Source organism: Clarias gariepinus, chromosome 2 (genome assembly GCF_024256425.1).
Source record: "Clarias gariepinus isolate MV-2021 ecotype Netherlands chromosome 2, CGAR_prim_01v2, whole genome shotgun sequence".
NCBI lineage: Eukaryota > Metazoa > Chordata > Actinopteri > Siluriformes > Clariidae > Clarias > Clarias gariepinus.
This window is the reverse complement of record NC_071101.1, coordinates 10,751,856-10,814,078: the sequence shown is the minus strand read 5'-3', so window position 1 is coordinate 10,814,078 and position 62,223 is coordinate 10,751,856. Positions and strand designations below refer to the sequence as shown.

Sequence of the window (62,223 nt, the reverse complement as noted above, 5' to 3'; positions counted from 1 at the left end):
GTGGTATGATAAGTGCTTTGAGGGAATTGAGTGCTGGTCGAATTTTGGCCTTATTTAACCTATACAAGTCTCAGAGTTTTAAACAAAACGTAATGGGGCAGTTAATGGGACAATGGGGTTAGGGATGTTGGTAATATTTATCCTGATTGTTGGATAAATTAGAATGGATGTCACTCTGTTTTGCTTTGATTATGCTGCCTTTGTTTTATGAAGTAAATATTGTCTTCTGAACAGACATTTACCAAATCTTTAACAGAAACACAGCTGGTGTTCATGTCATACTGTAAGTTCTTATCTAGCATTAAAGTGCCAACACGCTTCAATAAAACTTTAACCCCAAATGGACTTAATCATGCTATCTGCCTATTATAAATGACATAAAAGTTTGACATATCACTCTATTACTGTATTCTTCAGATTATAAGATTCATGGTTAGATGTACACTGTCACAGCATAGGACTGTAGCACTACATAATACAAGTGCCCTCTAGGGTGCCCCTTTGGAAGATAAAGATGTGATAAAATTGCCCTCTAAAGTGCACTTGCAGTGAACAAAGCATGATGAAATGCCCTGAGGACCGCCATCTAAATAAAAAAAAAAAAAACACAATGAAATGCCCCCGATGTGCTTCTTAATGTGAGACAACATGATACCTTCTATGTACTCTCTAGGCTGGGGGCGGAGGAACTCATCCACATTCACCACTTTATCCTGTTTGAGGTTACAGCGAATAAAGCAGCCGTTCCAGGAATTCGCATTATCCAGAAATGCAACCCAATACAATCACAGTCCATCTTAGGGCATCATGCACACACTCTTTTCAGATCTTTAAAGTGCCTAGAATTGGAGAGGTAGAAGGAAACATAAGAAAACCCAGACTGAATGTCTCACCATGAGCCATAACAGAAAAGGCTTTCTGGAGAACTTAAAACCACATTTTAAGGAAACCACACTGTAAAAAAAAAAAAGCAGTCATAATAGTTTAACAAGAGAATCAAAAGGGATGTGTCTGTTTACACACTGTGAACAGTTTTGGGGGTTTTTGAGATGTCAAAAAGAAATAATAAGGTGTTTGAGGTCAAGATTATCCGAAAATAAGTTTCTGCAGGCATGGTGGATTAGTGCAACATGGGTGGCAGCTAAAATTAAATAACTGTTTTTTGGTTTGTTTTGCTTTTTGATGGTAACTAGAGACTTGTAAATGTTTGTGGTGTCTGGGTTGTTGGCTTTAATGTGTGCTATAGCATTTTATTATGGCAGGGGTGACTGCCAGCTGTCTTGAATAGTTAAAAATGTGTCTCTGAACTCACAGGGAGATATGCTTCAAGTAGCAGAATATGTCTCATTGCTGCACAGGTGCAAATAATTGTTGGTTGGTTACTGGCCAATGGTTGTGGTTTGCAAAAAATTGTACATATTAATCTTCTCACCCATAATGGAATGGGTTTAATCAAAGTTGTACACTTGCTAAAGTCAACTACCATCTCCTTGGTTTTCATGATGTTTAGGAGCAGATGGTTTCTGGTGCACCACTCCACAAAGCTCCCCAGAAGTCCTCTATACTCCAACTCCTGTCCATCCCTGATACACGTCACCACTGCAGAGTCATCAGAGAACTCCTGATGGTGGCAAGACTCAGAGTTGTATTGGAAATCTAAGTTATACAGATTAAACAGGAATGGAGAGAGAACAGTTCCCTGAGGTACTCCTGTGTTCCTGACCACCACATCAGACAGGGAATTCCCCCAACCTTACAAACTGGGGCCTATCTAACAGATAGTCAGAGCTATCCAGGACACAATGGGTATGTTGACACCCATCCTGAGCAGTTTCTCACTCAGTAGAAAGGGTTGTATTGTATTAAAGGCACTGGAGAAATCCAAAAACATGATTCTCACTGTATACCTCCTCAACCAGTTTTACTTTCACTTTGGTACATGATGACAGCATGCTATCATTATACAGGTATGCACCATTTAACCAACAGCTTTCTACACAAAGTAAGTACATCTTATGTCACTTGTATAGTCCTGTATTAACCTTGCATATTTAAAATTTCGTAACATTATGTGTCATTATTTATTATATATTTTCCTACAGTGCTTATGCTACAGTATTCCACACAGCTTTGATATATATATATATATATATATATATATATATATATATATATATATATATATATATATATATATATGATATATATATTGTTATTATTGTTTTTGTTTTTTAATGTTTTTATTTAGGTTTTTGTTTTGATTTCTGCAATGCACACTGTAATATAATTAGAAATGATAGGAGCAACCGTTATGCTAGGACATTCCACAATGCATTCAAGTTGTAACATGTTGGCACAGGCAGGACATCATACAGGAAGTCAGGATCCGTGCAATATAATCTATTATGCACTCAGAGAATGCAAGCACATTTCAAAGCTCCAGAAACACTTCAGAAAAAGATTTTCGACAACAAGACCAAGCCCGTTGCCAACAATTTCTTGGAGGTAAACTTACATGTGTATCAGGAACCTGGATGACCTTGGATTCCAAAGTCTTTCATCTATTCAACAAGCGCCATTGGTAAGCTGTAGCAGGATACATTACATCTCTCTCTGTGTTTCTCATCTTGTAATATCTTAAACATGGTGTCTCTATGGGTGTCTAAGTGTCAGTAGGTTTAGATTTTAGACAGAGATATAATTCGGTAAGATGGGCGGAGTCTTTGTCAGGAGTAAAGTGTACATCATCATGCTGTGGGTAGCTGCAGTGCTTTCATGTGAAGGCATTCGCAATGTTCCAACTGTAAATTGAGCGACTAAAATCACAAGCCCTAAAGAATCATTTTTTATCATTATTGATCCCTAATATATCATTGCGATACTATTGCCTTGTCTGCACGCGATATAATGATCAATTCCACATTGGTGAAAATCCAAGAGGTGACTGTATGATAATTACCTTTTTGAAACCAACAAATCATTTGGCAAATGCTGCAGCCTATATGAATATTGTTCTATATTCTACTTCAATTCTTTTTTATTTTATTATATGTTTTTTTTATATTATTTTTGTATTTCATTATCTGTACATAATGTATTTTATTACAGCAAAATGTTTTTTTATATATATTTTTCTATATTTCTAATATGTAAAATCTCATTTCATAATGTAAATTTAAATGTATTTTTACAGCTACAAGTTTTTTTCTGTATTTCTAATGTGTTAAAAATTATCTTCTTTCATTCTTTATATTCTTATTAAGAACACTACTTTTCTTATTTTAAAATTTTTAGTTCTTCAGTGGTCGTATAAGCATTTCTCTTCATATCAAACTGTGTATGACTGTGTATGTGAAAAATAAAATTTAAATTTGAACATGTGTATCACTGAATGCACACTAATTGCCAACTGTATAACTGTATATGTGGGCCAACCTCAGGCCCTCAGGATGCTAGTATGGGATTAGGGGGTAGGCATTATAAATCACAACCAGCTCTAAAGTGTAGGTACCTGCACTTTCCCTTTGAAAATTTCCCCTTGATAGATAAATGTTTTGATGTGTGTGTGTGTGTGTGTGTGTGTGAGGCGAGAGGAGAGGAGGAGGAAGGGGGCTACTGTATAATGTTGATGACTAGAGTTGGGTATCGTTTGTTTGTTTTTTATACCGGTGCCAAATCGATACTTTTGAAACGGTACCGGTGCCAAAACGGTGCCTGAACTGATACTTTACAAAAGCCACAAAATGCTGGTGGATGACTCAAGAATACATTTTTATTAATGAAAAAAAAAATATAAATAAAAATCTTCTTAGTCAAATTAGCCTTCTTTGGCAAATAGGGTCACTGTTGTAGTACTACTTTTACTAGCTGGAAAGCCATAATTATAAACAGAAACCATGTTACATTAGTATTTTACAAATCGTTTGACCATTTGTTAGCATGAATGCAAGATTTGCATTTTACAATTACTGTAATATTACATTAGCCTACTACTAAGGCTGCTGTTGTCATCATAATCGGTGGACTCCTTTTTGCTACGGTTGGTATGACTGGGGCTGGGGTCACCCAGACCGATAGTGCTGTGGGTAGCTGTTGACCGCAAGCTGTCAAACACGGTGCGTCCCTCTGCTTTTAAGTTTATTCTGTGTGCCCTCAACTGTTTCATTAGATTTGACCCCCGTTACACGCAACTGCTGTAAAACATTTGCTGCACGTCAAAATCCTTTCTTGTGAAATATAGCCACACTTTCGAGCGTTTAGTTTTAGGCATTTTAACAAAAGTTGTTTAATTTAGCAAGCTAAGATAGCGGTAGACCATCTGCTGCCATCAGTTGCTACCTTCACGGATGGTCTCATTTCCTGATGATTTGTGCTTTCAATTTTTTAATTTAATCTAATAAACTTTTAATCTACAAAAATAAAATTGACAGTAACATTACTGCAACAATGTTTTGGATTTGTATTATCAAAGCTTTCCGAAGTTCTCAAGATTTTTTTAATTAAGGAAATCATTAAAGTTTTCGGTCATTTCTGACACCCCATGAATGCAGTATTAAAATTTTACTAGCGATCATGTGTATTAATGAATTTGATGCTTATTACAACTGCGTCATTCGGTCTGGTACATACTGGTTATATAGGTACTGTTAGGTCTATAACATATATAGGTATATGTACGGTTTTCGGTACCCAACCCCTATCCATAATGATGACACAGATTTTTTTACTTTACAGCAGCGATTCAGTTAGTGTACATCAGATGCAGTATTTGCTTTGAGAATGCTGGCGGAGAAGTACAGAGAAGGTAACAGGGAGTTGCATTGTGTCTTTGTAGATTTAGAGAAAGCGTATGACAGGGTGCCAAGAGAGGAGCTGTGGTTTTGTATGAGAAGGTCTGGAGTGGCAGAGAAGTATGTTAGAGTGGTGCAGGACATGTATGAGAGCTGTAAGACAGTGGTGAGATGTGCTGTAGGTGTAACAGAAGAGTTCAAGGTGGAGGTGGGTTTGCATCAAGGATCGGCTCTAAGCCCCTTTTTGTTTGCTTTGGTGATGGACAGGATGACAGATGAGGTAAGACAGGAGTCTTCATGGACTATGATGTTTGCAGATGACATTGTGCTTGGTAGCGAGAGCAGGGAACAGGTGGAGGAAAATTTGTAGAGGTGGAGGTACGCTCTGGAAAGCAGAGGAATGAAGGTTAGCCGCAGCAAGACAGAATACATGTGTGTGAATGAGAGGGACCCAAGAGGATCGGTGAGGCTACAAGGTGCAGAGGTAAAGAAGGTGCAGGATTTTAAGTACTTAGGGTCAACGGTCCAGAGCAACGAAGAGTGTTCAAAAGAGAGGGACGAGGCGGGTACAGGCAGGTTGGAATGGGTGGGGAAAAGTGTCAGGTGTGTTGTGCGATAAAAGAGTATCAGTGAGAATGAAAGGAAAGGTGTACAGGACAGTGGTGAGACCAGCAATGCTCTACGGCTTAGAGACAGTGGCGCTGAAGAAAAGACAGGAGTTGGAGGTAACAGAGCTGAAGATGTTGAGGTTCTTTTTAGGAGTGACAAGGATGGATAGGATCAAGAATGAGTTCATCAGAGGAACAACCCACGTTAGATGTTTTGGAGATGAAGTCAGAGAGGCCAGATTAAGGTGGTTTGGACAGGTTTAGAGGAGAGATGGTGAATATATCGGTAGAAGGATGCTGAGGTTTGAACTGCCAGGCAGGAGGTCTAGAGGAAGACCAAAGAGGAGATTTATGGATGCAGTGAGAGAGTACATGAAGTTAGTTGGTGTGAGAGAGGAGGATGCAGAGGACAGGGTTAGATGGAGGCTGTTGATTCGCTGTGGCGACCCCTGAAAGGGAACAGCCGAAAGACAAAGAAGAAGGAGCAGCGATTCAGTTAGTGTGTGTCTGTGTGTGCTTGTGTGTAATGGAACCTCTCTTATGTCACTTGCGCGTGCACACTAACAGAATTTCTGCTTTTTTACAGAGAAAGGGACTCTGGATTGTTAACAGGGAACCTTTTTAATGACACTTGCTTTTCCTTTACGCGCACACACACACATGGTCACAATGTTATAATAAACAGTACACGTGCACGGATGTTGATTATACTAATACTGAGCATGGGAGACAAATACCAGCGCGAGAGAGAAGAACTATTGGCTTTGTTGTGATCACCTGACGATCTGCAGACTAAGAGCATAGGTACTACTCGTATATTAAGACCTTGCTCATTTATTAAGTTAAAATTTATTAACAAATTTTGCTCATCTTGCAAAACACTTACAGACTGAGTTACCAATATCCAAAGTTCCACTGTATAGTGCATCTTGAAAACTTGTTAATTTAAAAAAAAAAAAAAAAACTCATGTATTCTAGATTTATCACAGGTAAAGTGAAATATTTTAGATACTTAGTTTTTTTTGGTATAATGTAATCAATGATTACGGCTAACAGATGAATAAAATCCAGTCTATCTAAATCCATCCCAAAATATTTGACAAATAGATAGATAGATAGAGAGAGAGAGAGAGAGAGGGAGATAAAGAGATAGATAGATAAAGTACTTTATTAATATATTTATATTTTCTATTTTTAAGATCAATAAGTAATAGAATATTTTCTAAAATCTGTCAAAAAAAGGCGTTACAGTACAATACAGAAAATCTGAAGAAAAATGTGTTCACTTAATACTTCATCTGGCTCTTTTAGCAAAAATTACTACATTAATGTAGCATCACTGCAACACTGCTGAGGTGCTGTTGTAGACCAGGTTGCTTTGATATCAGCCTTCACCTCATCTGTGTTGATAAAACATTAATACTGAAATATTTCACACTACATGCAGTGAACCCAGAATATGTGAGAGTTTCATGTTTAACTTCTATTCACAAGTAAGACTTATAAATGCACAAGCACACAAACACACTCTCTCTCTCTCTCTCTCTCTCTCTCTCACACACACACACACACACACACACACACACACAAAAACCTTCAAGGTTCCAGAGTTCACGGCCTGCTCACTTCTCTCACATTTATTGTTTGTTATCTTTCCCTTACACACTGATCTCCTGCAGTTAATCTCAGCAACCAAGCAGAGCTTTGCAGACCAACATGGACTTCACAAGGACATACAAAAGCAAAAGGAAATACATTATTGTAAGTAAAGGCAAAACTCTGATTTAAATGTTGACCTTAAAAAATGCATGTGTGTGGGTTATATATTGGTTTAACAGCAAATACAATGAAGCGTGAGTTTTGTGTTGCTTTGCATCATCTATATATAACTTTTTAAGAACCGATTATGTATGTATATACAGTGTGTATATATATATATATATATATATAATTATAAATATTATAATAAATAAGGACTTTAAAGACAGCGCATATATTATTAGACAGGGTTCATAGTACACATTACACAGGGTTAGTGCATAGTCCATGAAGATGTCATCATAGAAGTCCTCATGGGGAGTCCATAACTGTTTAACTACAAAATCTATTTGTTTGATAAGACTTGTGCATCCACTAATTGCCACTTCCTACACGGATATGAGCTCCAACTCCACTGATCCACAGCCGGTTTGGAGATTAGCTTCCTATCCCCACATCCCCTTTAAATAAACTAGACTTTCATTCAGTCATTAAAAAAATCATTCCATCATTTTATTCCAGCATTGTAGCAGTGAGAATTTTGCCTTAGATGGTTTAGAGTTCAGCTCCTGAATTTGATTTTCGTGGTGCTTTTAACAAAATATGTTGATACTCAAATCTGGATATCTCTATTCGATCTCTACTGAAGAAGCCAGGAGTGACATCTTCTTTTTCTCGATATATATTAATCAAATCACAAGTTTTTAATGTGGAAAACAGCGTTTTTTAGGTCATTTTTACAGCATCTAGATGCAGTTATCCAAGTGAGGTAGAGTAACAAGCCCCAAGCAGAAGTAGAAGATCAAATAAAGAACAGATTTTTATTTATTTTTTTCATTATTATACTTATCATCTATTTTCTGATTTAAATTGACCATGTCATCACGGTAGCATTAGAAGCTTTAGAGAATAATGATATAATTATAAAAACATTACAGGCTATTTATTAATTTTCTCAATGTTTTTCTGGGCTATTATGAGACGTAAATGTTGAGATACTGTAGGAACAACACCTTTATGACTGGGTTATACTTGGTTATCTATCTAGTAATCATTACCCGTGTTTCCTACTTACCTGCTCTGCCTATCACAGGTTATGGCGATTCTTGATTGCCTCACTTCCTGCTTGTCCAGTATTTTGTCAATTGCTACTTTTGTGTGTTTCCTTTAAGAGGGTTTAATGAAAGCTCACTGTAAGCTGCCCCTGTCTCCAGCTGCCTGACAAATGAACAACATCCTTCTTTGGTTTGCTATAAATAGCATATGTAGCATTTACTTTGAGTATAACCAGCATTTTCCTTTTTTTTTGCTTTCTTTGCTACTTTCCAACCCTCATCCCTCCAGGGTTGCTGGTTCGAATCTCAATACTGTGTTTCTGTGCAATACAATTTTCATATATTCATATTATATTGATGCCAGTCAGGGTATTGACCCTTAACCCTCTCTGCTCCAGGGGCTCTGTGTCATAGCTGACCATGCACTTTAATTGTGCTGTGAAATTCTTTCAGCATAACAATGCCCTTGTGCACCTTGTGAGGCCTTTAAAGATTGACTATTTTCAAGGTTAAAGTGTAAGGTCTGTACAGAACATCCTTTTCTCTTATGAGGACATCAACAAAATTAAACAGGTTGCTCCACTTCCCAGGCTGCGAAGTCTTAGAGCTTAGATTAAGGTGCAGCTTTTTCCCTGAGGCTGTGAGGATAATGAACTCAAGAACTCACTAACTTAAGTACATCTGCACTTAATGACTGAATGTAATTAGGGTCATTTTTTTCCAAACATGCTGTGTGGTATTTACTTCATTATTTATTATTATATGCTTACGTTTTACTGGCCTATATATATATATATATTTCTTGATAATGATTATTATTATTATAATTATTATTATTATTATTATTATTATTATTATTATTTCTATTATTATTATTAGTAGTAGTAGTAGTAGTAGTAGGAGCAGGAGGAGGAAGAAGAGTAGTACAGTAAGAGTAGTAGTTCAGATATTCTTCTTAAATGCTGGATGTGTCACGGTGTGCGTCCAAATCAATATCGCTCCTCGCTCACTAGTTAGGAGGCCTCCTGTCATTTCCCCCCTGTTCCAAACAAAAAGTAACATGCTGCAATTTTCTGTGCAAAGCTTCCTTATGAAATTGGTTGTTAATATGCCAAGAATATGACAACTTCATTTAGGAACGCTGCTAATTATTTAAATAATAAATTTCATTTTTGCGATTTTAGAGTGGCACTGTCTATATTATTATTTTAGAATATCCAAATTCATGCATCATACAAAAAAAAAAGAAATAGCGTTTATTAATTTAATATTGTGTGTGTGTGTGTGTGTGTGTGTGTGCAGATCGGTATTTTGGCTGTATCTGTTGTGACCATCATATTAGGACTGGGTCTGGGGCTAGGGCTTCAGCTGCAGAAATGCAAGAACAAGTGTAAGTCATTTTTTCTATTTTGACAACATTAGCTGTTTCTTGGACTTTATTCAAACACTATGCATGTATGAGTTTAAACCATAAAGTCAATTTTATGTGGATAAGGCATTGGACTACGGTTCAGAAGGTCCCAGGTTCAAACCCTACAACCACCAAGTTGCCACTGTTGGGCCCTTGAGCAAGGCCCTTAACCCTCAACTGCTTAGATATATAATGAGATAAAAATGTAAGTCGCTCTGGATAATAGCGTCTGCCAAATGCCTAAATGTACTTACAAATTTTTTTTTTTTTTACACAATTGACTGATTGATGGGCAAGAAGACTTTGGGACAAAAAATTGGGTCTTTCTTATATTTATTGCCATGGCAACTAGTTTTGGATTGCTTGTGTGATAGTCATGCAATATGCAATAGATGTATAAAATATAGCTACATCTAAAATCAGCCAGGATATTGTGAGAAATGTCCTGAGAAATGTGATACATCAACCAGAGCAGGTGGCTATAAAGTGAAACTGTTTGTAGAAACTCATTACTAATGATTAAAGTGTTAGGCTACGCTCACATTACAAGCCGCATTGTTCAATTCCAATTTTTTTTGTCACGTTCATAAATTGCAACTGACGTTTATTTGACTCTTATATGGACGCATTCACCATTGCTCATGGCATCTGGGTTAAAACCCTCATAGTTGTGCAATTTCAAAAAATAAATGTGATTTTAGCGAATCTATGCTTGGGGTTTTGTTCCTGGAGGACGGTGAGCAGTTAGCCGTCTGTAATGGTTGAGGTCCAGAAAAAGGAAGAAGGCCAGGCACCTCCATTTATCTGTTTGAACAGCTGTTTCTGCCACTGCTATAAAATCCCAGCGCGATCAGTGTTACTGGACATAATGTCAGCAAGCATCCTACGCATATCCTGAGGCGAAAGGTTGCGTGAACACTGATCTGCTAGTTCTCATTCAAGTCACACGACCAAGTGTCTAATCTAGGACTACAGTATATTTGATAGTGAGTTTTCAGATTTGATCTGAAAAACATTAGATTTCTGCATTAAAAAAAATATATCAGATCTGTCATCACTTCAGGCCGGCAATGTGAGCATAGCTATAGAGTCATTATTCAATACTTTTGTAAAGTTTTAAAGATTCAAAAAGAAATAAACAAGTTGTTTGGTCGTCTTGCTGTGCTTTAATGAGCTTACAGGCGCACACAAGCAAACATGCAAAAACATCGTTGGACAGAAAGATCTCTATTCATTAACAGCAAATAATAAAGTTTTGTAATGCTTGGCCAATGCCTGATGTGATGCACATCTGTCAATACAAAGAACATAATCGATTTTACCATATCCTTGTGAAATCCCTAAACAAATAGTGGAAGTTGTTTAGATAGTCGTCCTGAGACAAAGCCGGAAATGTTAGCCCAAGGGAGGCAGAGAGAGAAAGAGATAAAGATGTAGAGAGAGAGAGAATGAGAAAATGAGCATGTAAGAGTTAGCATGCTAATATCAGATCGATAAGGAGACAGGAAGGTAGTTGTGCATTGCATTTCATACCAAATAACTCTTCCACCGAGTTTTGCAGCAGAAATGTAAGACTACTGCTATTAATAACCACTGCCTAATTAATAACAAACTCCTACATAACTCATAGGACATATGTATTACCTAATGCATACCCATACGTTTTTAAATGGTTATTTTTAAATAACAGTAAGCAAGTTGATGATACTTGGATGATATATGATGCAACTGAATATTGGACGAGTTGTGCTCTCTCTTTCTCTCTCTCTTCCTCTCTCTCAGTGCCAGAGACGTGTCGGAACCGTTGTTACGAGCCATATGACTACGCACCAAGCTGTCGATGTGATGAGGGATGTGTCAAGAGTAACAGCTGCTGTTTTGATTTTGCAGACATCTGCTCCCAGCCGAGTAAGTCAGAATCACCTGGTGGTAGTTCTTTGTTTTATCTTTAGGGTTGGTTTGGAATTGAATTGGGGGGATTATTGCGCAAGTCAGAACACCATCCTTGAAAAGATCTCTAACCACCTGTAACAGTATGGTTATTTCCAGTGTAAGGCAATCTTCAGCATACCAAGACATGTTGGACAATGCTATGCTTCTAGCTTCCAGGCAACAATTAACAAGGGAAGGTCCCTTTTCTATTCCAACATGACTGTACACAAAGCAAGGACTGTAAAGACATGGTTTGATGAGTTCAGTGTTGAAGAACTCGACTGGCCCGAACACAGAGCCCTGACCTTAACCCCAGCAACCTTTGGGATGGACTGAAACAGAGATTGTGAGCCAGGCCTTCTCTTCCAACATCAGTGCCTGACTTCATAAACGCTCTGCAGAATGAATGGGCTCGAATTCCCACACAAACACTTCAACATTTTGTGCACAGGACGCTGTTACTGCTGCAAAAGGGGGGAGTAGTAGTAGTATAAGTACTATTAATACTTTTCTTGAGGTATCGTGATGTGTATTGATATCGAATGTCAGAAAAACCTGCCTTGTGTGTTTGTGTGTAGTTGAGAGCTGGGAGTGCACATCATTGCGTTGTGGGGAAAAGCGTGTCCCTGGTAGTAAGTGTCACTGTTCTTCTGACTGTGTGGGTGCTGGAGACTGCTGTACCAACTACGACGTTGTTTGCAATGGTAAAAGCACCACACCCAAACACACATGCAGCAAATCACTAATCAAGCACACTAATGCATGGGATAAAACAACTAATTTTCATGCCCTGGTAATGATTATTATTATTATTATTATTATTATTATGATTATTATTATGATTATTATTATTATCATTATTATTATTATTATTATGATTATTATGTTCTTTTTTTTTCTTTCAGGAATGACGCCATGGGTGCAGGATAAGTGTGTGAACATAACCAGCCCCAAGTGTCCTTCTAAGTAACTTTCTCGTAAACATTAAATGCTCTTATTGTCTTCCATAACGATGATGTTTACAGTACATTGTCATGACGATTAAACAGCCTCTTTACTACGGAGTGTAAGAATGACTGATCTGAGTGTGCACAGCAGTATCGAGAGGCATGTTCATTAAAAATAAAAGTAAGGTGCCTTGAATTGCACCTTAACTCGAGAGAAAAGTGTAAAGGATACGTGAGAATCGGTTCTCACCTACTCAGGTGTCTTCTGCTTATTTCTAATGATACCTCACTGTACACACACCCTTAAAAGCCGCCCTTACGCTCTCTATTAATAATACTGTATAGAAACCTTTCAATTTTATAGCACTTGGCATTTCCAGAGTATTTTTAATTTTTATCCATATTGCTGTGATTTTATATCATATGGTCATCAGTAAAGGCTTACTGTACCTGTATATCAGCCATCTGGTACCGAATTTTAATATCGAAGCATTTTTCACAAGCATTAGTTTGAGTAAATGAGCACAATGCATGACATAGATATTATACTCTAATGTATTAGAATGCACTTCATTATATTCCGTTTTATTATATCTACAGGATGTTTTTCACTTTCATGTTTTCACTCTTGTTCAGTTTTAAAAGGCAGCCTCTGCTGCTCGTCTCTCTTGACGGATTAAGGGCAGAGTATCAGCAAACATGGTCGTCCCTGATTCCAGTTCTGGATAAGCTACGTGAGAACTTTCATCCACTCTTGCACTTATGACCTGGCTTTTATGCCGGAATGCATTACGATGAATTTGCTAGAATTCGTTTGACATGGTTGTTTCCTCCTTAGGAAAATGCGGGACATCCTCTCCTTTTATGCAGCCTATATTTCCAAGTAAAACGTTCCCTAACCACTACTCCATTGTTACGGTAAGTAGATAGTACAGTACCTTACACTTGTTTGTGTTCCATCTAAACCTTTCTCATGCATAGCCTAGATGTAATATGGACGTAATAAAAGGTTCTGTTTCGTCACGGTGGTTTTAATATTGCTATCACATGCATGTTGGAATGTTTTTGATATTGTTTTTCTTTTTGTGACCTTTTTAAATGTTGGTTAACAGCTGTGGTTAGAAATATGAATCATTTTTTTGTGAAAGTGACTGCCTTTAGACCGCTATGCGAATGGGGTTCCTATTTGAGCAAGTCAAATTTTTTTGTGTTTTTTTTTTAATGTTTCCAAGAAGCCTAGGGAACACTTGTATCATAAGAATAATAACAAGGCAGTGGCAACTCATAACGCCTCTTCTTTTTACAACTGACTAGGGATGTACAGTGGATGTTTTTCTCAGTCTTCATCTGATTAATCTTTGACTGTAATGTCTACCCGAAGCTTAGCTGGCCTCATTATAGCAGAAATTTAAGACATGATGGTGGCAGCAAGAACAGCTTTTATACCTCAGGGTGGCAGGAATCGGTCGTACAGAATATGAATACATACAATGGTCACCATTGGTCATCCCTGGTTGGACTACAGAGGTTCCTAGATGGATGGATGGTGGCAGGAGTAGTGCCATGGGTACCAGGAGGTTTGGGGATTTGGGGGTGACAGAAGCAGCAGCTTATGGACTGCAAGATGGCAGGAGTAGTGCTTTGTATAACAATGAATGTCAGGACTAGCCACTGTAGGCCACAGAATGACAGGAGCAGGAGCTTATTAGGCATAGAATGGAATAAATGACAGGTTCTAAACTACCATATTAGGATTATAAGACCACAATAATAAACTTTAATTTGACTGACTTTACAGTTTTATGTGTTTCTCTGCAGGGTTTGTACTCTGAGTCACATGGGTTGGTAGATAACAACATGTATGACCCTGAATTTAATGCCTCCTTCAGTCTGTCTAATGCAGAGAAGGACAAGGCCAGATGGTACCTAGGAGAACCGGTAGGCATCTCATACCCACAAACACAGTTCATAGTGTGGCTGTTTTTTTTTTTTTTATTTAGTAAGTTCATACTCCTGTAACTATCTAGTGTTATTATTTGGAAATCCTGGTTCATAGCACTTATCTCGAAACATTCCGTACATGTGTGCTACAGTAAAAATCTCATATATGCTTTTCTTCACATTTCCAATTTATATTCTGCTTTAGAATATCAGCTCTGTTAACTTCCAGGGTTGAATCCAAAATAGTGCAAAATGGAATTCTAGTGCGCTATGTACAGTAGAGGTAACGTTAATTAGTTCTATGCAACAAGTAGTTTGCTTGATCAGAGGTTAGAGAGGGTCTTGGGATTCAGCCTTCTGTTGAAAGGTAAATAGCTTTGTAGCTTGTGCTAGCCATGAAGAGAACAACATGGACAGTTCAAGGGCAATTCCATACCTGGTTTTGAATATGGGTTTGAGGTTTTGGACTTTTGTTCTGCTTTCACCATGTCTCCCCATCAGATCTGGCTTACGGTGATGAATCAGGGGCTGCGAGCAGGGACCTTCTTCTGGCCAGGATCAGATGTTCAAATCAATGGAACCTTTCCAAACATATATGAGAAATATAACGGGTAGAGTATACATCTATGTCTCACGAGATTTCAATTCTATACAACATGATGCAGATTTATTTTCCAAACTTTTTTAGTGATCACACTGCTGGCTTTTTATTTGTGGTGTGTGAGTATGAGCCTTTTTATGTGGTACAGATCAGTTCCCTTTGAGCAGCGAGTTTTTAACGTATTGAAGTGGTTACAGTTGCCTGATGATCAGCGGTAAGTCATTACTAACATTTAATATACATTATTCTCACTACATTAATATATACCTTAAATATGTTCTGTATCAAGACGCCTACATTACACTATTTCCCTATGAGAGGTCCCCATATGATTCCTAAGTTAAAGAATGCTTGAACGAAGGGCAAATCTTGAGTTGGTGCTGCAAAATATTAAATGATCGTTTCTATTCCGAATCTTACATTTAATGTAAACATTAAGAATAGGAAATTATTCATTTTACATTTTTTGTCTTTTATTTCTTTTTCTTCTTAGTATTACAAGGCTTATTAGAATGCTAAACTAAATGATCCTCTTTACAGACCTGATTTCTACACCCTGTATCTGGAGGAACCAGATAAATCAGGACACAACTTTGGACCTGTCAGTGGAGGGGTGAGGAAGCATTTATCATGTTTTAATGACTGAAAAAATATTGCCAACTGACACATTTTTTGCATGTTTTTGTCCCGAGTTGTTAAATAGCATAATGGCATAATAGTATTTAAAAACTGTTCCGTGTTACCTCCCACAATTTTGTGTTACACATAACTTTAAGTACAGTATACAATATTATGTTTGCACATAATCAAAATCACATAATATCTTAAATCACAGAACATATTATGGACATTATGTGAATCATAACTGTAATCTGTTAATGCTGCTGTTACTACAATAACAGGGTGTAAATGTCTTTTCCCTTTGCTTCAACATTCAAACTCACGGGAGCCACTAATTTACACAGCAGGTAGTTTCGCTTCACTAATTACAGAAATTATACAACTGGCTTTTCACAACACCTTATAAAATGGGACTGCTCTCGGTATGGTTTTCAAAAAATCAAACATTCAGCACTTCTAAAGGAAGGGCTTTGCAGGAGCTTTTAAATGAAACATTTTAATATAGACAACCTTGTGTGCCAGAGGTAAATAATTTGCCAAAATGTTTAAAAGTCTAAAAATGGCTTATATCTAGTTTTGCTGTCCAAATGCAAATATAATCCATAACTCATTTATTTATATATGCAACATCTAGCTACAAAACTAAACCCTAACAATCCTGAAGTATTTGTTTTCCCTTCTCCCTGGTCCTTGTATTGCGTTCTATACCAATAGAACAGAGCTTAAATAGAAAAGTAACTTATCGCCTTGTTTGTCTGGTTGTACAGTAGGTGAGGCATAGGCGAAGGAGAAAACAGGAACAGATTAACAAAGAACATTCCAACAGAACAAAACAGATGCAAGACAAACCAAACTCAAAACCTGGCTTCTTACAGCCAAACTGATTGGTTCAGATAAGAGGTTCAATTAATCAAAGTCCAAAAATAAAAAGTCTTTGGACGCAAAGTGCCCTCTAGGAGTTAACCCTGACACACCAACCCGCTTCAAAAGGCGCTAATCCGGTTTGCCACCTGAGGACGAGGGCAGGACAGGGAAGATTCCTTACCACTCAGGAGGCGTGGCAGAAACACGGTTGTCAAGGTTGGGTGGCGGAGCGAGCCCTGGGTCGTCGAGGCGTGGCTTACTGGAGAGTCAGAGCCTACACTAAGGCCTACAGAAGAGTAACTTGCTTCTTTCCGGAGTAGAGTAAGCTGTCCCTGGAGCGCTGCACCCTCCTCCAGCAGTTTCTGCATGCTCTCCCAGTCTTTCGCAGCGCGGCATAGGTTCCCCCTTTCAACGATCTTATCAGCTCGCTGTTGTAGCCCCAACCGCCCCCATCGACACTCGGACTGGGGTTCCCCCCCACCCTGGTCAGCGTCATGCATGTGAGGTCTTTACCTCAAGGTCGATGCGGAGAGCCATGTCACCCCGAGCTCTGTCGTGCTGTGTCCTAAGGGGAACGCATTGTATCGCCTTTCCGGCTTGGCTCAAATAAACTTCACTTCCCAAGGCACCCTCTATGGGGTTAACCCTGACACTTCTTTAGCTTCTAACAACTAGCTTAGCTTTTAAAATTTCAAAGAAATAATGACTTTTTAGGTAAATCTAGGTTAGTGTGATGTACTTATATTAGTAGAAGTGCAACTGAAATGAATTTATTCATAAATACATTTTACAGTAACGTTTAATAGAATTTTTCAATTCTCAGATTTCTTCAATATGCAGGTGAAAACTTATAACTTGTCAAAAAACTGCAATTGCATAGATTTGTATCTTAATTGTAATTGGTTTGGTTGCACTTTAGTTGGTCAAAAAATACAATTGAAATATAATTTATCTAAAACAAGTTTCTAAGGGCTAGGTGGATTGTGGAAAATGTGGATTTTGGAACAAGGCCTTTTTTCCTGGTAAGCAGCCTATGAGTTCATAGAGACATAAAACTGGCTCGAATGTAGACAATTAGTAGTTATAGTGAAAAAATTTCAGCAGCTTAGAGTTTATTGTAGGTCTGTGCCTGGGTGGTTCCTGGGTTGTTCCTGACCACAGAAACCCATTTCCTCCCAGCTGATTTGGGTTTTGTGACAATTTGGGTTTTCTTCCAGACCTAGGCAAAGTGTCTACAGGGAGGAATAAAAGCAACTAGGTATTTAATATAAGTAATAAAGTCCAGATTTCTATTGTACATTTGTTGAAACAAATTGTTGATGTACTTTATTAAAAAGGACAATGAAATCATAGGCTCTGAAGGAAAGCAATTAGGATATGGCTGGGAACATTCTGAATCTGTGCTTCCGAGTCCTCCAGTGTGCAAGGCGTAGTCATTTACACTTCCCTCTTTTGCGTAGCCCAGTGGTTCTCAAACATTTTCTGTCATTCCCCACTTAAGGGGGTGGGCGAATTTTTAAGCCCCACTTGTCAACAAAAAGATAACGAAAACCAAGTGTACTATTTATTGAAATATCAATTTCTAAACCAATAAGATCAAATAACGGCAAGTTCAAAACAAATAAAATACACGTGCATTTGTTATAACAGGCTTACTTCGTCACTTATCTAGAGCTTTCTTTCAAAGAAGTCGAGTGGCTTATTAACGTGACTGGGGTGTGTTGTCTCTAAGTGTCTTCCTACTTTGTTGGGTCTCGTGCTGTCTGCTGCCAGCGGTTTAAGACACAAAACACACAGGTCTCTCCTCTGCCCCCACCATCCCCACCATCCCCACCATCCCCACCATGAATCCAAGCGCAACATATAGGCTTCATCATAGGCTTTTTGGTTGATTAGGCTGATGATGCTGAACCACCTGCTTTTTTGTGGTCCATGTAACAAATGTATCCATTGACGTTATTATGCTCACTACATACAGTACGCTACTGACCCGGTATTATGCTCTAAAATGCCCAACCCCCCTGCCACGGATTGCCTCCCCTACATAATCTCTTTCAAATAATATATTAGAACATAAATTCATAGGTTTAGGATTTACAAATTACAAATTATAACAAACTAATTTAATTATAAAATAAGCAATATAAAAAATGTTGTATAGGGGAAAAATATATAAATTATATGTTTTTTTTCATATACAACATGTACATTTTTATATTGCTTATTTTATAATAAAAATCGTTTCCTATAATTTTTCACCACAAACAATATTTATTTAGTGTAATTTGTGATAAATAATTAGTTATTTGTACATTGACAAACCCCTGCAAAATAAATGTGCCATAAAATAATAATTTTTTGGGATTTGTATTAATCGTCTCGACGGCTGTCACGTGCCTAGGGTTAATTATAATAGTAATAATATATTTGATAATAATAAACCTTTGAATGCATGTCCTAATAAAATATTTGATAGAGATTATGTAGGCAGGGGGCATTTTAGCGCATAACACCTGTTTGTGTCCGCGGTAAAGTTAGTTTTATATTCGCATCTTCGAATTCAATAGCTGCGTAAATAAACCCGCGAATAAGATACCCAGATATATTTCCTCTCTACATTGTGTTTAAGCTACATCCGCCTTAAATTATACAAGCAACTTTGTTACCACACTGGAAACTAGAAATGCCAGACTAGTACTGACTGAAAAAATACAGAAACCTCAGCATACACATAGGAATAAATGAAATGACATATATAATACAGAATGTTTCCTTATATATTGTTCCTCTGCAATTAACATGCCAACGTTAAACCGTTATTGTTGCACTATGGTTCCACTTTTTCTCTGATGTTATTTTAATTTACTTGTATTAATGATCCATTTCTTTCAACGTCCTGGAAAATGCTTGTTTATCTACGCACACTCAATAATAGCTAAATGAGATGGTGCACCATTTGGCATGAAAATAAAGTTGCTGATGTTATTCCAGCCATATATCATACACATATTTTGCATATTTCATTTTTACCCACCCTGTATGTCTCCCAATAAATTAACTTATGTATGATTGTTTGAACTGATCCTGGAATCTGCACTTGTTTAGAAATTGCTCCAAGAGACATTCCAGACTTGTGTAAATCTACCAGCCTCTCTCTTTGTTCTAGACTGAACGAATTGAATTTTCTAATATACCGTGTATGGGTTAGTTCAATTAAGGCTGTCAAGGAAACCTTTTATATTACACAGAGAAGCTAACAGCTGGAGTCCATCAGCCTTGCTAACAGGAAGTCATGAAGCCCTGGGCATGACGCTGATTTCAGAAATCCCCAAATAAATTAAGTAAACTTTGTTTTTCAAATTCTTGGGGTTTTCTTGTAATAAAGATTGTATGTTTTGCATTATTTCCCATAATAAGGACATTTTTAAGGGAATGACTTTATCCCTGATACTGTTATGACATTTACAGTATAACAAGCTTTGGACTGCATCTGTAAGTACAGTATAATTAGGCAAAACATTTTTATTTTCAAAAATATTTCACTAAATAAATCCTTTCTCATGTACTGGAGAATAAAAGTTTCACCTGGCTCAAGTAAGCAATGGGAGATACAGTACATTTGGTTATTACCTAAATGAGAAAATTCAATAATTAACTTTTTTATTTCATTAACAGCTTTCAGCTTTCCTGAAAAGTACACTACCAGTCAAATGTTTGGACACACCACCTAATTCAGTTGTCTTTACTGATTCTTATTACTTTCTAGACTTTAAAATAATGCGGAAGCATCCAATATATGCAATAATCTCCTTTGCACAGATGATGTTAAAATGTATCTGCTACTTATGCTGTAAAGCCTTTTTTTTTTTTTTTTTGCAAATGCACTTGGCACAATACTGTTCTGTCATGTCTTTAAATAACAACTGACTGTTGCTGTGATTTAATGACCTAATTGCATGTGTTATTTTATAACTTATTTCATTTATTAAAATCTAGAATGTTGAAAATAAATCACTAGGCAAAAAAAAAAAAAACATTCCTATAGAAGGTGTGTCCAAACTTTTGACTTACACTGTATGTGCTCAGCTTTTGAGTCAATTGTGTTTCTGATTAATACACTGAGTTTAAGGGTTTTGTTCCCATAACAGACTTAATTTCTGTAATAAATCCTGTGATTATGCAACAGCGTAATACCACTATTTGGGTGGATTATTTCCTATAAAACATTCCCAGACACACAAAGTCTCTGCTTATGATGAATTTAACATTATCATATTCGTGCAATCACACCCAATCTGTTACATGATAACTAACTATGAGAAAGTAATGCAACACTATACACGCTATATACGCACACAATACTATAAACCCAGAAATGAAGGGAGAGTATTCAACAAAAATCTGTTTAACATTATTTGGGTGAATTCTGAGTGAACAAATTATAGACTATAGGACTATAAAACTTACTATGAAGACTTTTTCATAAATATGGTTCCCCATCTATTACACACGAGTCTCTGTAGATAGAAATTAGTTTAAAAAGGAAAAAAAAATTAGTGTATCTTTAATAAGGTTTCATAAATGGAATCCAAATATCCAAATTACCATGTTGCTTTGCTATATATTCCCTTTAGTTGATCAGTGCAATCCAAGGAGTGGACAAAGTGATTGGGGAGTTGATGAATGGACTCAAACTGCTTAACCTTCATGAGTGCATCAACATCATCATAGTAGCTGATCACGGTGAGTTATTTAGCAGAGGTTTGCTTTTAGCCACTTATTTGACTTACTGGAATGTATTATGTATTATGTATTTTACATTCAGTTTTTTTCTTTTACTTTTACTTAATCTAATATAATAATTTACACAGAAAGCTGCCAATTTTCAATAACCTAATTAAGAGCTGGTCATAAAATACCTCCCAGAAACAAAATGCATAGTGACATACCTGACATTTTAATAAGTAGCATATGCATAATAATATGCCTTACACTTAAAAGACAAATTCAAATTCAAATTTTATTTGTCACATACACACTCATACACAGTACGAAATGTAGTGAAATGCTTACACGACCGCCAGTAACCTTAAAAAGAGAATTAAAGCTTATAATAGTAATAAATATGAATAAAAGAAATATGATAGAAAATTTAAATAAAAAAATAAAATAAATAAAATAAAATTTAGCTAGGAAAAATAGAACTAAAAATAAAAACTGAAAATAGAAATGTACTGTACAAATAGAAATATAATGGTGTGCAAATATGCATAGAAAAAGTGACTTTGTGCGATGGTTATTAAAGTGTCTTTGTGCAATGGTCCAGAGTGTAAACATAAACATGTAGTGTTGATGTGCGTGGAGTTTTCTATAGTGTCCATGTTTATATAAAGACTGATTAAATAATTGTAAAAATTAAAAATATTGTGTTAATTCTGCATAGTGGTGTGGTTGTGGTTGAGAGACCTTATCGCCTGCGGGAAGAAGCTCCTCCTCAGTCTCTCTGTGTTGGCCTTTCCAGACCGCAACAGAGAAAACAGTCCATTGTTGAGGTCCTTCACAATCTTCCTAGCCTTGGTCCAGCACCGCTTGCTGTAGATCAAGTGCAGGTCAGGGAGCTTGGTGCGGATGATGCGCTCAGCTGATCGCACCACCCTCTGTAGAGATCGTCTGTCCTGCATGGTGCTGTTTCCAAACCAGGTCGTAATGTTTCCCGTCAGGATGCTCTCTATGGTGCAGGAGTAGAAATTCCTGAGCACCTTGGAGGGCAGTCTAAGGTCTCTCAAGCGTCTGAGGTGGTAGAGACGCTGCCGGGGCTTTTTCACCACGGTGTTGATGTGACAGGACCGGGGGACAACACCGAGGTATCTGAAGCTGTCCACTCTCTCCACTGGGCTCCTGTTGATGATGGGGGTCTGGTAGTTCCTCACCTGCTTTGTACTGAAGTCCACTATCAGCTCCTTTGTCTTACTGACGTTCAGGAGGAGATTGTTTCTCTGGCACCAGTTCTCCAGATTTCCAACCTCCTCCAGGTAGGCCGTCTCATTGTTGTTGGTGAACAGGCCCACCACAACAGTGTCGTCAGCAAACTTGATGACGGTGGTGGAGTTGGTAGTGGCCACGCAGTCATAGGTGTACAGAGAGTACAGCAGGGGGCTCAGAACACAACCCTGGGGGGCTCCAGTACTGAGAGTGATGGAGGCTGAGACATGTCCGCCCATCCTTACTGCCTGTGGTCTGCCAGTCAGAAAATTGGAGATCCACTGACACATGGATGAGCTGAGTCCCAGGTGCTCCAGCTTGGTGGTGAGTGTGGAGTGTGAGTGTGAGTGTGAGTGTGGAGGGAATTATGTTATTAAATGCAGAGCTGTAATCGATGAAGAGCATTTTCATATAATTCCCCCTCCGAGTGTCCAGGTAAGTAAGAGATGTATGGAGGAGATGAGAGATTGCATCGTCCGTGGAACGGTTTGAACGGTATGCAAACTGTAGTGGGTCCAGTGTGTCTGGTAGTGAAGAAATGATGAAGTCTCTGACCAGGCGTTCAAAGCACTTCATCACTACTGAGGTAAGAGCTACAGGGCGATAGTCGTAGGATGTGGTTTCTTTGGGATAGGAACAATAATGGACTCTTTGAAGCATGTAGGGATCACCGACTGAGATAAAGAGATGTTGAATATCTCAGTGAACACAGGTGCTAGCTGGTCTGTGCAGGCTCTGAGAATACGGCCTGAGATGCCGTCTGGTCCTGCTGCTTTCCTGGACTGGCTGTTGATTAATTACAATGAATGTGAGAGCACTGAGTGCCTCCCATCCCACTCCACTGAGTGAGCTCGGCCAATTTGCTCTCTCTAGGCCCTCGGCTGCGAGAGGTTACAGCATTACCCGAGGATTGAACCAGAAATCTCCGGATGATAGGGCGAGCAATTTACCATTGTGTGACTCAGGAGGAAAATTAAACCAATTCTGCATAGAAAAGTGGGCCAAAATACCTTCAAAGTGATGAAAGTGTGACAGATTAATTGCCAGTTATTGCAAACGCCTGATTGCAGTTGTTGCAACTATTGGTGGCACACCCAGTTATTAGGTTTACGGGCAATTACTTTTTCACAAATGATCCTGGACTGATCCTGGAATCTGCAGCAAATCATCATTTAAAAACTGTACTTTGTATTTATTTTTTCACAGCCCTGTATATGTTGCTGTACTGTACATATGGCCTTCATAGGAACTGGTACCAAATGATCACTGGGGGCTAAAATGTCATGACTTATGAGTAACCTGACATCACCACCACAAAACCATTATACTGTAGAAGACTGAATGCTTTCCTATCCTATTCTATCTTATTACTGTAATTCTTATGGCGGTGGTTAACCACCTCAAAAATATTAAGTGCATGTGAAATTTATGTAACTCTCATCGACAATTTGTCATGCATTCAGAAAAGTATTCACTTTTCCACATTGATCTCATTTCGACATTTGACCACAGACATTCTGTAATTTCCTGTCTGAATGCCTGGTCAGATAGACTCACTATTGAAAATGTGTTTCCCAGAGATCAGTTTAGGACAAGTTTATACACATTAAGCGTATATTAAGTTGGAGAAAATTATTAACTAGCAACAAGACTGATAAAACACAGATCTGAGAAATTCGGTAACTTTTGGATCCAGTGCATATTAATGGAATAGTTAGACATGTAAAGTGATGGCTCAATCAGTTAAGGCTGTGGCTTACTGGGTAATTGATCAGAAGGTCAGTGGTTTAAGCCCATTCACCCTCGATCTTCCACTGTAAAGCTCTTGAACAATGCTCTTAATCCAATATCCAGACTGACCCTGTGCCCTGACAACTTGTTTATAATAAGTTAAAAAAAAATTATTTATTTTTTTAAATTGAGGTTTAAAAATGGGAAATGAAAAAGTGGCAAAAATATTTTGGTGGGCTTAACGAAAAAAAAAAAAAAGACAAGGAAGGACTTTCTTTTAAAACTTTAACTCACACACATCTGTAAGTTACAGACACAACTAAGCACCATTGCCTTCCACACCATTTGCAATTTGTATATATTTCCTTTATTAAATTTGCTGCTAAACACAATCAACTGTACTGTTCTGTAATGCATGCATTTACAGCATCCACTGTTTTACCTTATTTATATTATATTACAATGTTTTTTTCTTTGTAATTTATTTCTTACTTGTTTTTTGTATTGATTCGCACTATTAGCACATGTATTCCAGTTTAAATTCAAATCTTATTTATCACATACAGTATAATATGTAGTAAAATGCTTAGAATTTACTTGTACTCTTGGTTGGGTTGGAGTCTATCCCAGAGACTTAAGGCACAAAGCGGTGTGGACAGGGTGCCAATCAATCGCAGGGCACACACAAACACACACTACAGCCAATTTGGGAACACCTATTAGCTGACTTTGCATGTCTTTGAGCGGTGGGAGAAAACCGGAGTACCCGGAGGAAACCCTCTGCAGGAATCGAACCCAGACCCTGGAGGGGCAAGGCGATATTGCTTACCACTAAACCACCATGCTGCATGATCCCGTCACCAATTTACTGCTATATAATAGATGTTATGTTCATACTTTCTAGTTTCTTTGAAAGGAGAATAGGTACAACTGCAGCAACCAAATGTAAAACAATAATACTCACCTGTAATGCTGACGTTAAACATTTCTGTGTAAATATGAAAATAATAATATAAAGAAAGTATAATATTACAATGGAAACAATAAACGTGAAGTTCTGTGTCTGGGCAGGAAAAGAAACATTAATGGATATTCCAAAACCAAATCAGAAATAACATTGTGTCAGGAAACGGGAACTATTTGAAATGGGAAAAAAAAAAGAATAAAAATGGCAGGGAAAATCAATAAGCCGTGTTCGCTTGGAAAAGAGAAGACACTAGTGGTTCCATGGTTAAGTCATCTGTGACTGTTTTTTTGTTTGGCTGGACATTTTTGCATGAATTCTGTGTGTGTGTGTGTGTGTGTGTGTGTGTAGGAATGGGAGAAACAAGCTGTGACAGAAAAGAGGTTCTACAGAATTTCATAGGTGACATCTCACATCTCTATGTGTACGAGGGACCCTTTGGTCGAATCAGAGCAAAGAATGCAGAAGTCAGCTGTGAGTACACACACACACACACACACACACACACACACAAACATGCTACCTTCTACACATGATGGTTTGTAGTCAGATTTGTGTGATTTTGCAGGAAGTAGAAAAAAATATTTCCAAAATAATGAGTTTGGGCTTTATTAAGTCAAAGTAACACTAATGCATCATTGCCAAGACTGTGTGTCATATCTGTTTGGTGTCTGTAAGTTTTCACATAACAAGCTGTGTTTTTGTTTACAAGTGGTTTTTCTCAGATTTTCCAAATAATTTATCATTGGAAAACTATGTGCTAACTTTTGTTTTACGTCAGTGATTACGTAAATGACAGCATTCTTTGTTTGGTTTTGTTAACATTTTCAGAAACTGACGTTTTGTAATTAGCGGCAAATTGCCTTTATCCGGAGCTCGGCCTTATGTACCATGAACCAAAAAGTTTAAAGAAAGCATGTGCAGTGTATTATAGTTCTCTTTGTGCACAAAATGCTCATTTTGCTAATGAGTTCGAGCCTATCAACAGTAGTTTATAATTATAAAAATATGAAAAACAGCAAATAGAAAACTGATGGACAAGAGTGGAAAAGGCAGTAGCGGCCTTCTGTACATGATTTTCAAGAAGCAATCAAGCAGGCGTGAAGTATAAGAGTGACACCAGAGTACTGTAGACATTATTGTTGTATTGCAATTTCAAATTATTCACACTATCTTGTCATAATAAAAAAAAAATGAGACCAACACAGACCTGTTATTTTGCATTTAAATAGTCCATATGTTTCTTACGGAGCCACTCCTTGGTTTTCCTGGCTGTGTGTTTTGGGTCATTGTCATGTTGGAAGACCCAGCCACGACCCATCTTTAATGCTCTGACTGAGGGAAGGAGGTTTTTGCCCAATATGTCAAAATACATGGCCCCGCTCATCCTCTCCCTAATACAGTGCAGTCGTCCAACCCCCCCCCCCCCAGAGCATGATGCTTCCAGCCCCATGCTTCACTGTAGGTATGGTATTATTGGGATGATACACATCATTCTTCTTCCTTCAAACACGGCGAATGGAGTTAAGACCAAAAAGTTCTACTTTGGTCTCATCTGACCACAGAACTTTCTCCCATGACTCCTCTGGATCATCCAGATGGTCCCTGGCAAACTTCAGACGGACCTGGACATGTGACAATATGACGTCTTAGTGTATTACTGATAGTAGCCAGTGGAAACGATGGTCCCAGCTCTCTTCACGGCATTGACCAAGCTCCTCCCGTGTAGTTCTGGGCTGATTCTTCACCATTCTTAGCATCATTGATACACCATGTATCTACTTAGACTTAGGCTGATTTTGGGGTTTGGGGTGCACAGGTGTCTTTATGACAGCTAACGACCTCAAACAGGTGCTACTTATTTAGAATCATGAGCAGAGTGTAGTTGGACTATTTAAAAGCAAAATAACTGGTCTTTGAGGGTCAGAAATCTGGCGGATAAGTACTGTAAGTGATCGAGTACTTATTTGACACAGTAATTTACAAATAAATTGTTAAAAAATCATACAATGTGGTTCTGGTAATTTAATCATTAATTGAAATGGGGCGTATTCAAAATCATAGCAGTGTCAAACAAATTCCCCTTATTTAAGGATACATGCAGAAAAGCTTGTCCTGTGCATACTTTTATTCAAAAGTTGATTGAAGATGGGAAAAAAAACTTACCAAGAAGTGCAGAAAAAGATAGGCTGATCTGCTAAAATAATATCAAATGCTTTAAAATGGAGATCAAAACCAGAAACATGTGGAGGAAAAATACCATTCGAATGGATCGAAGAATAACAAAATTGGCAAAACTCAGCCAATGATCAGTTCCAGCATGGTCAAAGAACATCTAAAGTTACCTGTGAGCGCTGTTACTATTAGACGACAGCTATGTGAAGCCAAGCTATTAGCAAGAAGCCCCTGCAAAATCCCATTGTTAAGAAAAAGACATGTGCTGAAGAGGTTACAGTTCGCCAAAGAACACATTGACTGGCCTAAAGAGAAACGGTGCAATATTTTGTGGACTGATGAAAGCAAGATTGTTCTTTTTGGGTCTAAAGGGTCTAAAGACAGTTTGTCAGGCGACCCCTAAACACTGAATTTAAGCCACAGTACACCGTGAAGACAGTAAAGCATGAAGGGACAAGCATCATGATATGGGGATGCTTCTCATACTATGGTGTTGGGAGTATTTATCACATTTCAGGGATCATGGATCAATCTGAGTACATCAGAATACTTTGAGGTCACGTTGCCTTAGCTAAAGAGAAAATGCCCAACAAGATTGACGTTAGGGAGTGGCCAGCCCAATTCCCAGACCCTAATCCAATAGAAAACTTGTGGCCTGACAGTAAAAATGAAGAAGAAATTCTGAGGAATTGTGGCGTGTGGTACAATTGTCACAGATGTGAAGCAGTTCTCAGAAAGCATGGTTATACAACTAAATATTCGTTCAGAGATGCACTAATAATCCATTTAGCACATTTTACTTCATGTTGTGATTCAGAATAGAACGTGCAGGGAGTCCAATGCATTTTAAATTAAAAGTTATTATATGGATATGAAGCTTTACTCCCTTTTTTTTAACACACTGCTATTATTTTGAACACAACTATATATACTTTTGACCCTAAAGTACATTTTAGAGCAAATGCTTAGTACTTCTGCTTGGAAAAAAATAAGATTTTTTTCTTTTTTAAATAAACCGTATATTTTTAGGAAAGTACTTGTACTTTTACTTGAGTATTAGGGTTGTGTATATCTGCCACCTCTGGCTATATTTAGGTGAAATTACATATTTTGAAAAAACGTTTGCTATATTTTTGTATTTTTTATTAAGTGTAACTATACATAAATAAACGGTATGTTGTTTTTGTTGGTTGCCTTTTAATGAAAAAATATTTGTAATTGTAGGCAAACTGCTGTGTTTTTGAGGAATAAAATAGTTTATAACAGAAAAAGTGTAAATATTGGTGTGGATACACTGCTTTAAACTAGGTTGCATTTATTTATTTATTTATTTATTTATTTATTTATTTATTTGTTTGTTTGTTTGTTTGTTTGTTTGTTTGTTTGTATGTATGAATAACTGGACCATATCTGACTTTTTGTTTTCATTTTGCAGTTGATGCTGCAGGCTTAGTAGCGAGCATGACGGTAGGTAAATTTGAAGTTTTCATCTTTTCACTGGTACTAAATACATGACAAAGAAATCCACCATTTTATTACCAGATAACAGAAAGTATTTTTTTTTTTAAATACCTGTATGAACAATAAATAGGCATTCATATCCTATAAAAACAGAATAATTTCTCTTTGTAGTTACAAAGTAAATAGGTAAAGTTATCAATTTGATAAAGTGGCTGATACTGCTGATGTAAAATGAATGCAGCATGTAAAGAAGAATGTGTGAGTGTATTTATGATATAAATGTGTCTGGTGTCTAGTGTAAGAAACCTGATCAGAAGATAAAGCCCTACCTTAAACCTCACCTACCCAAACGTTTCCACTATGCGCACAGCAGACGCATCGAGGACGTCAACGTGCTTGTTGACTCACTCTGGCTGTTCGAGAGGTGCAGAACAATCACCCAAATACACACCTTTATTGCTGTTTGTGTGAAACTCAACTGAATGTTACGATCATTTAACGCAGGTCTCCACAGTCTCTCACTTTTTGCTCAGGTGGAAATCACGGATATGACAACGATTACCCTAGCATGCAGGTGTGTGTTCGTTCAATCATCACATGTATCAATTAAACTATCAGGTCTTTTTTTCCTTTACACACTTTTTTTTTTACTTTTTCTCCCCTACCCCATTTCACTTTCCTCGATTTTAGGCAATGTTTCTAAGTTATGGCCCCAAGTTTAACTTTCAGACTGAGGTTGAGCCGTTCTCCAACATCGAGCTCTATAATCTAATGTGTGGTGAGTTTTGTTTTGTTCGAAAGTTTCAAAATGTAAATCCATTAGGGTCCAATCAGCATAAATGAAGTACTTAAATCATTTAAGACCACATTTTGAAGGTGAATAAGTGTATAAATTTAATGATCGACACCTAAAATATGCTCAATAATAAGAACAAAGGACGTTCAAGTCAAACTGGGATTCGTGGTAAAATTTCTGGATGAATACCAGAAATTCACAGAAGACTTCAGACACAGTAGTGAGACTCTACTACAGTCGAACATTTGGATGGTGAAATCACTTGCACATTGCACACATTACAGGATCCTGGGAGAAGAAGGGGATTATAAAGAAAAATAAAGGGAGTTTTTACTCTCATAACTATGTTTTGTTATTTTGTCAAATTAAAAGTCAAAATCTATATATTTTTTCATTTTACATCACATTACTCTTTCTTTTTTAGCACAACAAGGGGAGTGGACCTTTTTGACTGTTTTTTTTGTTTTTGTTTTGTTTTTTTTGCGTTCTGTGATTGTGTTTAACTACAGTAAGCTGTTTTTGGCCAATATGTTTATTTAGCCACTAACTGAAATGTTGGATTCTGTTGCTCTTTGTTTGACGTATTATTCATGTTTGAATCATGTTTGTTTTTCAAGTACAAACTGCATGCATGTGCAATCAGAGCTCTAAGCAAAACGGCTGAATTTGCTCTCACACTTATTCTAGTAAGATGTAAATGTACAGTAGTTTGAAAAGTCTTGAGCCCCCTTATTTCTCCATATTTGATTACATTAAATTAAGTAGATGAAATTAAAGAAATGCAAACAAATGTTTTACTGCAACCGGCTGCAAAGTGCCTAAAAAAAATAAAATTATATAAAAAAATACTGTATAACAACCTCAGCAGCACCCTCATTTCCCCCCTTGTCTGTTCCAACATTCCTCAGCATTTAGCATCACCAGAATACTAATGACCTGCCTTATTATATGTCAACATCTGCACTTGTCTTTCACTGGTTCGTGCCTTAAGTTGGAACATTCATCAGGTACAGGGACTGGATTGAAAAAAAAAAAGAGCCAAAAATATACAGTATACTGTATGAGACTTTCTAAAGACTACATTAAAAATACAAGACAATCTGACTTTTCGGAAGCAAAATATGAAGGATTGAGGGGGCAGCTCATCTGCACTGCACTATATGATATTGTCAAATTTAAATTTGCATGCACAGTATGATGTACAGTGAAATGCTTTTACAACTGTTTGTAACCTAAAAGGGTAACTACTATAGCATAAAAAGATCTTACTATAGAATAAATTTTAACTAAAAAACATTATATATATTATATTATTCTAAGCTTGATTAATTTAAAGAGAAAGTAGTGCTACTTAAACCAAGGAAGTTTTTCAACATTCAGTTTTCTTTTGTGCTTGCACTTAACCAGGTCATCATTTAGTTTTAACACGCTTTAAGATTTAAGTTGCTATTTCTAGAACTGTGCTTCACGTTCTTCCCTGCTTTCATGATAGATGTATTAGAAATCACTCCAGCACCTAATAACGGCAGTCATGGAAGTCTGAACCACATGCTGCGCTCTCCAACTTACACACCTCAACCTCCAGTGGAGCAGAGTGCACCAGACGAGTGTCCCCTAGCCAGCCTGGAGCCCGCCGACCCCCTCGGCTGCTCGTGCCATGTTCTGGTAAACACTGGCATATTACAAAAATTCCCCACATCAGTGGTTGCTTACTCATAGGGCAGGTAAGGCAATATATTTATATTGCCTTCACAACAAATACATTTGAGGTATAAATGTAATAATAAAAAAAAAACATTGCTATTTAAGAAATACTGTATGTCGCTGTTTCGTTGATTTGCTCCCTTTCCTTACTTGGAGCAGCGCATTCATTGACCCAGCACGCTTCCATAAAGTTCTTTTTATACCTGGTGGTCAAAAATAGGAGCTGCGACAAAAACTAGCAAGAGTTTATTAGGTCGGAAATCTTACTGCCCCTGGATTGTTCATTGTCCATTCGTTTCTAATATTACACACTAGCACTAACTCACACACTTCTGCTTGTTTACAGATATTAGCTAAAATTGTTTGCTGTTTAAATATTGATTGTGGTCTAACTATGTGTTTGCTTTAGGGTGACTACAATGCCAACACTCAACTCAACCTCTCTGCCACTGAAGGTAAAAAATTATTGTGTAGACATACAGACAAACAGGTGAAAAATTAGAATATTATGCAAAAGATCATTTATTTCAGTAATGTAACTTAAAAGGAAAAACTTATATATGGGATAGAATCATTACATGCAAAGCAAGATAGTTCAACCATGATTTGTCATACTGAATATTGTAATTGAGATGATTATGGCTTACAGCTAATGAAAACTTCAAATCCACAACCTCAGAAAATTTGAATATTGTGAAAAGGTTCAATAATCTAGGCTCAAAGTGTCCCACTATAATCAGCTAATTAAGCCATAACACCTGCAAAGGGTGCCTTTAAATGGTCTCTCAGTCTGGTTCAGTAGGAAGCACAATCATGGGAAAGACTGCTGACCTGACAATTGTACTGAAAATCATCATTGACATCCTCCATAAGGACGGAAACCCTTAAAAGGTAATTGCAAAAGAAGTTGGATGTTCCCAAAGTGCCTTATTAAAGCACATTAATAAAAAGGTATGTGAAAGGGAAAAGTGTGGAAGAAAAAGGTGCACAAGCAGCAGCGATGACCTCAGCCTGGAGAGGATTGTCAGGAAAAGGCCATTCAAAAGTGTTGGGGACTTGCTCAGTGGTCCAAAGTTTCTGATGAGATCAACTTTTGCATCTCATTTGGAAACAAAGGACCCAGGGTGTGGAGGAAGAATGGAGAGGCACACACTGCAAAGTGTCTGAAGTCCAGTGTGAAGTTTCCACAGTCTGTGTTGGTTTGGGGATCCATGTCATCTGCTGGTGTTGAACCACTGTGCTTCATTAAGTCCAGGGTCAACGCAGCCATCTACCAGGAAATTTTGGCGCACTTTATGCTTCCTTCAACAGGCAAGCTTTATAGGGATGCTGACTTCATTTTCCATCAGTACTTGGCACCTGCCTACACTGCCAAAAGCACAAAAACCTGGTTCAATGACCGTGGGATTACTGTGCTTGGTTGGCCAGCAAACTCGCCTGACTTGAACCCCATAGAGAATCTATATGGCATTGCCAAACCGAACAGTGCAGATGACCGAACAATGCAAGAAAAAGCTGAAAGCTGCTATTGAAGCATTTTGGTCCTCCATAACACCTCAGCAGTGCCACAGGCTGATAGCTTCCATGCCACGCCACATTAAGGCAGTAATTTCTGCAAAAGTGGCCCATACCAAGTACCGAGTACATATGCATACTTATACTTTTTAGAGATCTAATATGTTCTACAGTAGTTGATCAATTGGAACGGTTATTACCGTCGCGCTCACCGCCGTGTAAAAACGTCAGCGGCCAAAATAAATCAGTTGCATTTTAAAGTCATTCGTAAAATGGCCGCCAGGTGGCGCAAAGTGACATTTTCGCTCGTTGCAGTAAATACAATAGTGACTGTTATACAGCGTATCTCTGTATCGGTTTATTGTTATTTAAGTTCTGGATTATTTCAGGTACTTTAAACACATTGTTGGGTTGCTCATGTTGGCTCATATGAGATGTAGTTTACAAATGAACACCTGGTTGGGTTATTTTGACCCAACAACTGGTTTATTCATTATTCTTTCCTTTCTCTAAATATCAGCCTGCAGAATGTTTGAAATATTACTGTTTATTGTGTCACAGGTGTAGTTTTAAGAGTTGTTTAGGCAGGAATGCGTGTGTATACAGCTCAAAACCTCCATCAGTTATTAAAGATAGCATCTATTTAGAAAAAATGCCCCACGATTTCAAAACTTCAGGAAATCTCCCGGCGCTCTGCGCATAACACCAGGCCAACTCATGTTGGAAAGAATTTATAAACGGTTTCTAAACGTGGGCTATTGTTTTTTTACTTATAATATTTGTTAATTTAATTTAAATGAGGTTTGGGCTCAGGACTTCGATTCGGCATCGTCATTCTCCTCTTTAATTTACTCCATAGTCTAAATCAGTACAATCCTTGTTTTATTGATTACATGTAATATTCAAAATTTCTGAGATTGTGGATTTGTGGTTTTCATGAGCTGTAAGCCATAATCATCTTAATTATGACAAATCATGGCTTGAACTTTCTTGCTTTGCATCTAATGAGTCTGTCTCATATACTGTATTAGTTTCACCTTTTGTTGCATTTACATTACTGAAATAAATGAACTTTTGCACAATATTCTAATTTTTCCAGTTTCACCTGTACAAGTTAAGAGACCAAAACTGGTGCTAAAGTTTGTTTGAATGATTGAGTTAATTACAGTATGTCATTTTCTTAGTTAACTTTATTGACATGCCAGTTAGAATGCTAAAAACTCCTATGGTAATGGTTGTAGAAATAAATAGTTTAATTTGTTGGAACAATATTTCCAAAATGTTATTATCCAAATAAAAAAAAACATTTATGTTACATCGTTAAGGTATCTCTGTTGCACTTGGTGTTGGTTCTCACATTTACATCAGCCTGTACTCCCCCTCTTTTGTAATCTCTCAACTTGTGTGGAAAGTCATTCAAGTTGTCCACACATTGTTTCCCACTTAAAATGAGCTCACCTTCTTTTTTTTGTTATACACCCAATGCTCCACAATGACAGATTTAAAACAGATGCTGGGAGTGTTTTGTTCATTTTTGAAAAAATAATAAATAATAAAGTCTATAATAAAATACAATGACCTTTGAGCTCTTGGTTACCTGACCAAGATCCATTGTCCCTGATTGCTCCCTGATTACTACTTTGGGTGCGCGGCCAGATCTAGGAAGACGCTGAGGCGTTCATGCTCTTGGGTGCTTTCAATTTTAGTGCTTTTTCAATGTCAATGACCCAATTTTGTCTGGCAGATCTAAAAATAACCTGCTTAACTTCTGAGCTTTGTTTTCGCTTTGACATACACCATGTACTGTGAGACCTTATGGATTAGTGTGAAACATAACAAAATGTGAAAAAATTTGAAAGGGTCTGAAAACTGGCCTATCAGCATTGTAGGTCTTTAACACGTATACCAATAAGTACTTTTTGGCTAAACCATTTTTTTTTCTTAGTTTGCTAATTGGGCAGCAGGTAAAAGCTTGCACAGGTTGCCCTGGGCAATTGACCACATGCTAATACAGATGAAGGAAACCAAACAGTTATATGGAGCAAAAATTTAGAAAGTTAGTATTTAGTTATGAGCTATGGTGTTCATTATTGGAAAGATCACCTGTCATTCAATCAAATTAATTAAGAACAGATGGTTCTGTCTACGTACATACAGTAGGGCACTGGATATACATCAACTTTTTCTGTGGCTCGAAGGCCAATTGTATCGGAACACTTGGGGGTAAAGTACCCTGCTCAAGGGTCCAACAGTGGTAACCTGAGAGCATCAGGGCTTGAACTGGAAACCTCCTGTTCTGCAGGCCACCAAGCCACCTCTGCCCCCACACTAATAAAGACATTTAGCAAAAGTCTTCCTCTTCATCAGCCAGATCACAACCCTAGTCGAAGAGTGAGTAGCACAGCACAAAGTGGGATAGTAGCATGCACTGTAATTATAACGGTGGAGTGTCCAAAATGAATTCTTCTCTTCTCTGAAATAAATTCATAGCCCAGGTTCAAAAATCTGTCCCCAGGTGCAGGGTCAACTGACTTGTTCTCCTCTCTATATATATTTTAATGTGAATGTTGTAAGTGTGTGTAGTACATTTTTTACCTGTATACTAATAGACATTCCAGAAAATCATAGATTGTTTATTCCATTCCTCCAAATGTAATGTCTGACACTTGTATATCATGTCCAATGGTACAGTACAGTATGTTCCAAAGATTGCGATTGCGCACATATAAAACTGTTGCAGTTTGCTTATTGTTGTATACGTGTTTCCAGTATCGCAGAGCAAGAGCAAACACTTGTTGTTTGGACAACCCTTGGTGATGCAGCTCAAATCTAATTATTGTCTCCTGAATCATCATGGATTCATCAGTGCCTACAGCAAACAACTACTCATGCCTCTGTGGAGCTCATTCACTGTGGAGAAACAGGTGGGCATCAATGTGCTCGTACACACACACATACACACTAAACTGTGTTTTATTTAAAAATAAAGATAAAAATAGTTTACTCATGAATGCATGGGTTTAAACCCATTTGTGGCAATATCAGTCTGCAGCCATAAGGGAGGTCATTTCTCTAGATAAGTCTGTGCAAAGACTAGTTATCATTTGTTCTATGTTATTTTAAACAGGTATTGCTTGTCATTGAGGTTAATGATGCTGGTAAAATAATTACCCGAATCTTATCATAACAACTTTTCTCACTTTGAATACTGCATGTGGTGTTTATCTGAATGTTCCCATCAGCCCTTAGTTTTTCCCATCAGTGAGTTTCTTCACAATTTTTTGAGCCACCAAAGTAAAAATAAACTCTTACTGTAGGAGCTGTTGCTTTAGTAATGTTAAGGGTTCCAGAGAAACCTTTTTATAACACTTTATTATCTAAGACAGCCCTTTTCCCACCAAGTTTAAAAGGAAACAGAACTAATTTTTTATCTTTGATCTGTTCCTATCATGGAAGAACTGGCAATTATATTAGAATAGAAACAGACTACAATTTACTGACACTCCTGAAAACGTTTCCATCGTTGAAATGTTTTACTGCTGCTAATCATCACTGTACTTTGCCTGAAGTCCCTGTTTGATTTTAACACCTTCATACACGTATGAGAGCAAATGGCTGTAATTTGTTTGTCTTTTCGCTAACTTTCTATTTTAAAGTGAGTCAATGATGCATGTAGGTCCCGGAGTTTCCAAAGTTTTAAGGTACTGTATATTATCTTAGATCGACACAACCTTGACCCATCTTGACTTACCCATCTGGAGGTTGTGTGTTTTACTTTCACAACGAAAAACACAACTTTTTCCAGACCATGTGTCGGAGCCAATGGAAAAAAACATGGCAACATGACATAAAATTTGCAAAATTGGATGTGAAAAACATTAAATATCACAGTAAATTAGTTAGCTGTTCTGGACCAATCTTCAATGGACTAACGAGATTAAAGTTAAAATCTTTGTTTGTCATGCATAGCAGAATAAAAACCCAGTGCAGCAGATCAGTGGGTCAGGCCTACACAATTCATATTTAGACCCTCGTTGCAGAAACGAAGAGTTCAAGAAAGGTCTGCTTTCCCATGATTGCAGATTTTTACAGTGTTCAAAACTAATGATGTTACAGGATTTCCAATTGATTTGGAACTATGCTTTTTTTCGAGATGGTAAAAAAAATGATTTATATTTATTCATACTTTAAAGGGTTCGACCCATCTTGCACGCGCGGCACCATAAAGGATGGACACGAGGCGAGGTCTTACCGAGAAAAGGGTAATTTATTCGGAAAAATGGGGTAGGAAAGGGTTAAAGGAGGGAGGATGGAACGAAAGAATGTGGTCTGGTGAGCGGTGGACAGCGGGCAGAGTGTCAGCATGGGCCCGCGTGGACAGCAGCTCCTGCCTCCGTCTGCTCGCGCTAACTCTGCTCTTGTGGATCGCCGGACTGGCCCCTCCCAGCTCTTTCTGTGGGCGCGGCCTCAGACGGGAGTCCTCTCTGACGTCCGGTGGCTCGGCTCCATTGTGAGAGTGCTAGTGCCGCTGAAGCTCCGTGTTCGAAGCTGGCGGCTGTCCTCGTCATGGCACGTTCTTCCTCCCTGGGGTGCATTACAATGCCCCACTTCCGCGTTGTAGCTCGCGTTGCACTCACATAACTTAGTAAAGTCCAGTCGAGATAGGGGAGGCCGCCTATCTAATGAGTTTCGGAGTGATATTGATTTGGTGCATGATTTTGATATTGATTTGGCGCATGATTTTGGCGCATCACAGGCGCATGCTGTGACAATACTTACCAAAAATTTCTATATTTATATACATTTATATATATTTATATATCTGTAAAACTACTTTGCACAACAACATTGTGTCATTTTCTGTGTATTGTATTGCACTGTATAAAATGTATATGGATATTATGGGTCATACATTTTTAAATATACACTATATGGACAAAAGTATTTGACCAAACTTTATAATTATTAAATTCAGATTTTTTAATCAGGCCCCTTATCCCCAGTGAAGGGCAATCTCAATGCTTCAGGATACCAAGACATCTTGGACTATGCTATGCTTCCAACTTTGTGGCAACAGTTTGATGAAGGCATTTTTTTTTTATTCAAACATGACTGTATCCCAGTGCACAAATCAAGGACTATAAAGACTTGGTTTGATGAGTTTGGTGTGGAACAATGTGACTGGCCTTGACTGGTCACAGCACCGATCCAGCAATGTAGATTGCGATCCAGGCCTTCGTATCCATTTACATTATACTGCATTTTGGAGACACTCTTATCCAGAGCAAACAAAGTGAAGTTAAGGGTATTGCCCAAGGGCCTTACAAAAGCAACTTAGTGGTCAGCGGGGTTTGAACCTGGGACCTTCTAAAACAGAATCCAATGTCAGGTCAATTTGAATATGTTGAATATGATGTGGCATGGAAATGAAACTCTGTGATCCTAAAGCTAAATATTATATGCAATATGTAAGGATTTTGTAATCACAACATACTTACACTTACTTAGTTGCAATAGTAATGCAAACAGAGAGTAAATGTTTGTGTTGCCCCATGCAGGCTGGAGATAGTTCTGGGTCGTTCCCCGCAGTGATTCCAGACTGCTTGAGAGCTGACGTAAGAATCCCTGCCGGTCAGAGTCCTACGTGTAACCAGTACAACAGCAGCACTAATGTCACATACGCCTTCCTCTATCCTCCCAGTATGTATTACATCCACACGTACACAAGCACATGCACACACCAGACATGTTTTTCTGATTCAAGCCACGGCTCAGACAGTCAGATATTTTCTGTTCTACTAAAACACCCACCAGAAAACATGTTAGCTGTACTCTGTGGCTGCATCAAGATGTAAAAGCTGGTTTCTTCTGCCAGGTTTCAGGGCGTCTTACTGGAACCTCTAAGCTAACAATCCTCCAGAACCACAGAGGTCATTTAGCACATTTTGTCTGATGTCAAACCAGGACTCGTTATGAATTTTCCTGTGAACGAAGGATTAAAAGGAATTGACACTGGCAGAAGATTTTAAGCACATTATGGTGATGTGACGCTTAGCTGGAGTAAAATATTTGATCCTTGAAAGTCAACAGATAACTTGTCACCAACTTGCAGATTACACACATCTGTTTGTGGGGACTGTACACACATTCAATTACCATCACTAATGTCAAAGGAACGGAATCTCGGTTGGAAGTTATTGCCACATCCCCGTACAGTACTGATCTTGCTCGATACCATTCCCATATGTGTGGGTTATTAAAGGAGTTCCTGGTAGACCAGCTTTCCTGTGATGCCAGCCTCAGGACGCCTGGGAGTTAGGCAGTCCAAGCATGGCTCTAGAATATTGAGAAAAGCTTTTCTGTGTTCTGGTTTGACATAAATGCCCACATTATTGCACATAATTTCACCTTCTGTCTGGTATAAATGTCTAAATCTGCTTATGGGAACTGTTTTACTTTATTGCCATTCACAAGAAACTTGGGTAAAATATTTAAAATAAATTAAATTAAATTAAATCTCTGTAAACAAATGCTTTACTGGTCAAGTTTTCATAGAAGAGAATTATTAGAATAGAATACAGCAGTTATTAGTCATACTTAAAAACACAAAGAAAGGAAGCAAATACTGGATGATTTTTCCCCCACATGGCTCTTTTACCACAAACCAACCGAACAAGCCAGGAAAACAAACCCGAGATAATAATAATAATAATAATAATAATAATAATAATAATAAAAATAATGTTTTTTCTAGCATCTTATGTAATTAAAAGCATTGTCAATCAGTAATTATTATACATGTATTAATTCTGCTGGGACAGAAACAGTTGATAACAAAATGCAAACCATTTTTTGTGCTTCTATAAATTATTAATAATATTATTAATATTATTAATATATATTAATAATATGGGGCATTATTTACAGAATGCCAGTGTCAAATCCCACATCCAAAACCAGTCACAGAAACACTTTCTGCAAGAAAACACAACTGATAACGATATATCATTAGTCATTGCTTCTAAGTCGTTCAGAAATTCCTCTGATTCATCCATGCTGCTCAGCTAGAACTAACTAACTATCTAACTTCTTCTTCTTTGACTTTCATCCGTTTCCTTTTAGTGGTCGCCACAGCGAATCGTCTGCTATCTAACGCTATCCTCTGCATCCTTTACTCTTACACTAACTTATTTTATGTCCTCTCTCACTACATTCATAAATCTCCTCTTTGACCTTCCTCTTCCTGCCTGGCGATTCCAACCTCAGCATCCCTCAACATGTCCAAATATCCTTAATCTGCCCTCTCTGACTTTATTTCCAAAACACAAGTTGAATCCCAAATCACTCTCTAAACCATGTTCAAGTGCTCTACTTGGTGTGTGAAAGGGACTGTATTCCCTACCTAATTAAAATGAAATTAAATGAAATTAAATGAAGTGAAATTAAATTAAATTAAATTAAATTAAATTAAATTCATTTCATTTAATTTCATTTTATTTAATTGCTATGATGCTATGAAATATGAAATATGCTGTGCGTAATTTTAATTTAATTTAATTTAATAGTGCACTAGCCTTCCATTTTACACTATTTGGGAGTCAACCCTGGAAAGGTTAGTTAGCTATTCAATTTAAAACCTTAAAATGTCACATTGAGTTAATGTTACATGCGCATCAGCGTTACGCACAGCATACTTCATATTTCATAGCATCATCACATTTGCAACAGAAACACTGAACAAGCTAATGCTACAGTATCACTAGCAAACGGCACCAAATCCAGTAGGAATCACATATTGGTTAACCGTCCAAGGTTATCACCTTCGCAAATTAATAACAAATCAAACTTCTGCAAATTAATATCCTTGTTACCACCATACATTTTTTACACACTTGTTTTTCCTTTAAATAAGTTATGAAGTCAGAATCTTCAGATTAGCAAAACATAAGCTATCAGTTGCTAGGTTAGTCTTTTATCCGTATAATTCTGTAGGTAATCAGGTAATTTTCAGGTATTTGTTCTGTAATCATTACAATTCTTATGTTTTGGACTGTGAAATAAAGCTTAAATGTGATTCTCAATGAAAATTCATAGTAGCCTAATCCATGGTAACAATACAGCGTATATTATTGTGACTGACAGACCGTTAACTGACATTAGGCTACTGTGAATTTTACCAGTTGTTATCCAGGCCCATTTTAAACCTTTATTTAAATTATGACAGAAATGTATAATATTCTGTTTCCTGTAGTATAATGTTGTGTTTCTCTGTAAAGTACTGAGTGGTTTTACATGATACTCAATACAAGCTGATTGTGATTAATCGTCCTGAGATGAGAACAGGATAGTGTTAATGATTACAGCTGCAGTTAATAAACAAGTTAGCAGATTAAAAAAATATATAAAAAAGTGGAGTGATTATTTGACATTCAAGAATTTATTTGTCACAAATATAGACATAATATATATATATATATATATATATATATATATATATATATATATATATATATATATATATATATATATAATATAGATATAAAAATAATATATTTGTTCAAGCCTATAATAAAAATTATATACAATATAAATTACACATAATATGTTTATAATCTGTCTTTGATGCTGTGGGGTGTGTGTGTGTGTGTGTTGCAGATCTTAACAGCACAAAAGAAGAGCAGTATGACGGTCTGACTTTGAGTAACGTAGTTCCCATGTACCCAGCATTTAAAAGTGAGCTCAGATATTTTTAGCATACATGTATCAACACATAATAATCGACTCATTTACGCAAATCGTTTTGTTTTTGTGTTTATTCTGCAGAAGTGTGGGAGTATTTCCACAATGTTTTGCTGCTGAATTATTCCTCGCAGTATAACGGCATAAACGTGGTGACAGGACCTGCATTTGATTATAACTTCGATGGACATTTTGACACAGCAGACCAGATCAAGGAGTATGTTTTATTTTATGTCTTAAAATCGCAGCTCTTAGGCTCCCTCTTTTTTTTTTTTTTTTTACAAACAAACCTACGTTAAAAAAAAAAAAGCACAGGATTCATCTATTCATAAATGGTGTTTGACCACACCATGCCACATATCCTGTCCAACTCAAACAGTTAAGCTGTACAGCCTGCCAACAACTACCTCCTGGTAAGAGAAGTAATCCATTACAGCCATCTGCACCCTGGCTGAAGACCATTGTAAATTTAAGTGGCTGGGATCATAACTGATGTTTATGTATACGACTGGGTGTTGTTTTCAGCCAGTGAAACAATGAGAGGCCATTAAAGAGTGTAGAAGTCAGAAGAATGCAATAGTGGTGAACCAAAAAGGGCAAAGTTCCATTAACATTGTTCTGGCATGCTCTTTTTATTGATCTCAGTCAGAGATTTGATTTGTGGGTTCCCGGTTCGATTCCCGCCTCGGGACTGTGTGCATGAGTTTACCTGTTTAGCTGTTAGCTGTTGGCATTATATTGCATCAATCCCATGTTGACCTTGACCCAGACTAATTCATCTTTCATGGAAACCAGGATGATGAGGCTGGATCATATGATATTTCATACACATCAATTATAGCCTCAGGCTCACAGCCACATGTTTTAACAGAAAAACAGAAAGGATGACTAGATTGAGACTCAAGTTTTAAGTTCATCCCAGGTCCCCGATCCTCCATCTCATGAATTAGCCTTGCTACAACCACAGTAGTTGGCCCTCTACGTGGTTTTAGAAGAACATTTAAGTACATTTGTAATGCATCAACAGTGCCTGTTTGCCTGACCTTGTAGTCAACTTCACAGACTCGGCATGTAACTATGAAGGGTCCATACCATCTCCAGGTGAAAGCTCATGTTATCACTATTTAAAAAAGAAGACAAAGAAGAAAAAGAAGAAGACGACTTTATTCAAGTCATATATTGTACATGTGAAATTCTTCTTTTTGTGTATCCCAGTTTGTTACTAGACCCAACAGTGGTCCCTTGGCAGAGATGGCAATTGAATATCCAGTAAGCCAGAGCTTTAATCGTTAAGTTATTATACAGCCGAGTAAAAAAAGGAAATTCATGTTTGCTGTGGAAACCCCTCTCCTCCAACAATTGATGGACGATACATAAGCCATTGTTGCACCCATATATTAGTTCAAATGAGGAGAACCCTGTGGAGACTTGAAAATAACTCACAGTGCACCCAACATAAACCACCCACTGTGTTTTGGTCAGCCATGCTCTGCTAATGCATGCACGCCATAAAAATGTTTAAGTAACAGGGTCCCTATTTCCAACATTGTGAGCCATGGTTATTTTAGCCACTATGGCTGCTTCTGTAGAACTTGTGCTAAGCAAACTCTGAAGCACCTGCCAGTCTTCAATTTGTGCATGGAGAAAAGTCTTTTGCTGTTGCTCAGTGTGCAACACAATGATCGCTTGATGTTGGTTTGGTACAGTGCATCCGGAAAGTATTCACAGCGCATCACTTTTTCCACATTTTAAAAGCAAAGAAATGTGAAAAAACTGTTTCAAGTAACAAATCCACACATTTACTGTAATGTTTTACATATTGTGAAGGGCTCGGTTAATCTTGACACGACCTACAGTACACAACTAGTTAAACAAAAAGTCCCCAAAGAAAATTCCATGGCAATGTTAATGAGTTCACATCAGTGTCTTATTTTGTGAAATGCAAAACAATAACCAATAAAGCATTATAAATTGTGTGTTTAAATAATAATAATCATAATACACACACAACATAGGTTTAATTAAACAAGCTGCCTACAATGAAAATGAATACAGAGATACAGTACTGCTATATTTGGCCGGGAGCAATGCTCCAACATTACCTAATATTTCAAGTATCAGTCCTTGAAGATAAAGCAGGATCATTGCAACAAGATGAGGTGTGTTTATAATGGCTATAGGCCAATGGTTTGCCTGCATTTCTTTGAAGAGAACAATGTCCCAGTTGTGAATGTTTGGCTTCTTCTACTGCCACTTCTGATGAAGTTTAGTCAAGTCCACTTTAAAGAGATTAACTTCCTCCAAGTAAACCCTCCTAAGGGTGCGAGTCATGGCTGTAGTGAGGATAAGTGGTAATTCTGGATCTGATGACATTGGGATGAGAGGTTTTGCTTTCATAACCGATGCTATTTCAGCTGTCAGTGATGTCTGAACTTCATGTGTCACCTTCATGTGATCTCTGCTCCGGTTGCAGCGCTCTAACTGCATATCAGCCTCTACAGCAAATGTTTTGTTTTTTTGTCATAATGATAGTGACAGTGTATCTGTTCTTAATGCATCTATTGCATGCTGATGTCATAGATAAACATAGTTGTGTGCACTCCAGAAAGGAAAAGATCAAGATCAATTTTCCCAAGATCAAGAATGAACTGGCATTTTTAGGAAAATCATCATCTTGATTTGATCAGGAGCCAAAAAATGTTTCCAAAAATCTTTCCAAAATCAGATCAATGTTAAATACACACAAAAAAAAATCCATACTGAAGTAGACCCTAAAGTATTTTAATCAACTGATGCAGCATGTACACATACAGTGTCTTGTTTCCTAGGCCCTTTTGTGCATTGCCAACTTTCATGCTTTATACATTTGACAAACTAATATACTGTAAGAGCCACTTTTACGAAGATAGTTTTATATAGATAAAATGAGTATTTGCTGTCTCTGTCAAAAATTGTAATTTCTGTTTGAGTGAGATGATGCAATTATATGCATGCATCCTGTTGTTGGGTACTCGTCTGGGTAATCGAAAAGGCAAAAGTCCAACCCAGGTTTATAACTGCATTGATGGAACTCAGCTTTCCTGAGAGAAACCTCATATCTACAATTGATGGAGTGAGTCTGTGATCTTGAGCCTTAAGAGCAAAGAACGGCTCACCCATGTTGTCTCACAACAAGTGTTGTATATGGAGGTTGGTGTTAGATGAAGTTGATACATGATGTTGTTGCTTGGCTTAATAACTCTCTCACTTGGATCTGGTTGTCTATTAATTGTAATGTGCTTGCAAGACCATTTCCTTGCGGTTTTCATCTAGATCTTCATCTGTAATGGTCCATGCACACCTCCCAGGCATAAATCCAAATAACAACCCACCCTAGCTCTAACTGTTGAGCAATGCGTGTGTTATTAGGACAACCCATTTGTTCACAGGCCTCAAAAACCTTTAGGATTTCCTTGTCCATAGAGAGCATGTTATGTTGTATGTATGTTGGCATCCAGGTTAAGTGGCAAATAAAATCTGAAAAATAAGAATCTAATTTGGCGATTGTTCTGTTCATCTAAATAAGATTTCATTACAAGGTTCTGGACCCAGTTCTTCCAAAATAAGGTTCTATTACAAGGTTCTGGACCAAGTTCTTCCAAAATAAGGTTCTAGTACAAGGTTCTCTGTGTGCCCAGCTGGATCTTGGCACAATGTCTTGTGCTTACACATACTAAATTTCCACACTTGTGGCCCAGGGTGTAGCTGTTCCAACTGGATTTTTCTCAAAAACCTCTTTCACCTCTATATTTATATTGTGTGTGTGTGTGTGTGTGTGTGTGTGTGTGTTTGTGTGTGTGTGTTTATAAAATTTTAAGTTGGAATCTAAGTGCAAGCTTTTGCCTCGGTTCCAACAAGGTCAGTAAACACAGAGGAAAAAGGAAAAAACTGCCATATTGATGCAATTTACAGTATACCCTGAACCAAAGGCATTTTCCTAAATGTTGTGTGGGAGTTTTCCCACAATTGTGTTAACACCATTGGAAGTGCCCAATTATGACATAATCCTTGATGGTGATGATCCTAAACAGGTCAAGCTGTTCCTTAGGAGATAGGTCCAAACCAGCAATTGCAGTAAGAAACAGCTTGACCTGTTTAGGATCCTTCTAAATTCTTCCCATTCTTGCTTGCTAAATACTAGCCTGCAGCCTTAAAACCCACCACATATGATGGGCAGGCAGTAAACTACAGGGCTTAGAAAGCACAAAGCCCTGTAGTTTACTGCCTGCTCATCATATGTGGTGAGTTTTGAGGCTGCAGGCTAGTATTTAGCAAGCAAGAATGGGCATAACTAAAGCAGGCTTATACATAGTAAATGCTGAATGTCCATTTTCTGTTATGGTGGTGATCCACTAGACTGAGAAGTTAGAGATATTGAATGAGATGCATCAATGTCATGCTGAAATGGGATGACATTAGTGTTTCATGTTCCTTCCTAAACGGAGGTGGGCAAATTACGCAGATTTTGTACTTGAGATTTCATAGGGCAAATAGTTCTCAAGTAAAAAGTTAGAAGTTATCCTTTTATGTTTGTACTTGAGTAAAAATACAAAAGTATTTACCTTCAATTCAAGTATCGAAGTACATGACTTGTATTAGCCAACAGTAGCTTTATTCATGATAGAAAATCTCTCTCTCTCTCTCTCTCTCTCTCTCTCTGATACTGGCTAACTTTCTGGCCCACACTAGACTCCTTTCTGTAGCTTAATATCCATGTCTATCAACCCAGCTTCCAATGTATTAGCTTAAGCTTTGGCAGCATCCTTCTCATAATTACCCCTTAGGACTTACAAAAATAGCTGGAATGCGTATCTACCTCCACCTTTAGCTCAATTTCTCTTTTTGGATGCAAATTTACCTTGTGCTGCTTAAGCTGTCATGTCATTGATGATGGCGGCGCCCGCGCAGGCCCCGGCTTGCAGAGCTCCCAAGACTGCAGTGCTTTATGTAAATAGTGAAACGCAGACATATGTTTTGGAGCGACAAACCTTGCTCGGGTTTAAAAAAAACTGCGTAGAACTCCCCAGCAAACTGATCGAGACACTCCGCAGCCTCTGTTTACTTCGGCGAACGGAGAAGCAAACCTGGCCAAAACGCAAGCGCTGCAATCCGAAGCAGAAGCGAGGAAAGCGCGGCGGCATTAGCACGAGGCTAAAGGCTAACCCCACCAGACCAGCGTTTATTTTTACTGAGACGTGGCTGCAGGATAAAATCGCCGACTCGGCTATCCAGATCGATGGACTGACCAGCTTCCGAGTGGACAGAGATGCTTCCTTGTCCGGTAAGACTCGTGGTGGGGGACTGTGTGTGTACAGTATGTAAACAGAGAATGGTGTGCAAACGCTGCCATCGCCATGCGTCACTGTTCCCCACTGATTGAAGTTTTATCCGTGAAATATTGACCTTTCTACCTTTGTAGAGAGTACAGCTGCGTTATGGTGATTGGCGTGTACCTCCCGCCTAGCTCAAATGCTAACCAGGCGCTAGCCGAGCTGCACAAAATCATCAGCAAGCTAGAAACTGCCCACCCCGAGGCATTTTTCATAATTGCTGGAGACTTCAACCATGCCAACCTGAAGTCAGTTCTACCAAAGTTCTACCAGCATGTGAATTTTGCTACGAGAGGGGGAAACTGCTTGGACATTGTCTATTCCAACGTTCGTAAGGCCTACAGGGCCTTCCCCCACCCCCACCTCGGCAGCTCGAACCATATCAGTGTGTTCATGGTCCCTGCATACAAGTCCCTGCTAAAACGCTCCAAACCAGCTATAAAGAACATCAGACTGTGGCCAGTTGGAGCTGTTTCGGCTCTCCAAGACCGCTTTGATTCAACTGACTGGGACATTTTTAGGGATGCTGCAAAAAATGGTGACTCAATTAACTCGGAGGAGTACAGTAAACAGATGTTACCATCTCCAAGGACATCACCATGAGAGCCAACCAAAAGCGCTGGATGTCAAGAGAAGTACGCAAGCTGCTAAAGATCAGAAATGCAGCCTTCCGCTTTGGAGACAAGGCTTCCCTTAGGGTTGCCAGAGTCAACCTGTCTCGTGCAGTAAGGAGAGCGAAGCGGAACTATGGGCAGAGGATCAACGAGCAATTCAACAGCACCGGGAACACATGTCGCATGTGGCAGGGCATTCAGGCCATCACAGACTATAAGCCCAACCCACGCAGCAGTGATGGTGACCCCTCCTTACCAGACGAGCTCAACGACTTCTTTGCATGGTTTTATGCATGAAACAAAGAGCCTACAAGGAAAGAGACACCCGCCTCTAACGACCATGTACTCCATTTCTCTACAGCTGATGTGAAGAGGACCCTCTCTAGAGTCAATCCACGTAAGTCTGCAGGACCCGACCTGATTCCAGACCGAGTACTCAGAGAGTGCGCTGAACAACTGGCTGATGTCTTAACGGACATCTTCAACTCATCTTTGAGCCAGACGTCTGTGCCAGTGTGCTTAAAGTCCTCTATCATCGTTCCAGTGCCAAAAAAGCCATCAGTCACGTGCCTGAACGACTACCGACCCATTGCGCTTAAACCAATAATCATGAAGTGCTTTGAATGGCTGGTCATGGCGCACATAAAGACATATCTCCCTACATCTCTAGACCCCATTCAATTTGCATACTGGTCAAACAGGTCAACTGAGGATGCCATATCCTCTGCTCTCCACTTTTCACTGACACATCTGGACAAAAGAGACATTTATGTCAGGATGTTATTCATAGACTTCAGCTCCGCTTTTAATATGATCACCACCACATGCTGCTACCCAAATATTTGCACATACCATAGACTTGCATATCAATATTTGCACATACAAATAGATTTACATCACTACATATTGTCTGATTGCACTGTTCTTGTCTTTGTTTATTTTTATTTATGTTTTTTTTTTTTTTTTTTTGCAGTATTGCATTGTATGTCTGTACTGCAGATCCAGAGCTCTCGCCATTTCGTCTCCCTGTATACTTGTATACGGTGACATGACAATAAAGTCTACCTTGACCTTGATCTTCAGGCTTTGCTTTTGTTCTAAAGATTGATAAGCCTAAGTTTGTCTTTTGTTTAAGTAAGTTGTTTTTTTCATTTTCTTTTACTAGAAAACTTCATAAGGACTCAAAGATACAGCTAGCTTGGCCACTAGACACTCAATACAAGCGAAAGTCAAATGAGCACTAATTTAATTTGTAGTAGCATGCAACTTATATTAACAATTAGCATTAAGTACAACATAAACTAGCACAGCAATAACATGCGTTAGCACATGGGGATAACCTCAATGTGACTCGACTTTGCTTACTTTTGCTAATTCTGGTTTACCCAAGAAATTCAAGCAAGACTTCGCAGCTAGATGGCACTATAAACATTATAAAACATTATTAAACGGACTGTCTATGATGGTGAGGGCTAGTGTTAAAGAAACACAATACGCGGCAGGGTGTTGTGATGTGGCTCGAGGTAAAGCACAGTTGTTGTTGCTACAGTATGTACCCTAAAACTGATTATTTTCCAATAACAGCTATTTTTCTACTGTTTACCAATACACATTTTAATTCAATCTTGGTTAAGATTCCTTGGTTAAGAATCAGTGACTTAAATAAAAATCATAAAATCTATTGTGTTACAGCAATATAAATCATATACAATATATCATAATATGATAGTGTGTGTGTGTGTGTGTGTGTGTGTGTGTGTGTGTGTGTGTGTGTGTAGCCTTGTTGCAGGCACTCGCATTCCCATCCCTACTCATTACTTTGCCATCATGACAAGCTGCATGGACTCAAATCAGCCAGTGAACGAGTGTAAGGGGGAATTACAGACAGTGTCATTCCTCATGCCGCACCTTCCTGATAACTCTGAAAGCTGCATGGTGAGCACACACACACACACACACATGCACATCACTTCTCTTTTATTAATCATCATCTCTTCATAATTAAAAAAGATTCATCTAGTTCATCACATTATTCTTTTGATTTTTTTTTTAAAGGCAGACAGATACTGAGATTCAGGGACATTGAGACAGGGACACATACATAGTCAGAGAGACAGGCCTATACACACACAAAACTCAGGCAGACAAATGTAGAGCAATAGAAAAAGAAATACAGACAAATACACAGACAGGAGCAGATACATAGAGATGCACAAGTGCACATAGCAAACGACAAGAGAGAGACAGATACAGGACACCCACCTACAGTAGACAAAGCCTCACAGAGAAAGGTACAGAGAGAGAGAGAGAGAGAGAGACAGATATGCAGATACACAAGACTTTTAAATTGTCCGTCAATATGAAGATGAGACATTTTAACATCGGCGGACGCAACATTAATGACATTTTGCGTTGCTACCGCCGCTATTTTTTGTGAGCAGAAGAAGAAAAATCTGCCCACTTGCAACACCATGAAACGAGTATCATGTTTCAACAAGAACGTTTTATTGCCATCAGCTATATCAAACACTGACTGGTATCGGAGCCCTATTTTCCTGGAAAGTCGATTTCTCCTTTTGTTCTTTCGAGCTTTCACATTTGTTTCCAGAGCAGTTTCGTCATCACATGGGCTTTTAATAAATAATCAATACAATAATGTTGTACTCGCACCCTGAGGCTGTGGGCACTGTATATGCTGTCCTCTTATCATTTACATCATCATATGGCGTGTGCATGTGGGTGGGTGTACTCCAGTGTAGTATGAGCTGTGCGGAATTCCAGGGTACTAGCACGGACCTGAGGAAGTGATATCCGTCCCTAATGTGTGTATGTGTGGAGGTGTATGTGTGTTTTACTGTTCTAGAAAAAATAAACCATTTTCCTATTCAGGCAGATGTGTACGATATCGCCAGTGCAACTGCGAATACCACTTCCTCCCTAAAGACAAACAAAAAAATTTTGAACGAATTTCCACAGTATGAGCTTTAACGTCATGGAAACGTGATATACTATAAAGAATGCTATCTTGCTATCAATTTTTCCTTGTTGTTCCCTGTTTTGGGAGGTCCAAGTTGAATACTCTTTTCTCAGTTACTATTACAAGGGTATGTGAGAAATGATTGGCACACTGGCTGTAGAATTCATTGTAATTCACTATTCAAAGCATCATTTTTCAACATGATCGCTATGCTTTTTAATACATTTTATCCATCCGTCAACAAGCTTTCGTGCTCCTTCATTTAAAATGTTTCAGACTGAACGGCACGCCACGAATGCACTTTCAGTGGACCAAACAGGTAAAGTCTTAGGGAGCAAAATCAGGACTATAGGGAAGATGCTTTAACAAGTTCTTACAGAGAGTCGACAGTTTGGGCAGAAGTGTACATCATATCCCTTGGATAGCAGTTCTCTGTGTTTGATCTAAAGTTTAGGCTTTAATTAGCGTCTCACTGTAACAAGCACTGTTGATTGTTGAACCTTTTTCCTGATAATGTTCCAATACTGGCCCTTGAGATGAGAATCCTAAAAAACTGTAAGCGTTGATGAATTGTTCAGACGATGGTTGACTTTTTAACTTTCTCTTGGTCAATGTTTCCGTTCCATACCCCATACTGTGTCGAGCTACACATGACGTTCCTGAGCTGCCAGTGATCCAGACTCCCTCTGCCCTCCAGACCTGTCTGACCCATCCTGGTGCCCCGCTTCTGGTTGGAGATCTCGTCACATGGATGCCCCGTGTGTCTCTTTGGGATGCGTCTCGTGTTTGGGAATGATTCTCTCTACCTAGAAGACGGTTCTGGCCTCGACTGGTGTTGGCAACTGTTTCTCTGAAGACTTGACCCTTCGATAGTTCAGGACTGGAACTTCCTACAAGTCTACCTGAGTTTTCAACTCCATATTAACATCAATTAACATCAACTGTTATGCTGAACTGGCTGCCATCTAACACACAGTATGAATGCAGATCAATTCCTGCTCTCTGTTTCACCCAGATGAGGATGGGTTCCCTGTTGAGTCTGGTTCCTCTCAAGGTTTCTTCCTTTTACCATCTTAGAAGGTTTTTCCTTGCCACTTTCCCTGCCCTCGGCTTGTTTAACAGGGACAATCTGACCATTTTGATTCATACACATTCAAATTCCATACAAACTTAAATAATTCTTTCGTATGTGTAAAGCTGCTTTGGGACAATGGCAATTGTTAAAAGCGCTATACAAATAAAATTTTATTGAATTGTCAACAAATTGTGTTTGTAGATATCCACTCGCTTCTGTTCGTGCTCTTCCGTGACTTGTTTCAGCACCATATACACCTTTAGACCATTAAGGAAAAAAAAAAAAATCACTGCTGCTCTTCTTTCATGTGAAAAGTGGTGTATCCATCTTTGCTCACCGCAGTTACAAATGAACTGATATAACATGTTCACACCTGCACATCAGTAACTGGAAAAGAGTAATCTTAAATAGAAATCTTAAAAAAAAGGTTTTAACTAACCCTCATACTGTGATTTTTTTTTATCATCCAGAGAAGAAAAATGACTTAGTGATATGTAGGCTATTTTAACTGGAAATATACTGGAAAAATCTAAAACTTCTTAAACTTTACATTTTCTAGTGTCTTGTTGAACCTAACATTTTTAGTTGCCTTGACGAAAAGTCAGTCGAGATATAATAAGCATCCTTAAAAGAGCACCAGAATGTGTGAATCACCGTAGGTACAGTATGAGTACTGTGTAGTGAGAGAGAAATTTTTAGGAATCCCCTTAGTCATATACAGTACTGTTTAAAAGACTTGAGCAACCCAGCATTTCTTTATATTAAATGAAATTAATGATGTGGTAATAATCATCAAAGGGAACAAATGTTTTACCATGACCGACTTCAAAGAGCTTAAAGATACAATTAAAGAACTGACTGTAAAAAACTAAATAAATAGAAATGACTAAGCAGACTTATTTTATGTGTTTTAGGGTTGTATAAAGAATTTAAAATGAGTTTAGTTCATGTCTAGTTTTATGTTTAATGTCTAGTATACTTATATTAATAACTGCACGGGTGGTGGTGATTAAATCTAAATGACTAAATCTGATATAAATGTGTTCATATGTGTTTGATGGCTAGGTGTCCAAAAACCTTTGGTCATATAGTGTATTATATTGTATACAGTATGTTCTTTTACCTCCATGGGTGGGACTGACAATGGGACATCTTTTCTACCCTTATTAAGTTTTAATGTTCCAAATAAATGGCTTGAAGTGGGGAAAAGGCACTTACAACCCAGCTGAGTTCCCGTAATGTGTTGTCCAGGGGGGCAGTGGGCAGCATGAGGTCATACACTGCCCTGCAAAAACAGAACACCTTGGTGAACAAACCATTTAAGGAAAGGAAAACTATCAACTTTGATGGTGTCCAAGCACTAGTGGGACACTGAGATAAGTGGATTAGTGTAGCAGGGGATTATATAAATAAATAAAGGCAGTTCCCTTTCAAAAGCTACACTCGATGCTGCGTGAAAACGCTATGGGAACATCTTTTAGTGTTGCCGTTTGTGAAGCATGTGTGTATCAAACAGGTCAAATTTTTGGCTTATATAACTTTAGGTAGGTCTGATGAAGTGCACCTGCAGGTTATAAATAGGAGTGAAACAGATCTTTTTGTCTTCAGGACTGCATTGTGTATTGCGTGTGTGTGCAAGCGAGTTTTAAAGTGTTAACCCACCAATATGGTGGAGTTTGTTAGGAGATCTGTACCTCCGCATGATAGATCTCTTTTGGAGCGCGATCTCCACACTTTTGTTTTGAGCAAAATCGTGAGCCGCGGTGCATTCCTGGGGATGCAAATTGATCTGAGGAATGTTTCCGGTTCACTCCTATTTATAACCTGCAGGTACACAGATTACATCACCTGACCGAGATTATATAAGCCAAAAATTTGGCGTGTTTGATACCCACATGCTTTACCACCGGCAACAGAAAAAGATGTTCCCATAGCGTTTTTACACAGCATCTCATTCCTGCTTTTTCAGGGAACAGCAAAGTAACCCGAGACGTCTTTAGACTTAAAGCTATGTTCTGTTATTCGGCGCAATCAAAAGGTCTAGTTTGACTTTTTGTTAACTTTAATTAACTGAACTAATTGTCTTATTTCCATGCAGAGCAACCAGCCTGAGTCGACCTGGGTGGAGGACTTACTTTGGTTTCATCAGGCACGTGTCAGAGACATTGAATGGATCACAGGCTTAGATTTCTTCGAAAAAAGCGGACGACCAATTCCTGAGATTCTGCGGATCAAGACTCGTCCCACAGCTGCAATTCACAAGAAGCAGTAATTCATGATATTTATATTTATCTAGTCATTTAATAGCTTATAAAATATAACCTCCAGTGATCCAGTGAATCACCCAAAACATTTACTTACCGATGCACTGATTTCATTTGCCTCTATGTTTATTTTTGCTTGAAGAACTGATGCTGTCTTTCACAGAAAAATTTGGTATTTTAATATTTAAAATGTATAATATGAAACTGCTTTAAAAATGCCTTTGGCTCCTGATGACCTGATATCACATGCTGCATGTGTTTATCTGATCTGTAAAATGAGTTTGCTAAGGGCCAGTATTGGATCAGTGAGTCGACAGACTGCTTTGAAACTTCCATTCTGTCATAACAGCCCACATCAGTCATTTAAAAAGTGTGCTTGTGGACTTTTAGTTCATGAGAATGACAGATTTAATTAGAACACAGATTTTAGATTGTTTTCCAAGTTCTTTATCAATATTGAAAACTAACGATTCTGAAACCTGAGTTTATACCAACATGACTTTCTGGAGTTTCCTGGGAAATCTGTGAAAATGTGTTCCATATGACTTTCTGTAAATATCAACATAACACTAAAAGAACAATAATAAAACAAAAAGAACATTTGGGAATTTGGCAGGTAAACCAGTCAGGGAAACACTTTTATCATGAAAAGGCTGAAGATCAAGACAAAGGCGTGTGTGTGAGGAGACAGACCATAAATGGTACACGGCAGCACAAACACATTCTTCTTAAGAATGAAAGGGTTGGTTGGGTTTATTGTTCCAATATGTCCAGTTTTTAAAGTTTTGTCAATTTTTACACCTATTGTACCTTAGTCATTTCTTTCTACTCCATGCAGGTATTTAAGTGTTATGGTATTGTTATGGTAAGTGCTGAAGGTTGTGGTAGTTGCCAAAAATCAAGGGGTTTACCATTAAGGCCAATAAAGTGGTGAATAAATGTCAATAAAAATGTATAATTTATGCACATATAAATCTTTCTCATGATTTATAAATCCTGCCTGTTGTGAATTAAGTTATGATGGTTTATAATTTTTATAAAGTGCGCTTTCCAAAACTGAAGTTTGAGAAACACTGCCCTAGGCTTACCTAAGATACACTGTAAAGCTAAAAACCATAACAGCTAAACAATCACTTAAATGCCAAGGGCAATATCATTAAAGTTTACAGTAATTTGTAATGAAAGATAATATGTAATAATTTGTGATTTTTCCCACGGACATGAATAAAATATATATCTATCTATTTATCTATCTACAGTATATGTTACATGAGATTTTTTTTATCATTAATCACTTAAGATAAAACAACCTAATAAGCAACTGATGCTCAAGTTTGAACTGGTAATTAAGGATGTAAACTGGATTGTTAACAAAAATAAATGTGATAAAAAAAAAAAAATTAAATTAACATTCAAATTAATTTGTGTTATGTTTATGGCATATCTTTTATTAGGGATGGGATATTCAATTCAATTCAATTTTATTTTATTTAAACTCACCTAAAGGTTTATTAGGAACACCACACTAATACGGTGTTTGACCCCCTTTCGCCTTCAGAACTGCCTTAATTCTACGTGGCATTGATTTAACAAGGTGCTGAAAGCATTCTTTAGAAATGTTGGCCCTCAAGGTTGTGCGTGTTGTGGCTTCACAAATGCTTTGCTGCATACTGTACCTCGGTTGTAATGAGTGGTTATTTCAGTCAAAGTTGCTCTTCTATCAGCTTGAATCAGTCGGCCCATTCTCCTCTGACCTCTAGCATCAACAAGGCATTTTCGCCCACAGGACTGCCGCATACTGGATGTTTTTCCCTTTTCACACCATTCTTTGTAAACCTTAGAAATGGTTGTCCGTGAAAATCCCAGTAACTGAGCAGATTGTGAAATACTCAGACCGGCCTGTCTGGTACCAACAACCATGCCACGCCCAAAATTGCTAAAATCACTTTTCTTTTCCATTCTGAAATTCAGAGTTAAGGAGATTGTCTTGACCAGGCCCACACCCCTAAATGCATTGAAGCAACTGCCATGTGATTGGTTGATTAGATAACTGCATTAATGAGAAATTGAACAGGTGTTCCTAATAATCCTTTAGGTACATGTATATAGCACTTTTAACATTGGTCATTGTCTCAAAGCAGTTTCACAAAAATGAGAAGAAAATTTATGCGAGTGTGTATGTGTGCAAAAAATGTGTCTAGATAATAATGAGATTGTCTCTGATGAGCAAGCCAAGAGTGATGGCGACAGTGGCAAGGAAAAACTTCCTGAGATGGCAAATATGAAGACAACTCAAGATAAACCAGACTCAACAGGAAACCCATCCTTATTTGAGTGATAACGGATAGAAATTATATAACATCATGCGTGTTATGCAGCTAAAAGTTTAATATACTGTTACTGAAATTATTTAAATTAGCATAAAGTCCAGTTAAGCACAGGGAGGCAGTGGGCAGATGGGGTCTGGATCACTGGGAGCTCAGGAGCAGCATGTGTAGAAATTAGCATAGAATTAGCATAGTTGCCATTTAGGAATGTAGTGGATTGTAATGTATTGTAATGGCTAATGTATAATTGTATAATGTATAATGTATTTTATGGATTCTTACAGACAGAAGATATGTCCAAGCACACTAAAACATATTAGGTTTATTATTAATATTCTCTGTGGGACACCAAAAAATTATGCAAATATGAACATAACAAAATAAAACTCATCACTCTGTAATTATTTTTAATGTATAAGCCACTGCAACATACAAAAATAATAATCAACTTGCACAGCTTTTTCAAATATGCTCTAATTTTAGAGGAATTTGCTGGCCAAACAGAATATTTTACATTGCTGTTTAGTTGACTCAACATGTACACAGGTCATCGGGGCGTTCTTATAAAATCATATGATTGCATCTCAGGGAAAGTAAATTGCTGGCTTAACTGATTTTTTTGTCTATCTTTTACTTATGGTACCTGCACATGTTTGAGGTCCACAAATTGTTGTTTTTGGCTGAGTTTCATGGATTGCTTAAGGAAATCTAGCTTAAGAACCTTAAATACAGCTACATGGGGTTGCCATGTGTTAATTATCACATACAGTAAATCAAACACCTATAGATTAATTTCTGGAATTACCCTGTCTGCTTAACAAGACAAAAGTCCATTTTCGGCGCAGTGTACTTTTGAAAAGTGAAAGCTAATATAATGCTTTCTAACAAATTATTTTAAAATGACTTCTCCTGAACAAAACAAAGACCCTAATTTAAGGTTAACTACATTTTTTAAAAATAAATTTTAGCTTTTATATAATTTGAGTATCAGTGTATTTATTCATTGTTCATCATGTATTCATTCATTCTTTCATGCACAGCAGTGAAACATTCCTGCACCTTATTTCTATACATTGCTATTTCTTAGATTTGGTGCATGGTTGCCTTGAGTGTAACCTGCAGTACCAGTCTATCCATTGATTATCCACTATCCACTAAAAGCACAAATTACAAATAAGCAGATTTTTACCAACTTTTAAAAAAGCAAAAAATATTAACATATTGGGTGAACCCCCCAAAAAACCTTTCCCATAATTTTTTCTCATTTTCCTTAATTTTAGCCCACATTGTGTCAACTTTTAACTTGACCTTTGTTCAACCCTGCAACCCTTTCTTAAGAAATTTCTGTTGAAATCATGGATTGCTCTGGGACTGCGGGCTGTTTTGAATTTATTTAGATAAAGGCATGGCATGGAAATAACTGTGGACATTCTGCAACGAATATGATACAAGCATATAGATGCAATATTATTTATTTTATTTATTTAGATGCAATAAGTTAAAATAATAAAATTTGATAATAATAATAATAATAATAATAATAATAATAATAACAGCAGCAAACTACAACTCTAATCACATAAATACAGTAAGTGTGCTGATGACACTACAGCTGAAAGTCCCAACAGCAACAACAGAGTCAGCATACAAGGAGGAGGTGAACCAGTTCAGAAGGTGAATAGTGTAGAGACAAAAATCTACTGCTTAGTACTGATGAAAAAAAATCAACAGAACAACTATTGAATAAATAATAATATTGCATTTTATTTATTTATTTATTATTTTATTTTTTGTCTCCCTAATATAGTCGTGTCCAATTCCTCCCCACCACTAGGGGGCTCCCACATTAAGGCTACTACTACCACTCAGTCAGGAGGGCCGAAGATTATCACGTTTCCTCCGAACCAACCGCATTTTTTTCCCGAATTGCTCGCTCACTCACCGTTGGGGGCGGCGTAACACACCTTTAGAGGACAGCGTTACCCGTTCTTTCCGCTTGTGTGAGCTCACCAACGCCCCTGATGGTGTTCACTCCAGATATTAGGGCGAGCACTTTATCACTGCACCACTTGGAGGCCACATTTTATTTTTAAAAGCACTTTACATTTGTTAACAAATCTCAAAGTGCTACATAAGCAATTGAAAGAAAGAATAAAAGGAGTAAAGTGCCCACAATTAACATGTTTTCCATTAACATTTTTTTAAACAGTCCACAGTCTGTGGTGCCTGTAAGTTCTCAAGCAGGGTATTTCAGGACCATGGAGCAGCTGCTAAAAAGTCTTGTTTCTAGTTAATTTCGCTATGGTATTAAATAAATTTTTCAGTCGCCTGATCAAGTTCTGTGGAGTCAGATGGCGATCAAATCAAAGTGGATAGCTCTGGGAGATTATTGATAAAGCTCTGATGTAAATGTATGTTTACTAAGACACACTTTCATTTAGACAAGAGAGAGATTTGAGATAGCTTCAGACTGTGGAATTGCAATTATACTTCTTATATTTAATCTGAAGAATATTATTAAATCTAAAGTGTGACCTGCTTTATGAGTACGTCCTACTACACATATTTACTCATACTGAGCCCATTATGGACATAAATGCTGTTCTCATAGGGTCTTCTGGATTCTCAAAATGAATATTAAAGTCTCCAGCAATTAACAATTTGTCTACAGAAATGACTAAGTTTGAGAGGAACTCTGCAAATTTACAAAGAAATTCAGAGTACGGCCCTGGAGGTCTGTAAATGATAATTAGGGAGATCGACAACTGACTTCATGTTTGTAGCTACACTTGTTATGTGACTATAGAGATTTTCAAATGCATTAAATTTGAGTCTGTGTTTTTGTACAATAGACAGATTATCATGGTAAATGCATGAACGCCTCCTCCTCTACCAGTTAGCCGGGGCTGGTGTATGTAGCTGTATCCAGGAGGACTAGCTTCATATTCGCTTCATATTCGGTTAAACATACTATATCAAAATCCTGACCTGTGATAGTTTCATTAACAATAACTGCTTTAGACGTGAGAGATCAAATATTTAACAGTCCTAGCTTCAGATCAGAGGTGCTGGCTGCGTATTCAGTGTGTTTAGAATTTTTGGTCTCTATATTAATTAAATTACTAAAACAGAATTTCTGAGTCTTTCAAAATTTTTGATTGGCTCTACGAACAGACACAGTCTCAATATGATGAACCCTGAGTGACGAGTCTATGCAGCTAGCAGACGGTTGGTTTAGCCTGTCTGTCTGTTCCCTGGCCTGGGCTCTGGGTAGTCACCGATCAACTTGGCCTCTTCTGAGACTATGTGCTATACTACAAGTAATGAAAGCAGCACCTTCCAGAGTGGAATAGACACCGTCCCACCCTAACAGGCCAGCTGTGAGCTATGGTGCCACGTCGCATTGGAATGGGACCAGAGCATACTACTTCATGAGACATCGCCTTCGCAAATTTAAACACCTCTGTAAAGTTACTCTTATTAACCTCTGATTAACGAAGGCGTATATTATTAGCTCCATCATGTACCACTATGTTAGAGAGCCTGTACTAGGATTATCTGCTATGTCCGGTGCTCTGGCTCCCGGGATACGCCTAACCACTGCCGCTGGCACCCTAAAGACCTACCTAATTTCATGTGCCTCGGTATAGAGTCTCCTCTATAATGTAAGAGAATTGACCTTGGTTAGTGGCCATCAAAAGATCGTTGGTGACCCTGACCAGGGCAGTCTCTGTACTGTGGGAAGACCAGAAGGCAAAAGATTGAAAGGGGTCAAAATCTCCTAGTTTCTTGGTATGGACAAGACTAAAGTCTTCCCCTAGACTTTCAACACCACATTTATAGCAAAGAATTCCCAGCAACTACCTCCACTTCCTGCAGAGGCTGAAGCTATCTAAACTCAGCAGTTTCTAGAAAAGGACTGTGTCACTCTTTGGTAAGGGAACTACTATCCACCATAAACATCTCTTACAACAACAAAAACCACAAGCATTTCTCATCCAATCCACATTCTTCACCCTCCTGCATTCTGGCATAAGGTACAAGAGCATACATACCACCACAACCAGCAGACTACAAAAGATTTTCTTACCTGATGCAGTCAGATTGCTTATTATCCTCCTGCCTCTAAACACTCACCTGGGCTAGTCAAATCCCTTACCAAGTAGAACTTCAAAACATTGCACTTTATATGTATGGAACTTGTTTAACTGGCAGTAATTCTCCTATAATCATTTCTGCTACACTAACCAGTCATTTACAGTTATGGGACATATTTTATGTATTTAGAGTGAGGTCTGTGTACTAAGATTTTCCCTGTGCTCTCTTTTATGTTGAATTATTGTCCTGGGGAAACAGTATTTTGTTCCAATGTATTCAAGCTATTAGGAAGAATGACAATAAAGCACACTTGACTCCTTTGGGACAGTTAGTTGTCTGGCTTTTGGAGCCAACTGTTAGGAGAGGGTTGCAGGGGGCTCTGTTACCATCACCATGGAGTATATTACCACCAGAGGGCAACTGTCATCCAATTTCGCTTCCTCATTGATTTTTCTAATTTCCTGTTATTGGTATATTTAACTAAAGCATTTTTCACCAAACCTAAGCCTTTCCTTATATATTGTAATTAGTATAGTAAATAAGCCATTGGCTGGTTGCAAGTTTGTGTACGACCTTGCAATGTTCTTCTGGTTGTCTATGGATTTTCCTGTGTTACAATCATTTGGATTCAACAGGATCCTCTCAGGTTAAATTTAACATAGTTTACGCCTGTTTTACCTAAAGTGAATTTAATATCACTGATCACAAAAAAGTCATAATGTTACGACTGTTGTTTGGAATATAAGAATAAAAGGAAATTGTGAGGTCCAGCAATGACTTGCATTTAAAAATTTGAACACTAATTTTAATGAAAAGGTTATTTCTGTATTATAGTTTTTTTGTTGAACAATCAAAAAAAAATCATACAAAAGATGAAAAAACACATTAATGTTTGTAATAAAGTAAAAATAAATAATAGTCCTTCTTTACTTCAAGAGATGAAGACCAGTCCATGTGGAAAATGACAAGAACTTTGAAAGCATTCAGTAGTCTCTTCGAGTCCAGTCATAAAACTATCAAACATTATGATAAAACTAGCACCTCCAGCACCACCCCCACTTAGTGCTGGGGCTGCACAGGCCTGTGTGCGCAGCCCTTTGCTGACTCACAACTGTATAGCGACACAGATCGAACCACATCATTAAGTTCGCTGATGACACGACTGTGGTGGGTCTCATCAGCAAGAATGACAAGTCAGCATACAGAGAGGAAGCGTAGAGGCTAATGGACTGGTGCAAAGACAACAACCTGTCTTTGAACGACGATAAGACAAAAGAGATGATTGTTGACTTCAGGATGTAGCGACCGTAATTCCCGAAAGGCGGAATTTGCAAATTAATTTCATCTGACTGTGGGGCGCCAGGGGAATACTCAGAAAATAAAGACACACATAAAGTCTACCAATCGAAGGCAAGAATAAAAATCAAGTAAGACATGGGTACCCATACAAAAGGTATATTTTATTATCAAAACTAAAATACTTGCTCCCAAAAGACGCCGAAGCAATAAACAAAAATTAGTTTATAAGAACACTCCTCAGGGGGAGAAGGGGAAAGGGGCCAGAGACTTAACAAGACCAAAGAAGGCCGGCCGCAGCTCAGGAAATCATCCAAAACCCACCCAATATATATATTAACAGTTTCACAGACTCAATAGTATATGAACTAAGACATCAAGTCTTCTCCTAAGATTTACATAAATTAACATAACTAAAAGAGAAAATAACAACACAAACACTCGCGCGTCTCAACATAATACACAAGGCAGACATGAGAAACAATCCTCTAATAAGGACAATTCAATCCACACAAAACAAGAATTAAATGTAAAAGCTAATCAAAAATAAAGATAAAAAAACTTAATCAGCACTCACACCATAGCTACCAGCCCAACGGCCCACAAGG

At 37.9% G+C, this 62,223-nt stretch overlaps 1 protein-coding gene across 1 annotated transcript; it reads left to right on the top strand.

Moving 5' to 3' along the window:
- Positions 1-2,414: 2,414 nt before the first annotated feature.
- Positions 2,415-55,273, top strand: LOC128510938 (venom phosphodiesterase 1). Its single transcript, XM_053483482.1, has 26 exons — positions 2,415-2,581; positions 7,078-7,159; positions 9,514-9,601; positions 11,405-11,530; positions 12,133-12,258; positions 12,460-12,520; positions 13,138-13,235; positions 13,340-13,419; positions 14,320-14,439; positions 14,944-15,053; positions 15,192-15,257; positions 15,584-15,656; positions 21,163-21,271; positions 25,557-25,679; positions 28,816-28,847; positions 29,138-29,265; positions 29,346-29,415; positions 29,532-29,619; positions 31,130-31,302; positions 31,751-31,796; positions 35,626-35,780; positions 38,415-38,556; positions 41,512-41,589; positions 41,680-41,812; positions 49,357-49,513; positions 53,729-55,273. The coding sequence occupies exons 2-26, from the start codon at positions 7,115-7,117 to the stop codon at positions 53,900-53,902; spliced, it is 2,601 nt and encodes an 866-aa protein (XP_053339457.1). The 5' UTR covers positions 2,415-2,581; positions 7,078-7,114; the 3' UTR covers positions 53,903-55,273.
- The last annotated feature ends 6,950 nt before the right edge of the window (positions 55,274-62,223 follow it).

Bases quoted from the DNA above. Each gene is read 5' to 3' on its own strand.
- LOC128510938 (XM_053483482.1), top strand. From the start codon at position 7,115: ATGGACTTCACAAGGACATACAAAAGCAAAAGGAAATACATTATT. The intron at 7,160-9,513 runs GTAAGTAAAGGC...GTGTGTGTGCAG, and splicing joins GCAAAAGGAAATACATTATT to ATCGGTATTTTGGCTGTATC. The intron at 25,680-28,815 runs GTGAGTACACAC...TTCATTTTGCAG, and splicing joins AAAGAATGCAGAAGTCAGCT to TTGATGCTGCAGGCTTAGTA.